The 72,089-nt window shown below is 39.4% G+C and overlaps 2 long non-coding RNA genes and 1 pseudogene across 2 annotated transcripts in view, besides 3 other annotated features; all 3 read right to left on the bottom strand.

Moving 5' to 3' along the window:
- Positions 13,854-14,353: an enhancer, noted in NCBI's record as "H3K4me1 hESC enhancer chr7:51842097-51842596 (GRCh37/hg19 assembly coordinates)". NCBI's record gives its function as "activates a minimal SCP1, AML or CMV promoter by ChIP-STARR-seq in primed H9 embryonic stem cells {active_cell/tissue: H9 hESC(primed)}" and the evidence as "EXISTENCE:reporter gene assay evidence [ECO:0000049][PMID:30033119]".
- Positions 14,354-14,855: an enhancer, noted in NCBI's record as "H3K4me1 hESC enhancer chr7:51841595-51842096 (GRCh37/hg19 assembly coordinates)". NCBI's record gives its function as "activates a minimal SCP1, AML or CMV promoter by ChIP-STARR-seq in primed H9 embryonic stem cells {active_cell/tissue: H9 hESC(primed)}" and the evidence as "EXISTENCE:reporter gene assay evidence [ECO:0000049][PMID:30033119]".
- Positions 36,847-38,046: an enhancer, noted in NCBI's record as "CDK7 strongly-dependent group 2 enhancer chr7:51818404-51819603 (GRCh37/hg19 assembly coordinates)". NCBI's record gives its function as "activates an origin of replication core promoter dependent on BRD2, BRD4, P300/CBP, MED14 and CDK7 cofactors, with strong dependence on CDK7, by STARR-seq in HCT116 cells {active_cell/tissue: HCT116}" and the evidence as "EXISTENCE:reporter gene assay evidence [ECO:0000049][PMID:35650434]".
- Positions 61,551-64,858, bottom strand: LOC124901634 (uncharacterized). Its single transcript, XR_007060325.1, has 2 exons — positions 62,011-64,858; positions 61,551-61,910 (listed from the first exon to the last, which is right to left on the bottom strand). It is a non-coding gene; the product is annotated as an uncharacterized LOC124901634 (long non-coding RNA).
- Positions 64,859-71,085: 6,227 nt separating this feature from the next.
- LOC105375278 (uncharacterized) overlaps positions 71,086-72,089 on the bottom strand; it is a 9,697-nt gene continuing 8,693 nt past the window's right edge. The window contains exon 6 of the long non-coding RNA XR_001745209.1: positions 71,086-71,114. This is a non-coding gene — a long non-coding RNA (uncharacterized LOC105375278). The remainder of the gene's footprint in view (positions 71,115-72,089) is intronic.
- RN7SL292P (RNA, 7SL, cytoplasmic 292, pseudogene) overlaps positions 71,832-72,089 on the bottom strand; it is a 266-nt pseudogene continuing 8 nt past the window's right edge.

Raw genomic sequence — 72,089 nt, 5'->3', positions numbered from 1 at the left:
GTCCTTTGGGTATATACCCAGTAATGGGATGGCTGGGTCAAATGGTATTTCTGGTTCTAGATCCCTGAGGAATCGCCACACTGACTTCCACAATGGTTAAACTAGTTTACGGTCCCACCAACAGTGTAAAAGTGTTCCTATTTCTCCACATCCTCTCCAGCACCTGTTGTTTCCTGACTTTTTAATGATTGCCATTCTAACTGGTGTGAGATGGTATCTCATTGCGGTTTTGATTTGCATTTCTCTGATGGCCAGTGATGATGAGCATTTATTCATGTGTCTTTTGGCTGCATAAATGTCTTCTTTTGAGAATTGTCTGTTCATATCCTTTGCCCACTTTTTGATGGCATTGTTTGTTTTTTTCTTGTAAATTTGTTTGAGTTCATTGTAGATTCTGGATATTAACCCTTTGTCAGATGAGTAGATTGCAAAAATTTTCTCCCATTTTGTAGGTTGCCTGTTCACTCTGATGGTAGTTTCTTTTGCTATGCAGAAGCTCTTTAGTTTAATTAGATCCCATTTGTCAATTTTGGCTTTTGTTGACATTGCTTTTGGTGTTTTAGACATGAAGTCCTTGCCCACACCTATGTCCTGAATGGTAATACCTAGGTTTTCTTCTAGGGTTTTTATGGTTTTAGGTCTAACATTTAAGTCTTTAATCCATCTTGAATTAATTTTTCTGTAAGGTGTAAGGAAGGGATCCAGTTTCAGCTTTCTACATATGGCTAGCCAGTTTTCCCAGCACCATTTATTAAATAGGGAATCCTTTCCCCATTGCTTGTTTTTCTCAGGTTTGTCAAAGATCAGATAGTTGTAGATATGCGGCGTTATTTCTGAGGGCTCTGTTCTGTTCCATTGATCTATATCTCTGTTTTGGTACCAGTACCATGCTGTTTTGGTTACTGTAGCCTTGTAGTATAGTTTGAAGTCAGGTAGCGTGATGCCTCCAGCTTTGTTCTTTTGGCTTAGGATTGACTTGGCGATGCGGGCTCTTTTTTGGTTCCATATGAACTTTAAAGTAGTTTTTTCCAATTCTGTGGGAAAATACACGACTTTTTAAAGAAAATTCTTAAAACCTGATTAGGGTAAAAAAATAAAAATATTGTATTTAATTCCAATTAATCTATAAATGTATAATCTAATCACAATTAAAACTCAGCTGGATTTATTTCCAAGTGCTCAATAAAATTACTTAAAAATTTACATGAGATAATAAAGGTTCATGAATAGCTAAATTAGCCTTGAGAAAATAAAAGAGAAATTTGTCTTGTAAGAATTTATAATATAATGGAATAATAATAATGTTAATATTAATAATAAAAAAACTGTATGATATGATTGTTCCAACTAAAATATAGACTGTTTTCAAATAAAATGGCAAAGTCAGAAATAAAACCTCATGAAACATATATAACCTGATATGCAATAGAAGTGGCACCAATACACTAACAATAAAAGGAAAAATATTTAATAGCTTGTTTGGGGCAGACTGCTGAGCTTACATGAAAATAAAGCTGGATCTATATCTTAAACTAACTATAAGGGGGTTCAGTGTTATAGACTTAAAAGTGAAAGATAACATAAGCTAAGAGATGAAAATATAGAACACCATCTTTAGGATCTAGAGGTAGGGAATTCTCTTTTAAACAAAATTAAACACTCACAAACCATTAGGATCAAGGAAATTACTGGAACGTATTTTATCAAAATTTGAAATATCTATTCAACCAGAATAAACAAATATGAAGCTATGGTAGAGGATAGCCTGTGAGAAGATAATTGAAATGTAAAACTTTAGCAAAGATTACTATTTAGAAATATAAGAAATTCCTAAAAACATAAGCAAATATAGGAAACCTAAAAAGTTTAATTCAGCAAAGACAGGAAAAAGACAAATAATAAAAGGAAAACCCATAAAGCTAACCAGTTCAGAAAGATATGCTCAAATTTATTAGTTGTTAGATAATTTCAAAGAAAAACAAGATATCAATCTGCACTGATCAAACTGATAAATGCAGAGAAATTCACTGGCCTCCAATGTAACATTCATAGGACAACTTTTGGCTTCAATATTTGCAGTATCTCAAGTTGGAGGCAACCAAAGTGTTCATCCGTAAGAAAATAGACAAAAAGAAAATTGTAATGTTTACATGATACAAAACATCATGCTACAATTTAAAGCAACAAATTAAATTCATGCATAGCAATGTTGATGGATTTAAAGGCTTGGGGTTATGCTTTTATAAAAGAAAACATAAAAGAATATCTATTGCACAATAGCACTGACAGTATTTACCTATGAAACCTTGAAACATAAATGTGTAAAAGAGTACTACCTTTGTTCAACAAAGAATTGAACAACTCTTTTGGATCCTAAACTGTTCTAGATACTGGAGTTTATTAGGGGCAAAAATATACATATATGTCCTTATTATGATGGAGCATGCAACTCAGAGGGTGGAGACTGACAATATGCTGATTTGAAAACCAATGGAACCTAAAAGGACAACAGGGAATGAGAAAGCTGGAAAGGGCGAGGCAAGCACAGGGAACTAAGAAGCAGCCGCCGCCAGATGGGAGGGCACTCAGGATATGGAGCCTAGAGTTTTTTAAGAAAGGTGATGTGGTCAGTTATGCAAATGCCTCTGAGTTTGAACAGAAGGACCAAACAAGTGGCATCAGGCTGTGCAATGTGACATCATTCATAACCATGTCGAGAGCAGATGTCCTGGAGCCGCAGGAACTGACGCCCCAGAGCAGTGCACTGTGGTGAGACAGAGATTCAGAAAGCGGGTGGAGGAAATATGTGGCACTTTTTCGAGAAGTTTTGCTGTTAGAAAAGCAAAGCAACAAGGAGACAGCTGATGAAGAGCCTGCGCACAAGAGTGAGATGTGTTTTTGCAGAGGAAGAGAGAATGATAGCAGGTGCAAAATATTCAACAACAGGGGAAGTAACTCAAGCATGGTGCAGGAGTCAGCCTTTGAAGAAGGGCCACTTTGGCCATCCTAGAGGGATGGAAGGTGCCAGGTGTGGAGGCCAGTGCAGTGGAGTTGGTAGATTTGGGGCAGGAACATAAGAATGTTCCCATCCATTTAGTTTCTCTGCAAAATGAGGCAAAGCCATCAGCTGTGACATAGAGGAGAAGGGTGTGCAAATATTTTTACCTCCTCGAGCTGTGAATACCGAGGTCTAGGCCTAAGTATGTTCTGATGAAATAAAAAGTATTCAGAGCCTCATTTTCCAATGCACACTCCAGAACCAAGGACTTGGGAGACAGTGAGAGCACTTGGTCCACGCACAGGCAATGAACCCTTCCTTACTAGTAGACAGTGGTAATGGGGCCTCGTTCTGCATGTAAAGGTTGAGAAACATTCTGAATCATCACGAGAAAGCACAGCTCAAACAAGTGAAGACATGCAAGTCCAGCCTAAGTGAGAGAATTGCTTAAGCCCAGGAGTATGAGTCTGCAGTGAGCTATGATTGTGCCACTGCACTCTAGCCTGAGTGACAGGGCAAGACCACTTATTTAAAAAAGAATAATTATTATTTGAAAAAGTGAAGCAAGAAGAGGGACATCAGAAACCAAATCTTCACATGTTCATTACAAGATGATCATAAGCAGGCCGTTATTTCATCTATGAGGGTAACATATTAGTAGATTATGAAATCAGTGTAGTAGAGTCAAGTTCAGCATTTTAAAAGTGAATGAAGAAGAGAAGAGATTAGGAAAAAAAAGAAAGTATCACTGTGCATCTTATGGATATATGCACACATAGTACACACAAACCCTATGTGTGTGTACAATGGAGGTATGCATGGACGTACATGAGTACTATGTCATACACTATCACTTGTTTGAAAAATTGAAAAATACTTCTGTAGGAGATGCAAAGATTTAGATATGATCCCTAAATTCTAGGAATAATAATGCTCATAAGAGGGCTAGGTTAGGGACCAACTCAGAGGCTATGTTCTCAGGAAAACTCCCTTTCTTACCATTCCCAAAACATTAGCCACAAGCTAGAATTTTGTTTCATGCCACCTCTAAATGCCAGCAGTACTGTTTTATACTCCTCCTGTTATAAATGCTGCCATTGTCAGTCTTTTAAAATCCTCCTGAATATTCTTCTGGATACCATTTTATGATTAGAAAATACTGCTAGATATATAGTATTTCAGGGTTTTAAAAAATAGTTCTTGTTGCAGATATTAGTTAATGAACTCAGCTTGTACAAGCTGTGACGAGTTGAAGGAAATCTATTGTTTTGTGCTGTCTACAAGAAATTGTGGACTGATTTTATTCTTGTCATTCCAATATTTTGTTTGTTCTTTACTGTCTTTCAAACTTCATGGAAATATTTGGTTTCATCTGAATTAAAGTAGACATATTCTGAAGCTAAATTTAAAAAATACAACAAAATGAGTGTATCTTTCAGGACTTTTGCCATTCTAAATATTTTATCAGAAAAGTGATAGCAGTTTAACCATAATTCCTTCCCTTTTTTTAGAGCAATAATATTTTCCAGACCTTTCCTTACATTTACACACACACGTATTTTCCATCAGGAACACTATAGAATTCTACCTATTGGGTCTCATTTGTTATTTCTGTGAATTGTATTTCGGCATTTCATTTCCTTTCCTCTTTTTTTTTTTTTTTTTTTTTTGAGACAGGGTTTTGCTCTGTTGCCTAAGCTGGAGTGCAGTGGCACAACCAGGGCTCACTGCAGCTTCCACCTCCTCTGCTCAAGTGATCCTCCCACCTCAGCCTCCCATGTAGCTGGAACTACAGGACTGTGCTACCACACCCTGCTAAGTTTTTTGTTTTTTGTTTTGTAGAGACAGGGTCTCACTATATTGCCCAGGCTGGTCTTGAACTCCTGGGCTCAAGTGATCTGCCCACTTCAGCCTCCCAAAATGCTGATATTATAGCTGTGAGCCACATTTCCTCCTTTTTGAAACAGGAAATTTCATAGCTGTGTTGCTCTATGAATGCAAATCTCCAACCTTGTTTGTCGATTTTAGAATTTTTTAAGGGATCCTGATTATTTTTATTAATTTAAAACTACCCAAAAAGTATGTAATGTAGACATTATTTTTCTCAACTCTTTTAATACTACAGCTGAAGGGAAGAACTCCAGCCCATCTTTCCTGGCCCAGCAGCCCAGCCTGGGAAGACAGAGGCACTGAGGCAGCTGTGGCTATGTTTCATTTGAACCCTGTGTAAATGTCACACTCGGCTGTGCAACCCTGTCAGACTCATGGCTGACACTTATTACTGTAGTCACAGCTGTCTTTGAAACAACTTTATACCTAGAGAGAATCTGAAATCTCCAGGGAAGCACAGTTTCCTGGAAATTTGGAAGCATGTTCAGTGTCAAAGGAAAGAAAGCCAGCAACATTAAAAAAAAAAAAGCTATACTGTTGGGGAGGCAGGGGTGGGGATTCCTTCAGAAGCTAAATATGTCCCAAGGGTTTTAGGTCATAGGGGCCGGCACAAAATCCACAGGCTCTTCAAAGGTAGTTTCTCCCTTTCCACTTAACTGAAAGCAATCTTTCCCCTGAGGAGAGTGGTTACTGTAAGCAGAGGCAGCTCATTCTCCCACAGATGGCTAATAAGACAACTGGAGAGGTGTGATTTTCCTAGTTCACCTCTACTCGCTCAAAATCCCTTTTCTCCTTGCTGAAATTCCTGATATAAAGATGTATGGATGCAGATCCCTGACCACCCCATGCCACACACAACTCTCATTAATCCAGGTTTGCAGATCCAAGTTCACACCTCTTTAATTCACCTCCTCCCATTATCCTGGAAGACTTCAAGGTCTATGCAAAGCAGCCATCCAACCAATTTAACCATGATCTTTGAAATTCTCAATTCCAATGACTCTCAGGCTCAGACCCATGAGCCACCCAGTGGCTGTGGTCCACAATTTGCCATCACCCACAACTGATCTACACCTGAAAGCCCAGTGCCCAGCGATGTGCTCAGATCACAAACTGCACTTCCAGCGTGCTCACCTCCTTGCTTCCACGGCACCCACTCCTTGAGTTTGACAATTCTTTCAACCCCTTGACCCCACCATGTTTGCAGTCTAGCCACCATTCATTGGCCTCACTTTTCAATATCCATCTTCAAGTTCATAGTCCATCAGGTGAACAAATCACTTGTGATACTTTTCATGTGCTGATTTTCATCATACTCTCACATTTACATTGTTTTGTTTTTGTTTTTGCTTTTAATTTTTACAGGCACACAGTAGATATATATATTTAGGGAATACGTGAGATATTTTGATACAGGCATATGATGCATAATAATCACATCAGAGTAAATGGGGTGCCCATCACTTCAAGCATTTATCATTTCTTTGTGTTACAAACATTCCAATTATACCCTTTTAGTTATTTAACAATGTACATTATTATTGACTGTAATCACCCTCTTATGCTGTCAAATACAAGCTCTTATTCATTCTATCTAACTATATTTTTGTATCCATTAACTATCCCCACTCTTCACCCCACTACCCCTCCCAGCCTCTGGTCACCATCATTCTGCTCTCTATCTACTTGCAATACTTTTAACCCCTTTCCATTGGTCTTTCTTGCAATATGATGTCACCCTCAATCATTAAGTCATCCATTGTTTTGCCCCACCTCTCAGATGCCTACCCATATGGAGACAGACACAAATATTGCCAAAAGATACCCTTTTTTCCCCAAATTCAGAAGTGGCCCTAATTCCATTTGCTTCTCTCTAGTAAGGTTCCATTCTTATTTGACTCAATGAATATTTTAAACATACATGAATTTCCTTTAATCTCCTTTTATCAATTTCCTTACTCTCAGTATCAGATCCACATTTTTAATATTAAAAATAAAATAGAACTCTCATGAAAGGTTGCTAAATACAGATGTGCATCATGTGCACTGCATAAAGGCTACTGACCCATGAACAGTGTGGGAATTGAAATCCAGTCTGTGCTGAGGTAGAGGGCTCCTCGGTTGGTATAATTTGCTTGATGGGAGAGAGAATCCTTTGACAGTCAGTCCACCCAGAAGAGGTGCCTTTTTTTTTTTTTGTAATTTACAAAGTTCTGCATCAGACATTAATTATTCTCACTTCTCCCCAACACACACACACACACACACACACACTTTATTATTATTATTATTATACCCACCCGCAAACACTTCTTGTCATCTCAGCAAAGGTCGCAGCTCTCATCTTGTCTAGACTTATCCCCACACATGAGTTTTCTACCTCATCACCTTCACCCTTCTCTGGAATCTCCCTTTGGTGTTTATCCTTTTGTTCTTCCATATCTTCAAGCCTTCTAGCATGGTTCATTTCCAAAATAATCTAGGATAAGACCTGCAAGGTAACATTGTAACAGAATGAATTACTGAGCTAGGAATTTTCTTTAACACCAACTAGGTTAGGGGAGTTGAAAATGAGTTGAGGTGGATAAATTATTATGCAAAAAATTGTCAATCAACTTGCCTTAAAATTTCACCAACAACGTTGCCATCGTATCCTGCAATGCTTAGTGGCAGCGAGTGTGGGAAACCAGGAGCCAGAGTTGTGGTATTTCCTGATTCACTGAGAGGCTTGGCAGGGCACTGCCTTTGAGTGACCCGCACTGAGCTTCAGAAACGCAACATGGGTGTGGAAAGACAGCCTGCACTTGTAGCGGGGGAAACGGGGGAGATGTTAGAAAAAAAGTGTAATGGAGTTCAGATTTTTAAGCAGATAACCAGTAATTCTTAGTCATAGGACTTTTCTCAGCTTTTCATCTGCCTTGACTTGGCTGAAGTATTTGCTATTGACAATCATCCCCCTTCTCCTTAAGTGCACCTTTCCTTTTGTCTTCAGGGACAGCTGTCACCCAGATCCCATCTGTCCATCAGATCATGGCTCTTCCCACCCTCAGCCTCTACTTTTCTGTCTCTGTCCCCCAGCATGGATGTCACACGGGTGTTGGCCTCAGCATCCATCACTGGTTCCCAGCATGCCCCTCTCACCATCATCCCACCTTAGGCTTCCTCTGCCCACTTTATACAGTGGAGCCCACTTCCACCTCTGCTGTCCTGATGCCACAGTATTACTTGTATTAATAGGATCAATTCAACCAACTTGTTTTCCATTTCTGGTACATGGATCCCTGCCTTGATTAAGTAAAGAATTCCCTTCCTTCCACCATGGGCATTACTGTTGGCCTTCCCTATCTGTGGGTTCCAAATTCGAGGATTTCACTAATCAAGGATAGAATTTTTATGGATCTGCGGTTGGTTGAATCCGTGCTCAGATGCAGAACCTGCAGATGCAGTGGAAGGCTGACTGTAAGGGACTTGAGCATCTGTGGATTTTGGTATCCAGTGAGGCCCTGGAACCAGTCCCCTGGGGTTACTGAAGGATGACTGCACTTAGCTTTGGACACCCACCCTCAGCCAGGGCTTCTGTTCCTGCTGAAGGAATCCCTGGTGTTCATGGTCTGTCCCTGACAGCCTCATTAATATAACTTGATGAAGGCAGCTTCCCCTCAATTTTCAGTGCCAAGTCCCATTGTCCCGATTGGACATGCTACTTGGGAACCTAGATGGACACTGAGCTGCGCCACTGAATTCTCTGCATATCAGCTAAGAACAGATGGGCTTTCTGCTACCACCTGAGCTCATGTTGTTCCCTTAAACAAATCTCACCTGATTCCAATGGCTCCTTAAAAGAAGGGTGTCTCCCTCAGACCCTATCACCTCAGAATGGGCTATAGCAAAGGCCTTCTTCACGGTCCCTCCTTCAATCCCCCTAAGTAAAATCTCACTGCTGCCAGATCAGCCCCACTGGAAATGACTCTTATAAGGGAACCATCCCGTCCAACAAAAACGTTATGGTCAAAATCCTCTGGATGGCTGCCCAGTTGACAAGTTCTCATTTTCTAGAACTTCCCCCTCTTCTAATCTACATGCAGACATATCTTCTTTTCTGTTCCTATGCTAACCCTCCCTTGTGCCATACTTGGTTAGATGGGGCATAAATATATGTGTCAATCTTAGTTCTCCCACTATGAGTTTTGAGTAGGAAAAGAGAACATTGGATGGGTCCCTCTGTAGGGCTGGGTCTGTGCTATAGATGCTTAGTGAGCTGGAAACTGAGACAGTGAGGTCATCTGTCTTGTGTTACTCAAAGGAGTATTTCAAGGAATTGTCACACAGGATTGCAGTAATTGATATTGCCAGTTCTTGCTTCTACTTTCAAAAAGTGATTCCAAAATGGGACTACTTTGTAATCCTCACATTGTGCCACTTATTTGGACATCACAGATCCCTGATGCAATGGGGTGGGATACATCCACCATCCAGTGCCTATTTGCTAAGGACCTGCAGTGTGCAAGGAACTAAGGGAACACAGAGGATCATCAGGCAAGGATTTTATGCAACAGAAGCTTGCAATGCAGAACTGAAGAAATAAGATGATCACCCACATCAAATTCTATTTTCTTTGGCATCTGAGTTCACCAAAGAAGAAAGGAATTTCCCTGAGAGAAACATGCCAAAATAAAGTTATGTACTGGCAGTTCCTAATCTCCTGATGCCTTTGGAAAGTAAAACAATGGCACATTGGGACAAAGGTAATAGCAAAATTTGTCATTAAGATTTCTGCCCTTGATTGAATACCATTCAATAATAACTGCAAACATCACAGAGATCATATCCAATCTCAAGCTTTTTAAAAATTCAAATAATTTCGATCACCCATTTTTCTTTCTTCATCTGATGTATGTTGAATGAATCTAAGAACCAGTTGGGGTAGAGGGCTGAAATGTTATACATTAATCAAGCAAGACAGCCCAAGACCTTCTTACTGCTCTGTAAACTGAATTATTTCTCCCAACCCCTAAGCCCCAAGGAAATAGGCACCAAAAGTAAAGAGAAACACCCTTGAATCAAAACATTATCTAGCATGAGGAACTTAAACTTCATAATCAAATGTTTATTTTCACTTCCTACATTGATACCCTCAGGGTGAACAAGAAAGGAGACACCTTTCTTTTGTATTTGCCAGTTCCTTACACTGTTGGCATCTCTGATGACCAGCCAAAAATTATTAAACTGCCTCAGTAAACCCAGCACTAGCTTTATGTTCAGTTTAGGAGGAAGGGAGGGTATTCTACTGGCATTGTTTCTGGGAATTCATCTACCAACTAGACTAGTTAGATGGGGAATTCTACAATCCATAACTGAACACAATTGTGACCTATTAAAAATAAAAACTCAGAATATAGACACCTTGTGGTAGAAACATCACAGAGTTCCTTTAAGCATTCACTGCCCGGACCCTGTAACATGCCTACACGTATTTCAGAATGCAAGAGAAGGCTGCATGTATTATTCTACCCCCAGTAACTCCTGTGATAGATTATAACAGATGGAAGACTTGGCAATAATAGGCACAGCTGTGCAGGGCCAGGACAAAAGAATAAAGAAATCACTACAGTCCAAGTAAGTGCTTCTAATTATCTGTTTCTTTTTAATATGAGAAATGCTATTGTGTCTCTGTCTTCTAAATACTGAACACAAAGCATATTTATATTCATCTAGGACTTAAAGATGCTATCCATCCTAAGCAAAGAGGCCCCTCCAATTCCCAGCATTTATTCATGTGTTAATATCATGAAGATGTGCCTGGTTTATAGAAGTATGGTCAAAACTTACCTATTATAGCCATTTTTTCATCTAAAGTTGTTACTTATGGATGTAACAGAAATAGAGCTCTGACCAAATCTTATTATTTTTCCAGATAATATTTTTTTTACTTTTATTTAGTGCCATTATTCCTATCCCTGAAGCAAAGTAGGGTAGTGGGGAAAAAAAAAACATTTAAAGCCGTGGGTTTTAAGCCTCATTCTCCCATAGAATATTGGAGGATAGTTACATAACCTCCCTGAATGCATTTTGAAAAACAATCAAGTAATAGTAAGCTTTTTTACAAATTTAGTTTGAGGATTAAATGTAATAATGATTATTTGTTAAACTTCCAATAGTGAGACAGATAACAAGTGCTCAATAAGTATTTGTGAAATATAGAAATCAATAACTTTGTATTATATGAGAACGTTATCATCTCTATTTTAAGAATAGGATATTTGTTGGCAATAGATGTGGCTCTTTCTTGGTTGCACTCATGTTCCCCCTCCATGGACCTAAGCAGGAGGCCATCAGGGTATGTGGCTGGGCTGGGCCTAAATTAGAATGACCTCAGCACCAGCCTAGGAGGGGCAGGGGCTGGCGCTGGGGTCAACACCCTTCTTTCCCTAGGATGTTTGGTCACCCTAGATACTAAACAGCAGAGAGAGGCACTCAGTGTGGAAGGATGTTTGAACTGAAAGGATGCTGTCCTCAGAGTCAAACAAACCTAGCTAGAAGTGCTGGCTCTGCTACTTATTCATGGTCCTGACTTGTATCTTCACTGCTCTGAGTTTCTATCCTCAGCTGGTACATGGGGACAAGCAAAGCTACCATCTATCATCACCATTCCTGAAAGGTAATCTATGTAATAGTTCTACCCTAGTGCCTGGCGTCTCAGTCCTCAATCAGTGCTGCCCATTGTTATTGAGGACTGTGTTCCTCCCAGCTTCACCCCACTCTCCTGCTTCTGGATTCATAGATGCGTGACACACTTATACAACACACAGTACAGATATACAACACACACATGCAACACACACCTGCAACACACACCTGCAACACACACACTATAGACACACTACAACCACACACACGATGCACGCATATAACATACAACACACACTATAGATACAACACACACATACTACACACCACGCATACAGCACATACAACACACAACACATACATAACACAGAGAACACACACAACTACATAACACATACCCAACACACACAACACATACAGGCATACCACACAACACACATAACACACACACAACACACACATCTAATACACACCAAACACCACACAACACATGCACAGCACATATAATATACTACACACAACACACACAGCCAGTACAGAACACATACATCACACATTCCTAAAATATACAACACACACACAACACTTATACAACAAACACACAAACTACGTGCAGACATACAACACAATACACACACACAATACAAAACACACATGTGCCACACACCACACACACATACATAACACAAATGCCACACACAACACACATTAGTTGTGGCACAGGTTCTCAGCCAAGTCTCTGTGAGCAAGCTTCCATTGCTGTGCTGGTAGAATCAAGTCATTCTGCCAGACTGGAGATCCAGCTGATTCCAGGAGTTTCTATGCCATGTATAAGACCCAGCCTACACTGTCCCAGGAGATGAGGTCCAAGCACGCATCTTCCCCAGGCTGCAGCTCCAGGCAGCCTCTGAGCCGGGCAGACTAGTGGAGGTGGATTCCGTAGGAGTGTGCTGAGCTCCAACCCCACATGTTCGAGGATTTCAACTCCCTCCGGGTCTCAAGCTTAGCTGGTGGTCACAGCACACTGATGCCTTGTCAGGTGCTTGATGGCTGTCCTCAGAACTGGAGCCTCACCCCTTATCTCAGCTTCCTGCTTGGGGTTCCTGCCATTTTGCACCATCTCCTGGTTGGTGATCTGGCTAACTCACAATGACTTATCTCCCAAATACCCTACTGATCCTACCTGACTATTACCAACAGCTGGGATCAATTAGCCCACCACGAGCTCTGGGGATTGCATCCCAAAATCTTACATGGGCTATCTTCAGGAAAAAATATTTTTTGAGTAGATGGGGTTGTGATATTTATATTGACAGGACTACTCTATTTAAAATAGGGTTACTGAATTTATCCCTAAGCTGATGACTTCCAGGAAAATACGGATTTTACCAACAGATTTATTAATAATATTTATTCATAATTGATCAATCTACTGAATATAGAATATCAATATCTACTATATTACTGATTTTAATAAACTACCCAGTATTTACCTAAATGTCTCCATCCTCAAAAGCAAGGCGTGCTGCCTGAATTAGAAAATAGATAATTTTCTAAACTCCTTACTTCTCTTTTATTAAAAAATAATTCACACACTGGGGCCTGTTGGAGGGCATGGGGGAAGAGAGAACATCAGGAAGAATAGTTGATGGATGGTGAGCTTAATACCTAGATGATGGGTTAATCTGTGCAGCAAACCACCATGACATACGTTTACCTATGTAACAAACCTGCACATCCTGCACATGTGCCCTGGAACTTAAAAGTTGAAAAAAAAAATGTAGTGTATAGGCTGCGTGCGGTGGCTCACTCCTGCAATCTCAGCACTTTGGGAGGCCGAGGTGGGTGGATTACCTGAGGCCAGGAGTTCAAGACCAGCCTGGCCAACATGGTGAAACCCCGTCTCTACTAAAAACACAAAACTTAGCCGGGCATGATGGGGGGTGCCTGTAATCCCAGCTACTCAGGACGCTGAGGCAGGAGAATTGCTTGAACCCGGAAGGCAGAGGTTGCAGTGAGCCAAAATCGTGCCATTGCACTCCAGCCTGGGCGACAGAGCAAGACTCCTTGAAAAAAAGTGTAGTGTATATTTTTAAATTGCTAAAAGCATAGTTGTTTAACATTCTTTCCACAAAAACAAATCATAAGTTGGTAAGGTGATTGTTATGTTAATTAGCTTGATTTACTCTTTCTACCATTGTAGACTATATAGAGTTCAAAACATCACATTGTACCCCAAAATATATACAATTATTACCTGTCAAGAAACAAATTTTAAAAATACATACAATAATTAAAATTTTAAATAATAATAATAATATTTACAGTTCTGGCACAAGTCTAAAAGCCTTACACGAACCACTTCATTTACTCCTCACGAGAAGTACATGAGGCAAATACTATTACAGTGCCCATTTTACAGGTGAGCAAATATTCACTAATTCTTTTGTTAACTATAACTTGTATAGTTCAGGTATAACCTATTCTATGTTGAGTTCAATAGCAATAAGAGACATTCATTCAATTATCATATTCTTATACTTTCTTCTGAAAGTTGATGTTCATAGTTATACAAGTGAATATGCAAAACTTACACAAAATTATATCTTGCCCCTGAGCCAGAAATACCTTTACTAAGCTTACGGACAGCATTGATCTGTGAGGCTACTACAGATGCGTTGTTGAACACTTTTGTGGCATGCAGTGTGAAGTGGATAAACTCTGTCTCATACCTGAAGCTATGAGAACAATATCTGGGCCCCGAGGAAGCTGTAATGGAAGGTTGTGGCCGCTGAGTGCAGGTCAGGCCAGTGCGCCAAGCAAGAGGAGAGCAGAGTTCATGGGCCTCTTCCTGCTCCACAGCCGAGCCCCCAGCAGAGCGCAGCTGCCCTCTGTAGCCTGACTCGCCTGAGTCACAAGGGGATCTGATGATACCTGGGAAGCAGAAGAAAGGCCTTTGTCAAACAAAGGCCACATTTCCATTTTTCTTGGTTTACAGGAGGGATCCACAGCCTGGATGAGAAAAGAGAAAATGAGAAGTAAGCAAGGTTATAAAGATGGTGTTGCTGAAAGGTTTGTTTTTTCCAGCTGATGCTTAAGATAAAGGAATAAATGACTTCTAATGGGCAGGCATCTCACAAAAATATAGCAAAGTTTGATCACCTAGAGACCACCTAATTTGACCAAGTGGCTTGAAAAATGAACCTGGAGATCGTAGGAAAAAAGAAAAAAGCTGCAACAAAGCAGCAAAGCTGAATGAAATAGACTTCATCTTCTAAGAAATATAAATAACATGTGAGAGATGTCCAGTATTCTAGACAAAGATAAGAAAGATTGTTGTTACCGAAGACCTACGTGTTTATATACTGCTATGCAGTGAAGGTAACACTATCTCCTAGGAAGCACCAAGGCACAATGAGAAGAGGTTTATAATGGAAACAGCAATGGGATTGGGGAGGAGCAAGGGAGATATATTTTATTTTAAAAGTCACACTTCTGTAGGAAGGAAAGCAACTTGGTTTCATATGCCAAGAAATACATGAGCATGAAAATGCATGACCTGAAAATCTCTCCCTGTGAAGGCGGACTTGAGAGCAGGGAGACTGCAATGAATTGTGTGCTCCACCTACTGACCCGAAGATGGGCAACAGAGTGAAACAGAGAATCCAGGTGGACTCAGAGATGATTTAATAGAAACGCCCATCGGCTGCCTTAATTTTAAGCAACTCCAGGCCCTTCACCAGTTCCTCTTGCTGTTCCATTTTCATGTTAGAATCAGGTGATATCTGTACCAAGAAGAGCACCCTAAGGGAGCAAGAAACAGGAAAGCTTCATCTTGTATTCCCTCCAAATCCCCCTCATCGAATGAACGGGCTGATTTTATTTTTTAAATCATATGCTTCTAGCCTAATGTGGTGCAGGAAGTGCTTTGACTGCTCCTTGCACATTACACGTGCATGCCTCAGAAACCCATCATTATTTCCCTCTACCTGCTCCAGCAACCTTCCTCTCTTGATATGAGATTCATCCTCCGTGAGTGCCCTAAAACTCTGCAGCCCTCCAGGGAAGATGCAATCAAACCGCAGACACGTTGGTGGAAAGCACTGCAGGGGTCCATTTCTTTAGGCTGGCATGCAGATGGACTAAAATATTCACCAGAGGAAAAGCAGGACCACGGTCATTAGAAGAGAACAGATTGAGGAGTCCCCAGAGTGCCTCAAAGGAAACCAAAAGCCCAAATACATTTGAAAACTAAAGTGTGGTATAAATCAATACATTTAAACTTGTAATTCAAGGTTATTCATTCAGCTGAAACTTCTTGCACATTTCAAATGTCCTTTCTGTGAGTTCAAAGAGTTCATGCATTTGAAATTTGAAACCAAAAAAAAAGGTCAAACTTCACATTTTCACAGAAGGCAGCATGTCTGTGGAGTAATCATTATTTGGGATTACGTGTTTTGTGTCATATATTCAGAAGACTGTTTTATTCTACTTTGTCCCGGAATTGGTAGGAATATTGGACTGTTTCACTGTGATCCAGAGCTCATAATCGTGAAACATATTAGTCTCTTTGGGATGCTGGAATCAAGTCTTTCATGTAATAAGTCAAATCTGAAGTCATATGCTGTGTTTGATTCATCTTGGCTTGTTCTTTTAAGTGAAACGAGGCTTGAAGACACAGGCAGAATAAATGCTCTTCTTTGATAGAGCCAGAAACTCTCCCCAGCAGCCTTTCAGATCAATGGAAAATCACTTTCTGGGATAATCATACATGAGCATATTTCATCTGCTGACTTCTCAGCACAGATGAGGTTATCAGAATAGCAAGAACTGAAACAGTAGCCTCTCCATAATGAGCCCAGAAGCAGTTTCTTTTCAAGGGAGAGAGGATCAGGGAATAGTCTGGGTGTTGGCTGACTCAGCAAGAACCACAGTAGCTCTCTCCAAGAGGCAGAAACAATAAGGGCCAGGGGTATGTCTTCTGGAGTTGGACTTGCTGAGAATCCTAACGCTCTGTGTCTCAGTTTTCTCAGCTGTAAAATGAGAATTAAAAGTGTACCTTTCAGCCGGGCATGGTGGCTCATGCCTGTAATCCCAGCACTTTGGGAGGCCAAGGCGGGAGGATCATGAGTTCAAGAGATCAAGACCATCCTGGCCAACAAGGTGAAACCACCTCTCTACTAAAAATACAAAAATTAGCTGGGCATGGTGGCGTGCACCTGCAGTCCCAGCTACTGGGGAGGCTGAGGCAGGAGAATCGCTTGAACCCGGGAAGTGGAAGTTGCAGTGAGCTGAGATCATGCCACTGCACTACAGCCTGGAGACAGAGCAAGACTCTGTCACACACATACACAGAAAAGTGCACCTTTCTTATAAGGCTTGTTTTGGGGAATAGCAAAGTTACTAGGCACTGAGAATAGTAATGGGTACATAATAAAATGCTACCTAAAGAGTACTGTCATCATACTTATCATCATCATCGTTATCATCCTCAACCTTATCAAAGTTAGTAGAGACACTACATATCAAACATATTTTAAATGTGGATATCAAAATCCAGAAAGCTTTAGTAACTCAGAAGCCTGAAGCCTGAAGGTAGCCAAAACATATATATATATAACAACCCGAGAGGAATAGGTGATCTGAGTCAGTGGTATCAAAATGATATATTTTCATACCAGACAAGAAAAATAAGACAAGGTGAAGATATGAAGCAGTTCTATGGCAGAGACAAGTGCTTCTCGTATGACTTTGTCTTGAGAACTTGGAATAATTAAGTCTAGCTTTGGATTTCAGGGCCCACATGATACAAGATTTTACTTCAAGTTCGCATTTGCTGCTGCACAATTATGTTCAAATAGGACTTCCTAGGTAAGAAGTTCTCCAACACAGCACAGGTTGAACTGAGGAGAGAAAGGTAAATATGTTGGATGCAGGCTGGGAACTGTCATAAAGCTGATGGCTCTGACCACCTCTTTTTGTGTGGCACCTATGGGAAGTGATTGGGTCAAATAGTTTCCCCAACCTAGAGAAGGGCACACAGGCTTTGAAGCACGTCAGCAGCTTCCTCATAATATAATGATACCTCTGACTCAGATCACCCATTCTTCTTGGGTCATTATATGTGTATATATATTTATATATATATAATATGTATTATGTATTATTAATATATGTATATATATTATATGTATATGTGTGTGTGTGTGTGTGTGTGTGTGTGTGTGTGTGTGTGTGTGTATATATATATATATATATATAATGACCCAAGAGGAATAGGTGATCTGAGTCAGAGGTATCATTTTGGAAAAGAAGGGGTTGTTGTTATTAACTTGAAAGATGAAGAATGAAGAGAACTGTGAAAGGCCAGGTTAGGGACTGGGAGAGTAGGGACTAGGAGAGCTGTGGGGCCAGCCTGTGCTGTCCTAGCTCAATACATAGCATCCCCCTTTCCTCAGTGTGTTCATCTTTTAAATGCTTTTCTGCCTCTGAAAATTGTTACAATAATTTAACAATATAATAAATGGGAATTACTTTGAAAATTAAAAGACATTATGGAAATAATTATAATAGCTAATATTTATTGTGAGCTCAATTTCCTAAGAGCTTGGTAATTTTCCAAACTCTTTTCCTATAATAATAAATTTAACATTCACAACATTGCAATGAGTTGGTACTAATAGTCTCCCCATTAAACAGATGAGTCCAGCAGGTTAAATGGCATGCCCAAGGCTGCATAGGTAGTAAGAGGCCCACATCATGTTCCAGGCACCATCATAGGGACTGGGGATTCAACAGTGAACAGGAGCAGAAAGGTGGTTGCCTTTAAGAATGGCAACGTGTCACATACAAGACTAATGAACAACTAACCATAACTGTCAGATGGTAGAAGGGGCATAAGAAAAAGAAGGCAAGGTCAAGGGGTGAAGCAGTTATGTTGCAGAGACACGTTCAAACAGGACTTTCTCGGGGAGACGATCTGGTGATGGAACACAGGTCGAACTCCAGAGAGAATCGCATGTAGGATGGAAGGTTAGGAATCAGGGAGAGGCAGGAACAGCTGCAGTGCTGCCCACAGCTGTGATGCTGAACACCTCTGCTTGTATGTGGGATCTATGGGAGCTAGTTGTATAAAACGGTTACAGAAGAAAGAAGCACCAGAGGGCTCAAGGGAGAGAAAACAGCAAGTGTGGCCAAGCAGGCCAGTGGGGCGGGAGATCAGTGAGCAAGAAGGAAGTGATGCTTACAAGGGTCCTGATCTGCCGGCACAGAACATGTGGCCATGACGTGGAGTGCTGTGTTGAACCATGACAAAGCAGCAAAGTTCACATAGGTACCCACAGTATTGCTGATAATGCGTTATAGTATCAGTACCTTCAATACAAGTTTGTAAACAAATAATTCACTTCATCAAAAATTCATGCACCGGGAGGGAAGCCGGTGGAGAGAAGTCTGAGTTATCAGACATACTCAGTACCAGGGTTGTTGGGTATAGGCCAGTCAATCACCAAACAGATTGACTGAAATCATGTGGTCCCAGGTGAACGCTCTTCACCTATGACACAATCCACGTGAGTGGGATTTCATTAACCAAAAGAAGGAGCCAAGCCCAATATGATTTTCAATGTGGCTTTGTATAAAATTACTCAGAGGGAATCATGTGAATTACAGTTTGCTAGTGAATTAAATTTTTCCCCATTTTCTATGGTAAGTAGTTGTCAAGCGAGGATAGCCCATAATTTATCAAAGACCTGGAAGACATTTCCAATACAATTGATTTCATTTCTCAATTAAAAAGGTCAATGTCCTTGAATTCTAACAACATCTGAAAATATCCATCTAATTAGACTTTCAAAAATCTATGAGAGGAATTCATTTTACCTACCTGTCATCTGTTTTGATTGTTGAACTTTTTAACAAATGAAAAGCAATTGATGAAGCTTCTCAGCAAACAAAGCAAACATAATGCCAAATGCTGAATCCATCACTTAGAAACAGAAGAAAGTAATAGCCAAGATTTATGCATCAATAAAGCTCAGCTGCTTTTTTCAGTAGGGTCCCCTGGGATCTAACCTGCAAGGTGTGTGCTTCTCTAATCACTTTGGCTTGAGAATTTGGAATAAATAAGTCTAGATTTGCATTTCAGGGCTCACGTAATACAAGATTTTACTTCAAGTTCACATTTGCTGCTGCACAATTATGTTCAAATAGGACTTCCTAGGTAAGATGTTCTCCAACACAGCACACATTAAACTGAGGAGAGAAAGGTAAATATGTTGGGTGAGGGCCAGGAACTGTCATAAAGCTGATGGCTCTGACCACCTCTTTTTTGTGTGGCACCTATGGGAAGCGATTGGGTCAAATAGTTTCCCCAACATAGAGAAGGGGACACAGGCTTTGAAACATGTCAGCAGCTTCCTCATTGTTCTACCTTACAGCATGCTTATTTGTGTGGCTGAAAGGAGTGGAGGTCTCGGATGGAAATAGCTCTGCTGTTACCTGATTATCCTCTCTAGGACTGTCCTTGCCTTCAGGATTCCTGTACAGTACAGTTCTCTGCTCAACATCCACAATAGACTGTGTTCAAATCCCAGCTCCACCCCTTCCGAGCAATGACTTTGGGCATATTAGAGAACCTCTTTGTGCCACAGCTTCCCCCAAATATAAAAGGGATGAGTAAGAAAAAGAAGCAGGAGTGTTGTTGAAAGAATTCAATGAATTAAAAATTAAATCAATCAAATTGCTCCCACCACATAAGGCATGCTAAGTGAGATGATAACTACAATACCAAATAAAACTGCATGAATATCATAGAAGAGGTAGTAACAAATCCTTATGCATGAGCTAAAGTACGATCACTTTCCAGATGAAGGTAGTACAGACGACTTCAGAAAGAGACCAACATTTGAGCAGAGCCCTAAGAATGTGCTGAAAGTCAATAGCATAGAGTCTCAGGCCTCTTTGGGAAGAAGAAAGGCTTGAACGTAAGAGTAGAGGGCACATTTTGGATAAATTTTGTCTGGCCTGACTCAATTGTAGGATTGGTGCTGACAGCAATATTAATGAAAATTGTCATCATATGTGGCAGTCTTTTTCTAACTGCTTTACATATATTATTAATTCTCAATATACCCTATGATATTTGTACTATTATTATCTCCATTTTATGCATGAAGAACTGGAGCATAAAGAGATTTAGTAAATTGCCAAAGGGCACAGTTAACACCTGGGAGCTGGGGTTAGATCTGGGGAGTTTGCACCCAGCACCTGTGCTCTCTAGCATGCTGACAGTTACCTCTGAAATAGCGAATGGCAGCGCTGGAACTCTTCAGAATTTGCGTCTTCTGATCATTTGCGTATCAAGACCATCTCACCCAGGATAAGAAAAGAAACAAGTCCTAAAGCATCCCTTTGAAAATTAGTTGTGTGATTTTCCAAAGTATGTTTTTTAGACTCTAAAGGGAGGCCATAACCATTTCATGATCTCACCTTTCTTCTTTATGGAGATCAATTCTACATAAAGATGATTATCAGGAAATATTGAATGTCTTGTATCACTGGTTCTTTTATCCTTGAGAATATATTACTATGGTCAAATTGAGTATTTAACAGCCACTGAAAGCGCTTTGACCAAGCTATACTGAAGCTCTCATAAATAACACTATCCTCCTACCCAATATATGGACTTGCTGAAAAGACCACCTATCTGTGCTACACAGTGACACCCCCTCGGGATTTTTCTGATTTCATCCTGATGTCATTTAACTTGTTCTCCTGTCTTTTACATATATTGACTTGTTCTCCTGTCTTTTACATGTATTGTCAACTGAAAATTACATCTAAAGACTTGACTAGATCAGGTTATAGATTTTAGAAAGAGTCTTTCACAGGTGCTGCTAAATACTTCATTTACATCACATCAGAGTGCACACACAGTGACATAAGGTAACTAGTACTGATGCTGAGATTAATCTCTGGTTAAGCCACTAACAGGCAGATCTCTCCTTTGAAGTTGTGTTGCATTACTCAGGATGAGAAAATGATATGTGAAATGATAATTTTGCACAATGTGAACATTCCATTTTCTGACAAACTTTCACAGAATGATCCTATCGCCCCCTGATGATGACTGCTTGAATCAATTATTACATTAGGATTTGTAAAGTGGGAATTACTATATTCAATAATTCCTTTTATATTTATATCAAGAGCTTTTGGCCAAGAAATTAACCTTTTTGGTTACCTTGAAATACAGTTGTATTGGAAAAGCAGTTTAGTACTAATTTCTTTCCTTTATATATTTTCAGAGAAAGGAGTCAGTGTAGTCACCTCCAATCATGTCAGATACAATCTTGATTTTGTGTGTGTGTGTGGCTTTCTATTTTGTGAATATAATTATAGAATGAAGGAATGCACACACTCACTCACAGATAGAATCTTTTTATTGTGTCTCCGTCAATCACAGTCGCCTTCTTTTCCTTGATATCCTAATTGTCCCTGCTTTGCCCCATAGAGTCTCCTGCAGTCTAGCTCCTGTTTCCCTTTGTCCGTATCCTGTTTGTTTTTGAGAGTTTCCTTGATTTTCAGCATAGCAAGATTCTTCGGTAAATTGAAAAGAAAAGAAAGGAGAGAAGAGGCTTCTGTTTCCAGAAAAATGGAACAGTCATAGTTTTTTATATTCCTCCTACACAACTAAACGTAGTCTCAACTAACTTGAAGTACAGGTAAAATTCCTGGACATTATATATAAAATAAACACAGAAAAATTCTGTGTTTAGAGGTGTAGAGAAGAAGGCAGGTTGTCCAGAGATGTTGGGATCCAAGCAACTACAGGGCAGTAAGTTCTCTAGGTTTTCTTTTCGTCTCATATATCCCTGACTTGGAGCTGAAGAAGTCAGTAAACCAGAAATGCCAAGGGACATGAAGAAAGACAGCGCCAATAAAAGCTCTGCTCTTTCTAGCCAAAGGTGTAGGAAAGGGGAAAGAGAGCAAGATGGAAAACTTTTGCATAATAAGCAAGGAAACCATGGAAAAAAACGATGGCACTATCTTCATCCATACTGCAAGGCTGAGTGTGGAGTTTAGACTGCCACCCTAGCAAGACTATAATGAACTACTCCAACATCCATTGCAAGGTCAAGTCAGAGAAGATCAACTAGGGAGCTGCCTCTATCCTGAGAATGTTAGTGGGTATCACATGGGGAACCTGAATTTCTATGCCCTTCTCCACGAGGGTGGTGCCAGAGGAGGACTCGTGAGGAGTCTAAACTTTCCCCATCATCCAATAGTAAAAAGACCACCCTCAAGACATTGTGAGTGAAGATCACATGGGGAGCAAGAATTCGCATTCAGAATAAAGGGAATTCTCCCTCAGGTGTCAGGGGGAACTGAAGGAGGAACCTGAACACCTCTATCCACATGGCAGTAGTGAGGCAGTGCCAAACAAAACCATCTAAAACAGAACATTTAAATGAGATTCAGATGCTCATAACGCAATATGAAAATGTCTAATTTCAGTTAGAAATTACTCATGATATCAAGAAACATAAGAAAGCTAAATGAAAAAAAGAATTAGTCATTGCCAACACCAAGATGATGAGATGTTAGAAGCATCTGACAAAGGTTTTACAGCAGCTATCATAAATATGCTTTGACAAACAATTACAAACATGCTTAAATAAACTTTTAAAGTTCAAAATTTCAACAAAGAAATAGAAGAAGAGGTAAAGTAGAGTGAAATGGAGATTTTATAACTAAATAATACAATAAAGAAAAGAAAATACTCAGTTAATGAGCTCAACAGCAGAATGGAGGGGACAGAAGAAAGAATTAGCAAAATAAAAATAGAACAATAGAAATTACAGTCTGAACAACAGATAGAAGCTATACTTTTAAAAAAATCAAAAGAAAATGAAGACAGCCTCAGGAAGCTCTCTATATTATACAGTGTTAGGAAAACTATTTCTTATATAAGATGTTATAAAAGTGTTTGTCTGTTTGAGATAAGGTATTACTCTGTCACCCAGGCTGGAGTGCAGTGGTGCAATCACAGCTCCTGCAGCCTCGACCTCTGGACTCAAGTAGATCCTCTCACCTCAAGCCTCATGAGTAACTGGAACCACAGGCATATACAATCATGCCCAACTATTTTTTTCTTCTTGTAGAGATGGAGTCTCCCTATGTTGCTCAGGCTGGCCTCCAACTCCTAGGCTCAAGCGATCCTCCCAACTCAGCCTCCCAAAGTGCTGGGATTCCAGGTGTGAGCCACCGTGCCTGGCCTTACAAAAGTTTTAACATTTGTGTTGTCCTTAAAAAACTGACTTCAAATGTTAACAATCTGGACAGGTTTTAAGCAAAAGCATGGAAAATGATCTATCAGATAAACATTAATCAAAGGAAAGTAGGATTCATTATATAATATCAAATAAAGTAGATTTCAGAAAAAAAAGTTTAGCCAACACAATGAGGGATACATATAGTGAAAAAAGGGCTGATACACCAAGAAGTAATAGCAATATTAGATGTGTATGCAATGAACAAAAGACATGCAAAATGCATAAAACAAAACTGAAAACTGAAATGGACAAATTCATTAACTGTAAAGGAAAACAGCAAATCCTGTGTCAACAACTGATAGAACAACTAGACAGAAAATAAGCATGAACATTGAAGAATTCAAGAATACCATCAATCGATGGGACCTAACCAATTCAACAACTAAACAGATGTAATAGAACTTATTTTAAAATATTTCAGCAAAAATACAGCACTTATGTAAAAAAATATCAATTCTTAAATCTGCATATGAGTGTGTACATTATTATACTCTCTATTTTTCTATGTGCTTAACATTTTCATAATAAAAGTCAAAAGACTGGCAAATAATAAATGATACTTCCTTTATAACTAGTCAGCTGTTTTCATTAGGTAACTTCCCTTTGATTATTAGAACTACTATATGGACCTGGTAGATATTTTTAGAGCATTTTAACAATATAGAAATGGTTTTTCTTTGAGTTTTTCAATATAGAGGCCAAAAGGTTCCCTATTTTTGCCCTCATTCTTCTTTTAAACAGCAAGCATTTTATTGAGTGCCTATTTGGACAAGATGAATCAAACCAAATAGCTTTTCTGAAAAGAGTCCATAACCTCATTAAGGAGATAAATATGTGGATAACTATGCAAAATACACCGTGAATGTATAATAAATACAGAAGGCGTGTAGAGATTATCATGCTTCAGGGGAATGGGAGTGGGGTGGTGTGGTGTGTGATACCTGGTCTTTGCACTAAACTGATGTATGATGAGGCATTTACCAGACAGAAAAGAGAAGGAATGACATCCTAAGTAAAAAGGAAAGTTCATGTAATGGCACAAGGCGAGGAGATATGAGCAAAAACCAGTTAATTCTAGACAATTTAATATTGCTGAATGAAAAGGCAGAATGACTGAGAATAAGGCAGGATAAGTAAATATTAACTATATCATGGGAGGTCTTACAAATCATAATGTGGCCAATCCCTGAAGTCTACAATTATATTTTTGCTCTTCCAGGAGGAGGAAAGCAGCCTTCCAATCCTGTGTGCATGTTGATCATGGCAAGCTGTTGTTAGTGACTCCCAAGAGATACAAGAGCACTTCAGTGGGAATTTTAGGCAAGAGTGAGTGTTTCAGGGTTCATAATTTCTTGTGACTAAGAACTGTGTATCATAACCCATGAAAGGCATATGGCACTAGGTCAATATCAACTGTTTTAGCCGAGTGTTGCATTGTCACGGGCAGCCAAGAGAAATCACGATTTATTTCTAATGGTATTACATACCCCAGTTGCTTGTGCTGACTCCCAAGGAGATGGTACCCTGCTAGGCAAATATGCCATGCCTTGCCTGTTTTTCACTGTTAAGTCTATTGAACCTCAAATAATAGGGAATGCAATCACAAAACTGAAATGCTCTTGTCAATTAGCACAAAATACAATTCAATGACTTTATCCTGGAAACAATGGCAAACCATAGAAAATAAATCAAAGTAATTAAAAATGAGCTGTAGATAAATCACTTTGGTAATGACGTTAACAAGAAAAAAGGGTTAGAGATAGCTGAGAAGAAAGTAGCTATGTAAGTGATTAAAGGTAAGAGACTGAAACAAGGCAGCTACCATGTAGATGTAGAGATGGTGGCCTGTTTTAGTGAGGTAGAAAGTGGAGGAGGTGAGGCTCAATGGCAAGCAGACGAGAGGACAAAGGAGAGTTCCTGCATTCAAGGCTTAGGTGACTCCGTGCTGCCACTGCTGTTACCTAGGATAGAAAACCTGGGCAGATAATAGTATCGGGGAGTAATATCAAGAATTCATTTTTTTATGGTTCACTGATGAACTTATAAAAATCCAGGCTGAGATGCACAGTATACTGTTGGTGCTCAAACAAGGGGTCTGTTAGACTTAACTTTGGGACCTATTAGGCATGTAAGGAATTGTGGCTACCTAGTAGTGGACATTATGGAAGAAATGAGGAACTGAAAGATATTGTTCATAGTGCAGATGTTTGGTTTTGCAACATAAAAAAATAAGTACAAATCACTGCATTGTATAAACAATGGTCCAGAAGAAAACAGAATAAAACAAGGCATGTTGTTTACAACAGCAACACAAATGCATAGCAAAGAATAAGAAACTTGGGAATTATGAAATGCCATTTAGAAGGAATGTGACTTTATCAGGAAGCTTAGACTAAGTTACATGGTGCTAGTAAACGATCCCTAAAATCTCAATGACTTCTAGAAGCAAAACATGCATTTCTTCCTCCTGCTACATGTACATTGCACAGTGGCTGGTTGCTGTTCTGCTAGTATTTATCTGACAGTCCTGGTGAAGGAGTAGGCCCTGTGAAGACATTTCCAACGCCATGGATAAAGAAAAGAGAACATGGTAGAACCGCACAATGTCTCAAAGCTTCTACTTGAATATTGCAACACCACTGCTAGTCACATTTCTTTAGTCAAATAAGACTCTGTCAGACATCAATGGAGCGTGAGTTTGCAATGATCCCACAGAACTTAAACAATTTTATGTTCCAGTCCAAGTCACTTTTAAGTGTCTTTGATAGATTTTATAACCAAAAAAGTGACTGTTGCATAGAAAAAACAAACTCCATAAAAAGGACACAAAAACAAAATGGACAATTATTTGCAAAATTGGTAACACAAATTGTTACCACTTCATGGCGGTTAACTAGGAAGTGGGACTTTTAAGTCTTTCTCCCTTATTCCCTGCTATCCTCGGGAAACGAGCGTGTCTGTATTCTTGTTCCCTCATAAACAGCATCAGGCCTCTGTAGAATGGAAGCATCTCACCTTTTATTTATGCTTCTCTGTAAGTATTTGCTGTTTTACAATTAGCAAGTATCATTTTCATAATAATAATGCTTCTAAAATTGCAAGAAAATTATCAAAACTCCAATAGATAAATGAGTAATTATTATGAGTGGAACCATAACAAATTAGGAAATAGAAACAATAAAGAAACACATGGAAAATGTCCAAGAACATTTGTAATGAAGGCACAGAAATTTAAGCAACAAAGAAATTCAATTTCATACCTATTAAATTAACATAAATCTAAATACGTGTTAGGACTTAATCCAAAATGAGACAACAGAACCGCACTAATTCCTTCTCAATAATGTTGCAAATTGGTACAATTTTGGAAAACATAATGGTAATACATTTCAAGAGCTAAGAGAAAGTTATTAATTTTTGAACTATTAATCCAACTCTTGGGTATTTATCCCTAAGAAATAATTCAACAGCAGAAGTCCCCCTAGAGCTTATATTATGTTGCCAATGCTGACATTGATTGAAACCTGTCTCTGCCATGAAAACCTTTTCCCCTTGGCCATCTCAAATGGAGCTGCTCACCTGCCAGCATGGCCTGGAGGTGGGCCTGGGAGTCAGCATCTCCGGTGCCAGATGCTCCCTCATTTCCTACAATCCTCGTCTTCAGCGCAGCTAATTGGGAGGAAGCAGCACTCGGAACACAGCGAGCACTCGATAACTGCTTCTTGAATGATTTCATTAGAAACCTCACCACAGAGAAATTATCTTAATTATAAAACAGTAGCACCAAAAAAGGTTACTGTAACACAATTGCCCAAACTACCGAGTGAAAAATAAAGAAAAATTAGCTGAAAAAAGCATGGTTTGAAAGGTCAAGATTATTATCGTTCAGCAAAGTAGTCACTGAGAACAATTTTTCTGTCCAAAAATGCAGTAAAACAGAAAGAATAAGATCTAGTATTCAGTAACAGAGTAGGGAGACTATGGTTAACAATAATTTCTTGTGTCTTTCAAAATAACTAAAATAGTGGAATTGGAATGTTCCTAACACAAAGAAATGATGAATGCTCAAAGTGATGGATACCCCAATTACCCTTATTTAATTATTATCCATTGAATGCTTTTATCAAAATATCATATGTACCTATGTACAATTATTGCATATCCATAATTTTTTAAAAATTTAAAAAACAAATGTAGAAATGCAAGCTCACACATACAGACTGGTCACAGTTCTGCAGAACTGGAAGGTAACAACTAAACTAGGGTTTTGCAATTCTTTTTTTGAATGTTCTGCAGAGCCTTTGGCTTGGAAAACAGAAGTAGGACCCATAGGATGCTGGGATGCCAGAGGTGTGGGCAATACTTCTCTGCCTCCTGCAATCGACATTTCTGTACCTCCCATCTCAGATATGCATGGAATTCACTGTCAGTAACCAGCTGAAACATTCTACACATTCCACTTTTAAATTTTTGACTAGTTACAGTCAAACCCCATCTTGTACTGTCAATTGATTTACATCCCAAATACCAACAGCTCCAATTTTTGAAGTTAAAATATCATCCATAGTCTCTGTTATTTTTTATTTTCTGCATTTAATGGAACTTGGTTTCTTACCTGAAATGAGCTCCACTCTCTGGTCCTGAAGCTAATTCTTTCCTCTTAGCATCTTCATTAGCTCCTACACATGCCACGGTGGCTGGCTCAATAAATCTCTCTGTGTAAATGGTTCCTCCCTCAGGACTCCCCATTAGGCTGCCCACGGATTGATAAATTTCAGGGTAAAATGCCTGAATCACCCATTCTTTCTTCCTTTGCTTTAAATGAGCTTACTGCTTCTTTCTGTTTCCCATTTTCTCAAATGATAGAAAGTGAGATGTATTACAGGTGCCATGATCTGTGCACAAAATGAAACTCTACTTTCGAGTCCACTGATTCTTCTCTAAGTAACTTTTTCAGGAGGGACTTGTTCAATGAGTTATTTCATAATATGTCAAAGCCAAGACTAAACTAAACAATTAATTCATTTATTGCCCTCAGTGAATGCTGACTTTTTTTAAGGCTTTGAAACTCCAAACTATAATTTTGAAATGTTACATTGAATCATAATCAAGGCTATTAGAAGAGAAAAGCTACTGAATTGGATTATTTTTTATTTAAAACTAGCTTTAAGTTATTGATATTTTGGACTTTTATATCTAATGGTCTTGACAGAGGTCTCTGATTTTTCATTAGCTGTTTCTGCACTCCTGGAGTCCTTCCTTTTTCCTTAAGTCTTTTTCATGCCATTCACTTTTCATAGTTTTTACCTCTGCCATCAGCTGTGGCTTTATTTCAGGATGCAGTGTGCTTGACAGACCATAGAAAACAAAGGGGAGAAGTAGCCTGGTCCTGACAACACGTGGGAAGAAATGCATGCCCTTAAATGTGAAATTTTACCAATCCTTGAACAAAAGGAGCAAGTTAAGAGAATAACCCAAGCCTGAAGGACCTCAAATTTTGGCTTCTACTCAGTGGCAAGGTTGGGCAAATGAAGGCAATTAACAAATTTTGGTTGATGCGACTTAAACGTGTGCCTAGATCTGGGTAAATGTAAGGGCGGTCAGTGTTCAAGGCAGCCCAGGGCTCCAAATTTCCTAGATTCTCAGGCTCTGCCAAGACCCTCAGAGTGGCTGCTCTGCTGGAACGGCAGTCGATCACAATGAGATACACAGAGGATTATCCAGACCATAAACGATAAATTAAAGAAAATGAGTCCCGTATTTTATGGCCTAGTCAGTCTGGGAAGAGTTGTTCAGAGTGAAGTCAGAAAACCCCTTAATGAGAAAACATGAGCAGCATAAATCATAATAGCATAAAAATTGAACTTAGAGGGGGGCTATATAAATAATTCTAAATGTTTATGGAACACCACAGTTGCTTCAAGATCTATAAATATAATCAGTACCTAGATTTTTCTTGGCTCGCTTGATATATTTCATGTAATGAATTTTATCTATGCCACAAAAAGTACTATCATCTATTATTTTAACATCATAGAATAAAAACATTTCCATTGAGTGCTCTCGAATACTCATCCTACACTAGGTCATCTGATATGTACTTTCACACACACAAAAAGTCACCTAGCCTCTAGAGAGGATTATGAAATTTTGAATGATGAAAAGGAAGGCTTGCAAAGGTTGGTACCAAAGTTTGGATGTTTGTCCCCTCCAAATCTCATGTTGAAATGTCATCCCCAATGCTGGAGGTGGGGCTGAGTGTGAAGTTTTGGGTCATAGGGGTGGATCCTTCATGAACAGCCCCCTGGCAGTAATGAATGAGTTCTCTATCTGTTAGTTCCTGCGAGATCTGGTTGTTTAAAGAGCCTCGCACCTTATCCTCTGTCTCTGTAGCTCACTTTCCTGCTCTCACTCTCTCCCTCTCTCCCTTCCCACCCTCTTCTTCTCACTATTGCCACATGACATGCCTGCTCCCCGTTCACCTTCCTCCATCCCAGTAAAAGCTTCCCGAGGCCTCCCCAGAAGCTGAGCAGATGCTGGCATCACTCCTCTTTCGTACCCTGAAGAACCATGAGTCAAATTAACCTGTTTGCTTTACAAATTATCCAGTTTCAGGTATAAATTTGTAGCAACACAAAATGGATTAACACAGTACCTGGCTTGTGCACTGCATGAATGGTGGGAATGGAAGTTGAAGGTGGGTCTGCCCAACTCTGAAGCCCAGCCTCCATGGGCCAACATTCTGCTTGTCAGCATTTTAGAACGAATAGTCACATAAAGGTATAAGCTATGAGAATTCTTGGACTGTTCAAAGGTCACGAATTTACATCCAGGCAATCATTTCGATATTGAGAAAAATGTAGATCAAATGTCGTAGGCAGCCTAAATGTTTTCTCCTCTTGTGCCTTACCGTCTCTTAATAGTCATTAATATTTTCTATCACTATGACTGAGAAGTAAATAAAATCTGATTTTTCTGTCTTCTCACACTTAATTGTTTCTGGGTTTGCTCCCAGGATGTTTCACAGAGCTGTGGCATCTAGAAGCTGGTACCTCAGTGGTGTTTTAAGGAATTTAGCTGATTACAGTTTGAAAAATGGTTTCCCATACATTATCTCAGTTGATCTATTATATATTCCAGCCTATGAGATAATCTGGTATTAGCATTTTCATTTAACAAATAAGAAAACAGATTAAAGTAGGAAGTTAAATGTGGAGTGGAAACTCATAAATGTAAGTACAGGTCTTAGAACCAAATCCTGAGCTTCCTCCACTTCTGATTTATTCAAATTGTTAACACATAAATTTGGCCTAAAGGATGACTCGCAGGGAATTCCACTGTGAGAATGTGTATCCTTTAGCTCAGTGATTTTAACGTGTGGTCCCTGGGCCAACAACATCCTCACCTAGAAATTTGTTAGATATAGACATTCTCAGATCCCTCCCCATACCTACTGAATTGAGACCTCTGGGGTGGGGCTCACCATCTGTGTTTTAAGGAGCCCTCCAGGGGATTCTGATGCTTGCTGGAGTTAAAGAGCCTTTGGTTTAGCCAGAGGAGTTAGTATGAATCTAGAAGTTCAAACCAGATCAAGTTTAGAGATCTAATGTACCATTTAAGGACTCAAGTTAATAAAATTATGCTGTATTGGGAATTTTGTTAAATAAGTGGATTTTAGCCTTTCTTGTTACCAAAAAAGTAACCATGTGAGATGATAGATATGTCCATCTGCTTCACTATAATAACATTTTCCTATCTATATGTATACAAATAACATCACATGGTAAACCTCAAATATGCACAATAAACGTTATTTTAAAAAACAAAAAGGAATTAAAGAGGAAACAATGTTTTTAGAAATCACTGTTTTGCAGGCTGTCTTACCCCTAATATCTGTAAACTTGGGAAGATGCAACTGTGCTGAAAAGGCCCTGTGACCCCCTTGCTCTGGATGGTCAAGCTAGGGAAGTGAAGACAGTATCGGCAAGGGAAGAAGCAAAAGCTTCTGCAGCTCCCGTGGAGTAAGGGAATCGAGGGTCCACAGACTGCTTTATGTAGGGGTTCACTTTAAGGAGGAAGCACTTAAGTTGATCTTGCTGCTCTGATATTTACTAAAAGTCACAACTAAGAGTATGATTACAGTGAGTCACCACATGTTTTCTAGTCCTAAAAATCAGGGGTTTAACTCAGTTCTTAAAATATGGACATAATGAAGTGCATGGCATTCCCTGTGAAGTATCACTTAAATTTTAAGTCTGATTCTCGTCAAGCCTTTGAGCCACACTTAGCAGTTACAGAAAATCAGGGGATAGAGAAGCAGTCAGTGGCCCCACCAAGGAAGCACTCAGATGAGCTCAGTGTCTACAAATGCTACATGCCCCAAATTCAAACTCTTGAAATTAAACAGTAGGGTGGCTAGTCTAGAATAAATTAGTAATAAATCTAATAATAAAATGGGATGTGATGTGTGCAGCTTAATTGTTTCCTTGGTTTAGAGGGTATTAGCTCCATGCAGATAGACAGATAGAGATAGGTTGACAGAGACATGCATACAGAGCAATTATTACAGAATGCCCTCAATTGTTGAACTAAGGTGGACACAGATGACCATTTACTATTCTTGTGGTATATTTATATGCTTGAATTTCTTCAAAATTAAATGTTGATAAAAATAGTGAAAACAGAGAAGGTTATAGAGAAGAAAGGAAAAAAATCTCTATCTCTTCCATCATTCTACGATTAACAAAACCTAGATTAATAAAAGAATAGAGAGGCAAGCAAACCTTTGTTGAACTCCCAATTTCTTTATCCCTTATTCTATGGTAATCAAATCAAAGCTCTGACCCTAAAACTATGTCTCTTCAACTAGAGTCAGAAATTCCAGGGGCCTGGTGCATAGTCAAAATGCTGCAAGGGTCATGAGAGCATTTTCCTAAAGGGATCCTCATGGTCTCATGACTCCTCCCCACTCCCAGGCCTCTGTTCCCCATGTTTTCCTTCCTAGACATGAAAATATGAATGGAAAAACAAGGAGAACAGGGCTAAAGGATTTCTGAACACTGGTGGTAATAAATACGAACACATGCATACACCCAGACATGCACACATGTATCCATGCACCTGGAGAGAAAGAGAGAGACTAGAAGATGTGGATGTCAGCCTCCTCAAAAAGTTTTGCCAGGTCGGGTGCGGTGGCGCATGCCTGTAATCCCAGCACTTTGGGAGGCCGGGGCGGGTGGATCGCCTGAGCTCAGGGGTTCAAGACCACACAGGGCAACATGGTGAAATCCCATTTCTACTAAAAATACAAAATAATTAACCAGGTGTGGTGTCGCACCCCTCTAGTCCCAGCTACTTGGGAGGCTGAGGCAGGAGAATCACTTGAGCCCCAGAGGTGAAGTTTGCAGTGAGCCAAGATTGTGCCACTGCACTTCAGCTTGGGCTATGGAGTGAGACTCCGTCTCAAAAACAAAAACAAAAACAAATAAAAAAAAAAACTTTTGCCAAATAATATCAAATTAACTTTAAAGTTTTAACAAACAAAAATCTTATTTTCAACGCAGAAATTCTCCTTTCCCAGATGAAAATATTTCAAATATTTTAGGTTTTCATGCAGAGAATTACACTTTCAACTAAATCAGATGCCGCTATGCCTAAAGCATCTCCCTCATCTCTGATACCACCCTCTCTGGGCACGTTGTTTTTTCTTTCTTTTTTGGCTCCTTAAATGAAACATGTATTAAAAAGAAGGGCGTAACACTGCCTGTGTATTCACGGTACCAACTCTCTAAATCCACCTTTTCTATATTAGCCTATGCAAATTGAAAATATATAAAATGAAACAAAGCACACATACATTATATAGGCACGTGCCAGATAACAATGCTTCGGCAAAGGAGGAACTGCACACAGACAGTGGTCCCATAAGATTATCACACCATATTTTTACTGTATTTTTTCTATGTTTAGATACGTTTAGATACACAAATACTTGCCACTGTATTACAATTGCCTACAGTGTTCAACGCAGTTACCTGCTGTGAAGCTTTGTAGCCTAGGAGCAATAGACCATGCCATAGAGCCTAGGTGTGTGGTAGGCTGTACTACCTAAGTTCGTGTAAATGCACTCTATGATGTTCACACAATGATGAAATCACCTAAGGACACATTTTCAGAAGTATCCTCTTCACTAAGTGATGAATAACTGTATATATATTCATCACTTCACTAAGTGATGAATAACTGTATATACATATATATATATATATATATATATATATATATATATATATATATATATATATATATATAGAAAGAGACAGAGTCAGGTATGTATATGTGTATGTACCCCAAGACAAAATAACTGCCTTCAATTATGAATGTGGGTCTTTGTGCACAGATATGTGTGTGTGTGAATAAACTTTTATTTTTTGCCACCTGTTGCTCTTTATGAATTAAACATTTGGGAAGTGAAGATTTGCTTAATGCCATAGGCTTTGGATTGTAGTATTATTTTTCTTCCTCTCTTTTCTAAAATTTCCCCCATGCATTTATTATTTCACTGAAATGGAGCCGATTAAGATGGCAAAATCTCCAGCTACTTTACCACAGCTTCATGAATAACAGGGTACAGCTGCCTGGGCTTTGTCCCCGCGAGGAAGAGAAAATAACAGTCTTGAGATGAAAGCACATAGAGTTGTTAATCACTTTCTAATAGTCCGTGCTTAGAATTATTGGTGAGATATCTGAAACCACATCTGCAGGTCTGGGGTCTTACTTTTGCATATTGGTGGAATAACAGCAGCCATGCCAATGCTGAGCCCTGCGGGGCTATGTGATTAGCGAGGCCACCACTCCCTTGCCCAATGCACACAAAGTACCATTTTAATGTTATCTGCCGTAGAATCAAGCCCCAGGGACTGCCCCAACTTTTGAATTTTGCTTTTAAAATGTGCTTCTGTCTCAAGTGTGTTTTTTTGCTGTGGCTTCACAGAAATATTCCGGGGAGGGTTAATATGAACAGACATGATAATGATCATGGCAACTGTGCTTTGGGGTATACCTCAGAGTGCTCAGCACACTTCCCTGGTGTTTTGTTTCAAATTGGGATGAGTTTCTAAAAGTGTTCCATAAAAGATAAAAACCCTAACATTGTTTTTCACCTGCTGAAGAAATGTTGCATGTGGTTTGCTAATGATAGAAAAAGATAGTTTAACTACTATTTCCTTATTGAAAAGTTTTATCTGAAAGAAAACCTAATATATATGTGGTATGGTAAAAACAATTGATTTTGGGAGGAAAATCATAAATGTATTTAAATATAGTACAATTTCTGATACAGGGATGAATTATTGGTTGAACACACTGATTCCAATTTTATTTTCCCTTGATTCCCTTGATTGAACACACTGATTCCAATTTTATTTTCTCCAATGAAATAGAAGAGTCTGCACAATAGGACATCTATAGTTAATGATAATTTATTGTATATTTCAAAATATTAATAACTAGAAGAGTGAATTTGGAATGCACCAAACACAAAGTAATGATAAACAGTTGAGGTGATGGATATCCCAGTTACCCAGATTTGATCATCACACATTGTATGCTTGCATCAAAATGTCACATGTACCCTATAAATGTATACAACTATTATCTACCCATAACTATTTAAAAAGCAGAGTAGGAGTTAAGAAGCAAGGTGCCATATGAAGCTTTGGAGATTTAAGCATAATTATCTAAAGAGAATACACCCAATGGCACAGAGCCCAGGAACCTTGTATGTGAGTTTAGGGTAAAATGAAAATTTTTATTTTTAATGTAAATTATTTCATATACTTTTCGGTGTCTTTCTTGTTCTCTTTGCATCAAATATGTGCTAGAGAGAACATGGAAAAAGAAAGAGATTTTGTCTGCTTTGCGCCAGAATTTTAAAGAGGAGACTAGGAAGCTAGGGTGGAGATGCCTCAGAAGGCTAGGGTGATGACAGCAGCCTCTTCCTCTCTTGGGCCGTTCCTCCTGACCTGACCAAGTCTTCTCCTTCTGCTGCTGCTTTTCTCTAAGATACCTTGGAGGTTTTCCACCTGGCTTTAATAAAGAACATTTGATCCCTTGCAAGTTGCTGCAGGGGTGTGAATGCCATCACAGAATGGGAACAAAAGGATGTAATGACTTATAGAGTCCTAAAATTCAGAAAGAGGGGCCAAATGACAGCGTATGCATAACCCATATGGAGCAGCAGCGTTTTAGCTCACAGCTGAGGAGACTATAAGAGGAAAATAACAAGAAAATAAAACATCTTAAGTTCCAAAAAAAAAAAAAAGAAAGTTGCTTTTTTCTTCTTCAGAGTCTATACCCTTTATTCTCTATAAATCCGTGTTTTTATGCATCAGTCCTTCATACAAAAATCCAATTCAGAGAACAACTCCAAGGATAAAAGTAACTATGTCGTGGTACTTTATATTCAAGATTTTGAAGACAATCAAAAAGATAAATAGGTTTGATATGTTTTTGCAATCTGAAGACTGTAGTTGTTCATTCACTTTTTTCTATATGGAAAAAAATGAATACTTTCAGACACTTAAACAATGAATTTCTCACTTTCTTGCAGAGCACAAGAGGAACTATCTCCTCTGTCAGATCAACACAAAATAAATGAATGAGTGAAATCAGGAACTGGACCAGAAGCCTCAAATTTTGACTTTAAATGTAAAGGAAAGATTCTGGGCCTGGTGTGGTGGCTCACGCCTGTAATCCCAGCACTGTGGGAGGCCGAGGCAGGCGGATCACAGGGTCAGGAGATCGAGACCATCCTGGCTAACATGGTGAAACCCCGCCTCTACTAAAATACAAAAAATTAGCTGGGCGTGGTGGCGGGCACCTGTAGTCCCAGCTACTCGGGAGGCTGAGGCAGGAAAATGAGGCGGAGCTTGCAGTGAGCCGAGATCGTGCCACTGCACTCCAGCCTGGACAACAAAGTGAGACTCCGTCAAAAAAAAAAAAAAAAAGGAAAGAGTCTACCAATGACCAGGAGAATAATGAGAATCTGGCTCTCCATTTAGACACGTGCCCAGAGCTGAATGGACCACTCCTCTTTCTGGAAAGATTAGAAGGTGGATGAATGGTGACCGACATACCCTGGGTCTACAGAAAAAAGAAAAATAATACTCATTATAAATAGGAAAGGAATTCTTCAAAGCATACACTAACACATAAAATGGTGTTCTCTTTAGGATTTCAAGAAAGTAAGGAAGTAGACATTCTGAAACATGATTATATGTAAGAGATGGATGTCCACAGACCAATTTGAACGTACCGAATCGGTGCAGGCAGCCCCCAGACAGAAGCCAAGGAGAGAAGGTGACTCAGGCCCACTAGAAGGTGAGGGGTTGGGGAGGTGAGTAAGGGAAGAGTCGGAGGCTTCACGTGGCTTCACCTTCACTTAGTCAGTGGAATTTCGATTTCTGCTGGAATCCCCACGTGGGTTTGTCCGTACATTCAGCAGTGCACTGACAATTTTGAAAGATGTTCTTTTTGTCGCTTTGTATTTGTCACGCTGTGAGAACAACATGTGTACAGCACACTGTGATATGATACCTTAAATTCATTTGACAATTTTACAAAGTGCCTAGAGTGTGCCAGGTACTGATCTTAGTTTCTGGCAATATAAGAATTAATCCAAGAAACATATGTTCTGCCCTTATAGAATTTACATTATGATGGGTGAGAGGAGGGAGGGGGCAGAGAAAATTAGCAAAACTTGGAGTAAAACTAGAAAGCGATAAGTGCTGGGAAGCAAAATAAAGCAGAGAAAAAGAATAGGGAATTGCAGGAGGCAGAAGTTGTGAATTTTGAAACAAATTTAATGAAGGCCTTGCTTGGAAGGTGATATTGAATAAAGAACTGAAAGGGTTTGGGGAGGACAAAGCTCTGCTGATATCTAGGGGAAGACCATCCCAGGGAGAGGAATCAGAGGGGAGGAGCTCTGGAATGATCAGATGCCTGCCCTGTTCCAGAAATAGCACAGAGGCAAGAGTGGCTGCCGGAGAAGGAGCGAGGGAGACCATAAGAGGCCCAGTGATGAGGATACCAGAGGAGACCAGGTGCTGCAGTGTCATTTAGAAGATACAGGAATGATGTTTCCTGAAGTACATTTTAACAGGATATTAAATGGCTGCCATGCGGGAAATGGATCGGGGTAGGGATAGAGTGCAAGGCCGGAAGCAGGAAGGCCAGTTAAGAGATTATGACAGCATCCCAATGAAGACATTACACTGGATTGCAGCAGAGTGATAGAGGTGGAGGTTGAGAGAGATTCTGGACATGCTTTGAAAGTGGAGAATTTGCTGATAGGTGGGATATGGGGTATGCAAGAAAGAAAAGCAAAATGGCTCCATGACCTATTTATCTATCAAACAAAGTCAGAGTTGCTACCAGCTAAGAAGAGGAAGAATGTGGAGATGGGACCACAGATTTGAGGCAGAAGAATCAAGATATTCCTTCTGGCCATTGTATAGACAAGATGCCCAATTAGACATTTGAGGGAAAATGTCAACAGCTGATCTATGAGTCTGGTGTGATATGGATCTTCATGGATGGGGAGTTGAGACATTCTAGCATCAAGAGTTTAGATGAGGGTACAACAAAGTATAAAGAAAATATATATGGACAAGAAGAGATGAGTGAGCTAGGGAAAAATCAGTGTGGTATCCTAGAAACTATTTGATGAAAGATTTCAAGGTGGCAGGAGCCATTAGCTGCATTCAATGATGACTTGGGTGCAACTAAGATGAGGACTTAGACGTGACCATTGTGTTTAACAGCATGGAAGTTTTTGGTGACGTTGGCAATGGTGGAAGTGAATGCCTGCTGTATGAAGTTTGAAAGAGAAGTGGTGGAAAGAATTCTGAGACAATGAGCAATTTTGAAGAACTGACGCTAAAGGAGAACAGGGAAATAAGGCAAGAAGTGGGGAGGTAAGAGTGGCCATTCATTAGAAAGAGAAAATATTAATATATTAAAAAAAATACCTGCACTTATATGTGTATTGCAGCACTATTCACAATAGCAAAGATATGGAATCAACCCAAGTGTCCATCAACAGATGATTGGATAAAGAAAATGTGCTATGTATACACAATGGAATACTATTCAGCCATAAAAAAGGAAATCATGTGTTTTTCAGCAACATGAATGGAACTTGGGGTCCAAAGCAACTCAAACACAGAAAGATAAATATCACATGTTCTCACGTATAAGTGGGAGCTAAATAGTATCTATACATGCATGTAGAGTGTGAAATGATAAACAACGGAGACTGAAAAAGATGATGGGGTGGGAGGATGAGTGGAAGATGAGAGATTACTTAATGTGTACAATGTACATTATTCAGGCAATGGATACCCTAAAGTCTTGAGTTGATGACTATGAAATCTATATATGTGACAAAATTGCATTTATGCTTATAAATTTATACAAATGAAAGAGAGAGAGAAAAAAACCTGATGCTGACACCTGAAGGCTAAGGCTTCATTGCTGGAATGATGTCCGTGGCATGGGGAGAGGACCGGGCCAGTAAAGCACTGGAAGGTTCTGGTGGTGTGACAATAGATGTATTACTGGGGAAGGTGACTCTCAAAGATGATCCCTGACGATTTTGAAGGGTAGGTGCCCGAAGCTGGAAGGAAGCCTGTGGGCACAAATGGATATGGCTATCCGGTAGACGGTTTTCAGTTCCACACAGTTAGCCTTATTATTATTTTCATTGACATGATTATTACTTAAAACATGGATATAACTGAATCTTATGATACAATATCTAAGAGTTTGAAGGGAACTGGCAAGTCTTAACTCATGTGTGCAGGCAATAAAACATGTTCCAAGACATCTAAAGATCTGTTAATTAAGCCCTCAATATGCCCTTCATGAAAATATCCCTAGGAATACTTGAGCTTAGGAAAATTTGAATCAATTTTTTTAAACTCAAGAATCGTAGTGTTACAATATAAAATGGGTAACTGTGACCATGGCAACAAGCTAAACAAATAAGGACTAAATAATTGATTTGAGTGTGCTTCCAAACAAAAGAGTCAAAAGTGATTTGATTTTTTTTGAGAGAGAAGATACACAGTTAAACATTAATAAATAAGATAATCCCAGCTTGTACCAAAAGTACCCATGAGAGATGTGAGGAGGTGCATTTATCTTATATTCTGGTTCATAGACACATTTTATTTTCAATGTTGATAATTTTTAAGCTATCAGCTAAATCACATCTCTCTGTGGATGTTAGCTAATACTAGTAAGTTTGTTACAAAAATAATCCCTAAATTAGCTGATATGGTTTGGCTCTGTGTCCTCATCCAAATCTCACCTTGAATTGTAATAATCCCCACATGTTGTGGGAGGGGCCCGTTGGGAGGTAATTGAATCATGGGGGCAGGTCTTTCTCATACTGTTCTCATAATAGTGAATAAGTCTTAGAAGATCTGATGGTTTTATAAAGGGGGTCTCCTTGCAAATGCTCCCTTGCCTGCCATCGTGTAAGACATCTCTTGGCTTTTTCTTTGTCTTGGGCCATGACTGTGAGGCCTCCCCAGTCATGTGAGTCCATTAAACCCCTTTTATTCTTTGTAAATTACCCAGTCTCAGGTTTGTCTTTCTTAGCAGCATAAGAACAGACTAATACGTAAAACAATTTAAATGTAAGTGTATGATTTCTAAATGTCAATAAAAATTTTAAAATAATTAAAGAAAATATACGTAAGCAGATAGGAAAGAAATAAAAGGAATTAAAAGATGTAAAAACACCAAAGGATGATAGAAATAGTAATATATGCATTATTTTCTCTTATGATAGGTATATTCCTTAAAAATATCCCATATAATAGGGTTCTATTATTAAAAATTAGACACAGCCAGCTCTCCATAGCTGCAAGTTTTGCATCTACAGATTAAACCAATGGCAGATCAAAAATATTTAATAAATAAATAGTGCAACAATAAAAACAATACAAATAAAAACAAATATAGCACAGCAACCATTTATATAGCATTTAGATTGTATTAGATATTATAAGTAATCTAGAGATTATTTAAAGTACACAGGAGGCCGTGCATAGGTTATGTGAAAATACTACACCATTTTATATCAGGGACTTGAACATCCTCAGATTTTGGTATGTGAGGGCCTCCTGGAACCAGTTCCCCATGGATACAAAGGGATGACCGTAATCCCATGGGAAAAATCTTGCTCATATTTAAGCACCTGTAGAATATATTTAAAAACAGTATGCTTCTAATTTTATGAAATGTGTGTGTACCATAAAACTAAATTTTTCTTGTCTCTTAATCATAGGATTTCTGGGGAGGTTATTTTTCTTATTTTACCTTTCCATGATATTAGAATTTACTTTAGTGAGCTTGCAACAATTTTTTATTCAGGAAACAAATCCCATTTTTGTGAAACTTATCTTTTCTACTCCCTGAAAATAAAAAAATTCTAATTGTAATAGTTTAATAAAATAGTAATTCAGAAAAAATATGTGAATTGCATTGTAAATTAAAATTAAAAGATTTATACAAAATTTTTTGTTTGTATTATATATAATAATGTATACTGATAGTGATAGAAAAATAGATATTTAAATTTAGATGCTTTGTTCTGGGTTATACAGCATTAGAAATTTGGATTGATTTTGGACCAGCTGGCATTAGGCACCTTTTCAACTGTGAACAGACAAGATTTTATTCTGGTCCTCTTTTCAATCCTCACACCTAACTCAGAAAGGAGAAAGCAAAATGTAGAACAGGAAACCTCATCGTAGAAATCACACCCTGGAGGACAATAACACAGTCCCTCATACCAAACACTTAAGCCAAAGCCTGCACCTTGGGGTCTGGGGGGCAGGATTGTCTGCCAGGCATGAAGTCAAGTAGTCAGAAGTATAGGGTTAAATCAGCAAATTAATGACAGCAAAGAGCACAGCATGGAAATATTAGGAAATTCAAGGATACTTCTCTTGTCTCTAAATCAATTCAATCAGATTCTCCTCCAAGTGGAGAGGGTGATATTGATGAAATGACTTTATTCACAGAGTGTTAAACTTGCAAGGAGAGAATTGCCATGACTTAGAGAAGATGCATTCAACTAAACCAGACTGTTGTTCAAAATCTTCGAATCTCCTCAATCAAATTACTGAGCCCTTGACAACAATCAACTAAAAGCTCTTCTGCTGCGCGTGGCACAACAAATGAGGCTATAAAGTTTAAACTCTTGAAGACAGGGGAAGGTGTCCATTAAAAATAAAAAAAACGATGAATGTCTGTGTTTAAATATTCAGAAGAGAATACCAATAAAAAAGGCTGACTTGCCAGTGTTCATAAGGATTTTGGCAGTACCCAAAATGATCACCATTTAAGAAAATATATTTGTAATTGATGGAAATGAATCTGTCACCTCCAGGCAGGCAAATGGTGGCAAGAAGCACACAATATGGGCTATACTAGACAGGAATGTGTTATGCCTCCCCAAAGGGAGCTCCCAGTTGGACTCACAACTGCTGAACACACAGCCCATTTTTAGTTGTTCTCCTAGAAGAGCTTACAAAGCTTGCATTTTGTGAAATTCTCACTTTGGGAAAAGCTGTATGATGGGAGATTTTAATAAGAGATGAGAACAGAGGAAGGAAAGGTGAGTAAAGCCTATACTGTTACCGCTACTCTCCTCAGGTAATACCATCAGGTAGTACCATGGAATCTATCAAGAACTCACTGTCACCTGGAGTAGGCTTCACTTCAAGCAGATTTCCAGACACTGAGCAAAGTTTATCATGCCATGTTTCAAACTTCAGTTTTCTGCCTGATAATGTTTTCAAAAAAATAGGCAAAATGTCTATAATGAGAATGCCTTCATTTGGAACACATTTGAGCATTTACCTTTCTCTTTTATAAATTTTGCATTAAGATAAATATATGTCAGCAAAAATATATTTCTAAAGGACCAGCTGTTTAGACACTTTTGAAATTTACTGGAGAAGACTTTCCAATGCATTTATACTGCAAGGTGAAACTAACGACAAAAACAGTGCTAGTCTCACTGATAAAGCCTCATAGGCACTGAGAAAGCAATACCATTCCTGGCTCTGCTTATCTTGTTTTAACGTAAAACTAAGATGAAGCCACACCGGGAATACATTTCAGTTCCTCTAGTACTGCATAACCAAGAAAAACATTAAGCTTTTATTGTTTCTCGCCCTCTCTCTCTTTTTCTGTTTTATCTATCTTTGCATTGTAATCATTTCTTCGCATATATATTCTAAAATGACTATGGTATAGTCTAAATATAAAATGACTGTTGTGTAAGACTTATACAGGCACAATTCCCCTCTCTCTCTCCCACCTCTCTCCATCTCTCTCTGTCTCTGTATGCATCTGTACTTCTACCATTTCAAAAAAATTTTGAGGTAATTCAATGCATGGTTGCAATGAAGGATAAAAGAGCATCAAAGAATGGCAAGTGCAGTGTGGAGGGAAAGAGCTGTAAAAGTACAGGGAGCGCCATCTCAGGAGCATGGCAATTGCAGGTCATGGAAAGATAAGGCAGTTACTTCCTCAACGGCACCATTCAACTTGTTTCCGTTTCAAGCACACTGAAGGCAGGGATCAGACAACCCATGTCATTTTATCAGAAATCACCATGTAGAGGTGACATTGTGGTGTTCACTGAACTGCCAAGGGCTACCTCAAGTCTTAGCACCAGCCCACGGCCCACCCAGTCTCCCACGTCGTCTACATGAGTGGCCCAATTCAAAAGAGAGAAAAGCAGAGGTGCCACATGCTCCACCATAATATGCCTTCTGCAATATCCCAGCTTCAAGTTTAAACAAAGGAAAAAGGAACTGGGACATTGAGGAGAACTTTATTTCCGCAACTTGCACCTAAACTTGGAATTACTCTTCCTATTTCTAAAAGGCAATGGGAGTTCCAACCTTGACTGAAATCCTGGGCCAGGGGATCAGATACGTGAGCTTCCAAACCAGACTGCCTTTGTATACACAGTTCCCCACTCGTGCACTAAAGGCACAAGTCCCTGGCATTATGATGTTAGTGAATTTCATGTCATAAAGATGCAAGCAGCAGCTTAAGCAAGTTGACGGGCTATTTCTCATCTCAGGTCAGAATTCCAAAGGGGAAGCTCTAGAGCTGTGGCTGTGGCTTTCAGTGGGGAAACCCGGCCTTGGTCCCTGGTGGTCGTGCCTGCCACTATATCCTTCAATCCAGGCCAGGTGGTTTCCTGCTTCTGCTGCTCTCTAGATTCCCCCAACTTGGCCTCTCAGATGCAATGATCACTATATACCAGCCTCCTGCATTGAATTTTATGTCCTTTTATATTTTGTGGACTTCAATGGGAAGACCCTGCTGTCCTCCAAAGACCAAATTATCACCAATATATTTGTTGCATCCTCCTTAGAGTGGAGATATGCAAACTAAGGCTGTGGACATAATGAAGCCCAAAGCCTGTCTTTGCAGACAGAGTTTTATTATAACCCAGCCATGCTCATTTGTTGAAGTCTTGTTCATGGACACTTTTCTACTACAGCAAAAAATGTTGAGCGGTTGTAACAGAGACTGTTCAGCCCACAAAGCCCAGAGTACTAACATTCTGGTACTTTGCAGGAAAAGCTTGCTGGCCCCTTGTTCCTCTGCGTGAGATGACTCGCCATCACATCCATGGTCAAGTTCTAGGATGGAGGAAGGGAGGAAGAAAGGGAGCAGCTCCATCATTTAAGCACATGCCCCAGAAGCTGCACACATTTCTTCAAGTCCAATTATGTAGAACTGAACGTAGTCAAATGGTCACACTTAGCTGCAAGGGAGACTGGCGAGTTTTGTCATTATTTTGTGTAGGGATGGACTCAGCAGCAACACTGACAATTCTCTCACTTTGTGAGCAGGTGAGAATTGCAGGTCTCAAGATGAGAGCTAAGACAATCCTCATTTTAATTCCAGCAATCCAAAGCAAGTATATTCAATGTCTTGCATGTTTGCGATGCTAAACAAATGTTTTTATTAAAAAGTGACAGTGATCCTTTTAAAAGTCAGCACCTGGCACTGTTTTCCTGAGCCCTGACATTTTATGATTGTACACAATGCCTACTATGAGTTGTTTACTGAATTTTGATTACTTTATAATCATACTGGAATCATATTTGTGGAGCTCAAGCAAATAAAATCCCCACAGCATTCCGAACGCAAGGAGAAAGCTGCTGGAAATATCTGCACTGCAGCCAGCAGTAAGGGCCATAATCTCTGACCCTGGTCTCTTCACTATACATAATGCTTTGCATCTTAGTTTGTTAGTACCAATTTTTGCATTATGAACATACCGTAGCTGGAATTTAAATTTTTTTGGAGAATGGTTGATTATAAGAAAAGAAATCAGATTATATTATATTACTACAAATACCCTAAGCATTTTGGTATACTACTTTTTTTTTGCTCATCTTGTTTTAACGTAAAACTAAGATGAAGCCACACCAGGAATACATTCCCCTTGCATATAACTTTCTCTTTATTAAAAATTGCAGTCAGTCTTTAAACATACATAAAAATTAAACACAGGTACTATTAATAAAATTGCATTGGTACAATGCACTGAGATGCATTTATAGCGTGTATTGGTATTCTCTTTGAGTCCTGGGATATCCAGATTGGTAGAATTGAAAGAGATATTACTCAAAAATAGTGTAATCCATGGCATGGGAATCAGGCACAGAATGACTTCAGAAAAGCATGGCTTTATAGTTCTTTTTGCTGATTCCATTCCCATTCCAACACAACACCAGAGTCATCCACACCCACATGACTAAATTCTCATTAGATCTACTGAAACTGTCATTTAATAGGTAAGGCAGCCTGGCATGGTGGCTCAGGCCTGTAATCCCAACATTTTAGGAGGCCAAGACAGGAGGATTACCTGAGCCCAGGAGTTCAAGACCAGCTTGGGCAACATAGCAAGAACCCATCTATACAAAAAATTTACAAATTAGTTGGTTGTGGTGGCACACACCTGTAGTTCCAGCTACTCAGGAGATTGAGGTGGGAGTATGGCTTGAGCCCAGGAGTTCAAGGTTGCAGTGAGCTAGGATTGCACCACTGTACTCTACCCTGGACAACAGAGCAAGCCCCTGTCTCTACCAAAACAAACAAACAAACAAAAACAAAAGAAAGAACCTATACCAAGAACAAGGAGGGTGATACAAGCAGCCATGGTGAGCAAATAAATTACTGGTAAACATGTAAATAAATCTAATTTTTTTATTATAAGGACAATAATTATTATAGTTACTATTTAGATAGTATTGATTGAAAACAAATTAGAATTAAAATGCTACACAATAGTGTCATGAAAGATGAGAAGAAAATAAAAATTATAGTCATACTGCTTCAATTTAAATTTTATTATATTAAAATTATTTATTGTGTTTCATTTACAAGAATGAGAATAAATACCAGTAGAAGAAAAAAGTGTGTTTGGGTGAATAGAGAAAATTTAATCAGTATAATTAAAAGCAGGAATGAAAAGCAGAGGAGAAGCATAAAAAAGCAGAATGTGTAAAATTACATGATAGAAATAAATCCAAGGAAGACAGACCCCTCTGAAATCCTCAGGTGATAAATGAAGATTGATGTAATTACCATTCCCAATGATTCATTTAGGGATGTATTTGTATTCTACTGCTGCATGACAAATTGCCGTGGACTTATCAGCTTAAAACAACAGACCTTTATTATCTTACAGCTTCTGCAGATTAGGAGTCTGTGCATAGCTTAGCTAGGTCCTCTGCTCAGGATCTCGCCAGGCTGGTATTCAAGTGTTGACCAGGGCCAGGGTTTCACCTGATACCCAGGGTTCTCTTCCAAGCTCCCTGGTTGTTGGAAGAATTCATTTCCTTGTGCTTATAGGACTGTGGTCCTCATTTTCTCATTAGTTGTTAGATAGAGACTTCTCTCAGCTCCCAGGGGCCACCACTGTTCTCTGCCTCAAGGCTCCAATAGGCAGTTCAGGACATGACTGTTGGCTTTAAAAGCTCATCTCTCTGATGCTTCATCTTAATTTAAAAGCTCCTCTGATTAGGGAAGGCCCACCCAGTATGGTCTCCCTTTCGAGTAACTCAACAGTGACTGATTTATAGTCTATGCAGAGGAGTGATACATCATCTGCCCAGGTTGCATCCACACTCAAGGCAAGCAATTGTACAGGGTATGTCCACCAGTAGTAAGAATCTCAGGGCCATCTTTATGTCCAACCTAGGCTGAGTGTGAAAAGGTAACCCAAACCTGGCAAAGGATTAGGTTTGTTAAATCTTTTGGAGACTTCTAATGTTTTTCCTCATGATGAAAAGTGAGATGCTTGTGAGAAGCAAGTTCACTTACTTTTTAGATTTTCCATTTGCTGTGGGAAGAAATGATACTTGAGCTGCAGCCAGCCTGCAGCCCTGACTAGAAAGCCCGGAGACTGTGACTGGTGGAGGCCTGACACATGCTTATGGATGGAGCTTCCTGCAGTTGGGGAATCTGTCACTCCAGCAGTGAAAATGCCAAGTTATAACAGTGAATGCCAAGTTATAAAGAAGTACACATGAGATACATTATAAAAACATACTCAGAAAAAGTGAACACCAACTTCCAGCATGTGATCACCTGTGCAGTGGGAGGAGGTAGAAAAATGTGGTGGGAGGGTGCCTTTGCAAAATTGCATATTTTTATTTCTCAAAAATATAACACAAAGATTGAAAAAATGTTAACATTTCCTAGATCTGAGTAGTGAGTTTTAACAAATCTATTGTATCATTTTGGATGCTTTTCTGTAATTTGAAGTGCTTTGTAACTTAAAATAGAGCATATTTGGTGCAGCTGAAATTGCATCATAGCTCTGCAGGGTATCCTCAGAATGACCAGCCACCTCATCCCTCCATGTTTCAGCTGCCTGAGCTTTACCATGGCCTAGGAAGCAGAGTTTTACAAGGATACTTGTGAAAAATCAGTCAAATGAGCAGTGGGAGACAGAAAACCAAAGAACCTTCACATTTCTGCAAAAAGCACTTATTCCAGCACACAATATTCTAAACCAGGTTCCTCAATGCTCCAGGAAAATCTCAAAATGTATTCTAATTTTAATGTTGACCGTATCAGATAAGTAAAGCAGATTTATGCAACAATTTTATTGAGGTGTAATTTGAATACCATAAAATACTTATTTTAAGTGTGCAATTTCATGATTTTTGTCAATTTACCATATAGCGCAACCTCCATCACTATCCGGTTTTAGAACATTCTCAAAATTCTAATAAAATCCCTTTGCCTCTTTGGAGTTTAATTTTTTCTTCATATCCAACTAAGGCAAACATTAATCTACTCTACATCCCTATATTTTTGTCCTACAGGTGCATTTCATGTAAAGTGCATCATACAGGACTGGACTTTTGCCTCTGGTTGTCTGCACTTGGCATATTTTTGAGGTTCACCTGCATTGCAGCATGCATCATACTCCATTCCTTTTAACTGCTGAATAACATTCCATTGTATGGATGGATATGCCATATTTTGTTTATCCATTCACCAGTTGATGAACATTTGAGTTATTTCCACTTTTGGGTTACTATGAATAATCTTGCTATAAACATTCACATGCAAATTTTTGTGTGGACATGTGGTGTTGTTTTCTCCTGCTTTGGAAGATACTTAAGACTAGACTTGCTGGGTCATTTGGTAAATTTCAAAACACAAGTACTCTTACGTTTTCTATCTCCCATAACCAGTCCAAGATTGGGAGGTATATTAGCTTACCAAGAATTAGGTTTCCATCAACTAAAAACATGAACACAAGCTACTCTGCAGCTAATACAGTTTTCAGAAGCACTGCCTTAAAGACTTTGGGAAATGTATCACATGGAATGAATTTAAAATTTGGGGATTAATTTAAAATTCGATTTTTATAATAGGCATAAATTTGTTTATTTTCTAGTATGTAATTTAGTTATTCATTTAACATAAAATCATAAAAATTTTCAACACTTCTATATATTCTTTTAAGTTGCTGCTTAAAATCCCAATGAGTAGACATGGCATTTACTTAATTACTCCAGTATAGATGAATATTCAATTTATTTCTTTTAAAAATTATGAAAAATATCTTTCAATATCATTTCTGTGCACACAGAAATGCCAGCTTTGTCATGTTTTTGGATAATTTCTTTAGGACAAAAAAAAATCCAAATATAGTTCCTGAGTTACAGTGTGCACTTAGTGGCTTTTGACCTATGCTGCCAAATTGCTTTCCAAAACGTCTATCCCAGTGCCAGTTTATACTGCCACTGGCACTGTATGAATGTCCATTTCATTGTATAATTGCCAGCATTGGGTATTACCTTTTCTAAGCATAGAATTTTCTCAGTATTCATTTTTCTAAATCACAACAAATAGATGTAAGAAAAAAAAAAAATCAGGGGTCCCATGCCTTGTTTTCCTAAAATCTGTTTGGAGCCCACAGCCACTCTCTGGTTTTTTTGCTACAAACAAGGGCTCATTTTCTTAGAAAAGTTCAGACTCTTTCTTAAATATATCTTTTTCTTTTCTCCTCCTTTGCTCCATTTATTCTCCCCCTCCCCAGCTTGCATTCTTTATAGACCACGATCTCACACTAAAATAAATAAATAAATAAATAAAATGTGTATTATCTTCCCTAACAGACAGATCTTTCCAAAAAATATTGGTTGGAATAAGATTTTCTTTTTTATCTGGATAGTATATTTTATTTTACATACATAATATATACATATATATGTACATTTATTTATAATTTATTTACTCATAGAAGGCATGGAAATAGTGTTTAATGTACCAGCAGTTTGAAGGACCAGGTGTCTATTTCTTGATAACTGATTCAAGCACCTGCCAGAAGCTTCTGGGCTACCAATTCCATAATATATCTCGCTTAAAAAATGTTGTTCTCTCTCTGTTCAGCGAGAACATTATCAAAAATGTAGCACAGTCCGTTTTCCCCTCAGGATGCCAAACTGCTGGTGCCTATCCTTAAAGGTCACACAGCAACTCCTGGTGGCATATCTCAGTGGCTACTGTCACAGGACAGTGTCCAGCCCCACACTACCTCGCAGACCCAGCAGCTGGGTTCAGCAGCACTTCCAAGGATCTTCTCACAGCTCCTGTCTGTGGACCCCTCCTGCATGAGCTCTTGGCAAGGGTGGGAACAGACTCTACAGTTACCAGAATGTGCATTGCTGGACACACCCATAGGTTATAGTGTACCCCCTCAGCAGGTGTAGCTCTTGAAGCTCCTATTCTCCCACAGGCACTCCTGGAGCAGAAAATGTTCCCCAATTTCCCCTTAGATTGAGGTAAAAGCTTGTTCTCAGTGATGGTCATCCTTCCCTTCTGGTAACACCTGAATATAGATAGCTGATGACCATCATAGCCTGGACACTTCTGTCTGCACAGGAGGACATAAATGTTCGGCACAGGACATATTCAGCAACTCTTGATACCCAAGACTTTGTGAGATAAAGAGGAAAACTAACTGCAATCATGGTCATTAGCCAGATTTTTAAGTAGTGGCAAAATCTGACAGCAAAATTAGAGAGCAGTTCATGACAGTAGGATTTTAGGACATATTAGAACAAGGAAAAGAAAGGAAGGACGTGAATTAGAAAACATATTTGTGAACTACCCACTAAGTTATAGGCAGTGTTTTTGAAATGTCATTATGGATTTTATATTTCTTTCATCCTACATGGCAATCCTCCTTTTCCAAGATGAGGAAAATAAGGTACAGGAAAGTTAAGTAGCTCACCAAAATTAGCTTAGCTCATAAGTGACAGATCAGAATTTAAATTGTGTTGGTCAGAGGAGTGAAGCCTTTGCTGGGGAGAGGTAGGGAGGAGTGCAAAGGCTGAAATATATGTGATCTGAGAGGTGGTAGAGTTTTGAAAGAAAGGCCTCGCTGCTCCCACCTATGCCAAGCAGAGCCATGACACTAGGATGTGACACGTATTGTGATGCACAGTTCTAATTATCACCCCTGCCCCAGTTCCGAGGGGCAAAGGCAGCCAGAATGAGGTCTAACTGGGGCAATCCATAAGAGAAGACAACCCGTGCCTGTCTCAGCCCGTCTGCCCAGCACATATGCTGGCTGGTTGATTAGTTCCCACTAGGCAGGGGCAAACCTGCACACCAAAGTGCAAGGGGTAATGGAACTTGAAGTCAAGGCTGGTGTGTTTCAGTTAATTAGAACCAAGAACACAGAGTCTACCCAAATGGTTGTGATGTTATCAAGATCCACAGCCACATGGCAGACAGCCAAACATCAATCAAATAAGAAGCTTCATACAAGAGAGCTAAAAGAGATAAAAGGTAAATGCCAAATAACCCTTTCATCTAGCTTAAGTGTTCAACATGTTTCAATCACACACAAAAAGCCTTTTGGACATTACAGTCATTCTGTGTATTCACAATTAACTCAGGTGCAAGCCTGTGAAACAGCATAGGTACTCTTGTTTTCCCAATGTTTAAAAAAATGTATTATGTTCCTACTAGTGGGACTCAAAAAACCAAGTAAATAGTTTACGAATACCTACCCTGTTGCCTCACCAAATTTGAATGATTCTTTCTTTCTTATCTGGATACCTAGAATCTATTTATTTTAATGTAATGTAGACACAATCCTGGGATTGTTCAAACTCGGTCTCCATCACTTTCTGTTTGTGAAGACTTGGGAAAGTCAGTGTTATGTCACTGAATGGGGACTTTTGATTTATAATTCAGTAATAGCAGTGACCATCTCACAGATGCCAGGGGTCTGGAAACTATGAATGTAAAGAAGCTGGAACTTAGCAACACTGAATAGGTAATCATGAGCACATCATAACTGAACAGGTGCTGGGATGGCAGAGGCACTGGTGGGGTCAGAGTATTACAAAATCCTTTTACAAATGAAGCAACCAAGGTGCAGAGAGAAGATGCCCCAGAGCTAACTGGTGAGACCTACACGAAAACAGAGCACCAGCCTCCAGCTTAGCCCAAGTCTGATGCCACCATATCCTAAGCTTCCTTCCAGAGCAGAACATGAATATCAATGGCTGTAGCCCAGCAAGCAATCCATGCTGTGATTTTTTAGCTCTTTTTTATTTAGTCATTCATTATAAAATTAGAACATAATAGAAAACAAAGATTTTCCCATGTATAACATTGAGCAAATCCTTTGCACTGAATTTTCTCACTTGTAAAAACTGAAGTTTTTAAAAAATGTATTAGTCCATTCTCACACTGCTAATAAAGGCACCCCCAAGACTGAGTAATTTATAAAGGAAAGAGGTTTAATTGATTCACAGTTCTGCAGGGCTAGAGGGCCTCAGGAAATTTATAATCATGGCAGAAGGGGAAACAAAAATGTCCTTCTTCATTGCTGCAGCAAGGAGAAGTGCAGAGCAAAGGTAGGGGGGAAAGCCCCTTATAATACCATCAGATCTTGTAAGAACTCACTATCACAAGAACATCATGGAGGTAACTGCATCCATGATTCAATTACTGCCCACCAGGTCCCTCCCACGACACATGGGGATTATTGGAACTATGGTTCAAGATGAGATTTGGGTGGGGACACACCCAACCCATATCATAAAGTGATGAAAATCTTCTAAAATTGACAGTGTGATTGTTGTACATATCTGTGGATATACAGAAAACCACTGAATTGTACATAGTGGATGAATTGTATGGTATGTGAATTATATGTCACCAAAGCTGTTAAATATAATTAAAGTGTTTAAAGAGATAAACCTCAAAACTCACTCTATCCGCAAGAGAAAGACAAGGAGCATACTACAGTATGAGCTTTAAATTTAAAAGACTAAATTCTTAGCTCTGATGGACCTCATTCTAACTGTCACTGGGCAAATTATCTCATCCCAATAAGCCTCAGTTTCTGCATCATTAAAATAGGCTGGTGTAAATAACACCAGGTGATATGACTTGGCTGTGTCCCCACCCAAACCTCATCTTGAATTGTAGCTCCCATAATCCCCACGTCATGGGAGGGACCAAAAGGAGGTAATTGAATCATGGGGGCAGGTTTTTCCCATGCTGTTCTTGTGGTAGTAAGTAAGTCTCATGAGATCTGATCATTTTATAAAGGGCAGTGCCCCTACACATGCTCTCTTGCCTGCCACCATGTAAGATGTGCCTTTGCTCCTTCTTTACCTTCTGCCATGATTGTGAGGCCTCCCAAGCCATGTGAAACTGAGTCCATTAAACCTCTTTTTTTCTTTATAAATTACCCAGTCTCAGGTATTTCTTCATAGCAGTATGAAAATGGACTAATACAACAAATTGGTATTGGTAGAGTGGGGTACTGCTATTAAAATACCCGAAACTGTGGAAGTCACTTTGCAACTGAATAACAGGCAGAGATTGGAACAGTTTGGAGAGCTCAGAAGAAGACAGGAAGATATGGGAGAGCTTGGAGCTTCCTAGAGATGAGTTGAATGGTTTTGACCAAAATGCCGATAATGATATGGACAGTGAAGTCCAGGCCAAAGTGGTCTGAGATGGAGATGAGGAACTTATTGGGAATGGGAGCAAAGGTCATTCTTGCTATGTCTTAGCAAAGAGCCTGGCAGCATTTTCCCCTGCACTAGAGATCTGTGGAACTTTGAACATGAGAGATGATTTAGGATATCTGGTGGAAGAAATTTCTAAGCAGCAAAGCATTCAAGAGGTGACTGGGTGCTTTTAAAAGCATTCGGTTTTATTCATTCACAAATATATGGTTTGGAATTGGAACTTATGTTTAAAAGGAAAGCAAAGCATAAAAGTTTGGAAAATTTGCAGCCTGACGATGCGATAGAAAAAAAAACCCATTTTCTGCAGAGAAAGTTAAGACAGCTGCAGAAATTTGCATAAGTAACAAGGAGTCAAATGTTAATCTCCAAGATAAGGGGAAAATGTCTCCATGAAATTTCAGAGATCTTCACAGCAGGCCTTCCCATCACAAGCCATGAGGCCTAGGAGGAAAAAATGGTTTTGTGGTTTGGCCCAGGACCTTGCTGCTTTGTGCAGTCTCAGGACTTGGTGCCCTGCATCCCAGTGGTGGCTAAAAGGGGCCAATGTACAGCTTGGGCCATTGCTTCAGAGTGTGTCAGTCCCATGCCTTGGCAGCTTACACGTGGTATTGGGCCTGTGTATGCACAGAAGTCAAGAATTGAGATTTGGGAACCTCCCACTAGATTTCAGAGAATGTGTAGAAGTGTCTATGTGTCTAGGCAGAGCAGGCAGAGCCCTCATGGAGAAACCTCTAGGGAAGTGTGGAAGGGATATGTGGGGTGGGATTCCCCACACAGAGTCCCCACTGGGGTACTGCCTAGTGGAGCTGTGAGAAAAGGGCCTCTGTCCTCCAGACCCCAGAATGGTAGATCCACCAACAGCTTACACTGTGTGCCTGGAAAAGCCTCAGACACTCAACACCAGCCTGTGAAATCAGCCAGGCCGAGGGGCTGCACCCTGCAAAGCCACAGGGGCAGAGCTGCTCAAGACCATGGGAACCCACCTCTTGCATCAGCATGACCTAGATGTGAGACATGGAGTCAGACGAGATCATTTTGGAGCTTTAAGATTTGACTGCCCTCCTGGATTTCAGACTTGCATGGAGCCTGTAGTCCCTTTGTTTTGCCCAATTTCTCTCATTTGGAATGGCTGTATTTACCCAATGCCTGTACCCCCATTGTATCTAGGAACTAACTAACTTGCTTTTGTTTTCTACAGGCTCATAGGCAGAAGAACTTGCCTTGTCTCAGATGAGACCTTGGACTGTGGACTTTTGAGTTAGTGCTGAAATCAGTTAAGACTTTGGGGGACTGTTGGAAAGACATAATTGGTTTAAAATGTGAAGACATGAGATGTGGGAGGAGCTGGGCTGGAATGATATGGTTTGGCTGTGACCCCACCCAAATCTCACCTTGAATTGTAGCTCCCATAATTCACACACGTGGGTGGGGCTCAGTGGGAGGTAATTGAATCATGGGGGCAGGTTTTTCCTGTGCTGTTCTTGCAATAGAGAGTAAGTCTCATGAGATATGATGGTTTTATAAAGGGCAGTTCCCCTCCACATGCTCTCTTCCCTGCCATCATGTAAGATGTGACTTTGCTCCTCTTCTACCTTCCACCATGGTTGTGAGGCCTCCCCAGCCATGTGAAACTGTGAGTCCACTAAACCTCTTTTTTTCTTTATAAATTACCCAGTCTCGGGTATTTCTTCATAGCAGTATGAAAATGGATTAATACACCAGGGCATAGGAACTCAGTGAGTATATGTGAAAATGCCTGGTGCTCAAGAAATGCCCAGGTTTTTCAATTCTTATTAAAATTCTAAACTATTAGGCAGCTGGATTCATTGCTATTTAAAAATCAAGCATACTTCCTATCAACAGGACTCTTGCTAAGAATAGTACACTCACAAGCAATAGTGTTAAACACAGAACTGTACATATTTTCTTAAGACTTGGGAAGGTGACTTGGTTGTGTATGCAGCTATGTTTATTCAAAAGAGATTTAGATGTGCATCTTCCAACAAGTAATTAAAATAATACAAAAGAGCACTTCTCAGATCTTACCAGTCTGAATAAAAATGGAAATGGCAAGGACACAAGCTGAACTGTATTTGTGTCTATATCAACATGGCCCTCCTGTGGCCTTAGGTGGAAGGAGAACTTGCTCCAATCCCAGACAGAATTGCTTTAAAACACACTGTTCACTTCCTATCTCTTCACTGAGGGGCAAGTTGCTTAATCACACTGAGGCTCACAATGTTGGTTTGTAAAATGCTTATAGAATTACAGTACAAAATAAAAGAAGCATTATACAAATATTGCCTAGTTCTGTATTATGTGTCTGTCAATATTTGTTTCTACTCTTTTAATAAAAATGCAAAAGTTGGTCAATAGATGTGGGATATAAAAATTCACAGGCCTGCATGGCATCATATAGACAAAATTATCTTGTGTTTAATTGATTTTACTTTTCATCCAGGTGTGTGCATGCTGATTTTATGTTCTTTGCCTAAAACTCATCATAAGGATAGTGAGAAATTAAAAATGATTGTTCTTGCAAAGTCTGTTGAGACAGCAAGGAACTAGCTAAGACTAGCCCCTACTAGGTATTCAGTCTTGCTGAAAGTCTACCATGTCAAGCATGTACTAAATTCAGAAAAGAACTGCAATTGCCATTCCAGTCATCTCTGCCCTTTGGCTTTACTTTTCTTAAATTTTCAGGGGAAGAAAACATAAAAACTCCCCAAACCCTCAAATCTTTGTATCTTTTACTGAGGGTGCTAAACTGTCCCTTTTTTTCTGTGTAGATACGAAAAAGATACGGTCTTCCCTCTGGTGATATTTGCTCTGTGGGAAAGAAGCTGAAATAACATTCTGGATACAGATAGACTACAAATGACTTGAGCCCTTTGAAAATCACTCTCTCGGTATTGATTCACTTGGGGAATGAAAGCCTATTGGACTGACTGAAGCCAGCCCTGGGCAGACACATACCCAGGGCTGCAGAATTCCATGGGAGAGGCAGGAGTGCTCTGAGCAATTCGAGCTGCCAAGGGCACTTAGCAACATGCCCACCAGCCAGGCTTGCTTCAACTTCATGCCTGCCTTAGAAAGGCTCAGTTTATTCTGAACACTCTCTCTCCCGTTTTCAGGTGACAAGTTTGGAAAAAAGAATGGAGTCATTATTAAATAAACTAGCTGTGATCAGTCATGATATAACAACACTTTGCTCTTTAATTTTCAAAGCTCTTGATAAAACATTATTGTATTTTAATCCTCCTACAAACCTGGGACTAATTCTTTTTATTGAGCTAAGTCTTTTCTCCACAGAAGGAGAAACAGACTTTGAGACCCTCAAAGAGTGGTCAACAAGGCAACTTAGGTGGGGCCAGGTTTGGCTGCCTAATCTGTGACACCTGATTAGTATTATTGCACCTCATCAACAGCTTCCAAGGTTCCTGGCAATGCTAGAAACACATCATCCATCAATGTAGGAATAGTTAATACATTATATTAGAAATATAATAGAAAACCATGCAGCCATTTGAAAGAATGAGCTAGAATGTAGCACTGACACGGGAACAAGTCAGTCTATGCTGTGTTGTGAAAAAAAAAAATCAAGCAATAAAACAAAGGGACAGCATGATTCAACTTCAGTTTTGGAAAATATTTCTGTGTTTTAAATGTTTTTGCAAGAAGATCTTCAAAGTTTCTCACAAAAAGCCAAAGTGAATCTGGGATTCTGCCTGCAGTAGAAAGCATGACTGGTTTGGGGAGGCTGAGGTAAAGGAATAGCAGTTTCAACTTTTTTGAGTGATAGAATAATAGCACGAAGTCCCTCTCGCCCCTGGCCTCCAATGTAACCAGCCAGCATGATCTGAGTTAGGATGCTTTGCAGGCCCTCCCAGTGTGCTCATTGAGTCATGATCATAATTTTAAATAAATAAACCTACTTTTGTTGAGCCTGACAGGGTGCTGGGAGCTCTAACTCATTCCCTCTTTTGTTCTTTGCCACTACTCTGCAAGAGAGGCATTAACATGAAAAATAGTAGCTCCTCTGCATAAATGCTGGCTAGCAGGACAAAAGGGGAAGACCCGCACATTTACAGGTTCTTCTAAAGGCAGGAGCTGATATTGAGTGTGCACTGTTAGACCGTGTCCCTACACTACAAAGTAGGGATCATCATCTTATTTTACATGAAGGAAACTGGGGCTCAGTAAAGAAGTACCCAGAGCCATCCCTCCAGCTAAGTGCAGAATCAAACCCCATATCTGACACTGTAGTCAAGAGAGACAGTCAAAAGGGAATGAGTCCTTGGTTGTAGCTCCAGCTGAACTTAGCTACATGGAATATTCAGCACCTGTGTGCATGCATGTGTGATTGTGTGTGAGTGCATGTATGTGCAGTGTGTGTGCCTGCACACCCATATGCATATTACCCACTCTCAGTAGGACAGGGAAACAATACTTGTTGTCTCATGCTAGTGCCACAAGCTAAACCTTTTCATCGCACCTAATCACACCAAAAAAGTCCTGTCTGCCCTCCTTCCAGCCCTCAACCTGCCCCACATCACTTCATACGACTTTACTGGGGATACTCAGGAAGCTGCTTGAGCCCCAAGAGACCTCCTGGGGAGAGTTTCTGGTACCTGGACAGAGCTCCCTTCCCATTTTTCTCTCCAGGATTCTTCTGGAATGTCCACTTTTTCCTGTTGCAGAATTGGGGGCATATGCAGAAATCAGGTGAAGGAGGAAAAGGGTTATGAAACTGATAAAGACTCCTTCCCATCTTTTTTCTGACATGTGCTCTGGGAAGAGGGAAACCTTCCAGCCTGGCGAAGACGTTGTTATTGAGCTCACTTCCCTACCCACAGAAGCTGCCCCCTTCTAAGGGGCTGTTCATGGGCTCAAATGAGGGCTGGCCTGGGGATATTTCATTATGAGACACAGAAGCACAGGATTTGAGCTAAATCCATTAAAAAGGAAAATGGGACTTCGATGTGTGTAGGTGAGTGCTGGGGTGGCTGACACACGTCACTGACGTCTTCAAGGTTGAAGTTTCATCTGGAAAACGCCCTTGGTACTCTCCCCAGGGTTCTGTATGCACCCAACTCTAATTTAAACTGCAACATGATACAACAGATGGAAACAGAGAAAGTTGAAATAAGCCTTTTGGAACTTGTAGCTGCACAAAGCCATTGTACATGAAAAGTACAGAGAAAACAACTGGAATCATTTCAGGCTTTGAAAACTTATAATTACAGGTGAGTGGCTATTATGTTATTGGAACAGCCATTATAACGGAAAGGTACAATTTCAGATAATATATGTGAGGACATTAATATACCATCAGATTTTTACAGCACAAGTATCACAATGCATCCAATTTCAAATTAAAGGTTACCTTCCTGGGTCTTTTTTTCCCTGGATTCTCTACCTCTATTTTTAAGTAGAGCATTCATGTGAAATAATGGCATCATTTCTCAAAAAAAAAAAACACAATAATTTTTGGTTGCGCACTTTTTACTATTATTAAAAAGCTTCCAGGTCTTTAACACTGTAGGAAAATAACAAAAATCAAAATCACCCATCAGTACATTCTCTACATGACTGTCACCTCTGAGTTACTTATGCTAATTGAATAGAACTATGACATGGAAAATCAAGATGGAAGCAAATCTAGAAATTACCTTTATTTACACCTAGAATTTAAATTTAAATGTGCATGCATTTGACCTTGGAGGTCTCCAGACACTGGATTAAGAAACTCAGCAAGGACTGCAGAAAACCGAGAGACATGAGCCATAGAAAGTACCATTCAAATTCTGTCCGGAACTCTATCACCTTGCTGTTGGGTGACATTTCCAGCATCCCTGACCCTCTGCACCCTTATGAGTCCTGTGTAGTATGTGATCCAGAGGATGATTGTGATGGAAAGAAAGGTACCCACAGACAGAGATGAAGGACCAGGAAGAGGCACAAAGACACATGCATGGAGTCCTTTCCACAGAAGGGGCAGTTTCCTTTGACCTCTGAGCTGTCTGCTGTTCAGACTATAAAGGAGTAAAGTTCTCAGTGTAAGAGCCCATGGGAAAACTCTTTTGGCCATCCCCACAGGGATTTTTGTGCCTTCCTCGTCCTTCTCAGCCACCCTAGGATCTCTAGCTGAGTGGTTACCTGTCCATTTGTGGGAGTAACTGAAAACAAATAGTAGCAACACAACACTCGCCTAAATCCTTATTTTGAGTCTGAGTGAACTGTAGGTCCATTATCTAGGTGTTCATCCTCTTGGCAGGCTCACTTCCCAGGTTGTTGTATGGAAATCCAGCTCAGTTCAATGCCGCACCTGGTATAAATTCCTGATACAAGTTAGTTTCACCATCTAAGAGGATTGCACGTTTCCATCCTCCAACTTCCCTGTTCAAAATTCCAAACAACATAACATGAGTTTCCATGATCATGCAAACACCAGCCTGAGTTAAGCTATCTTCTCCTTTTGCATTTATTTTCCATGTTTTCTTGGTTCTTGAAAGGATTTAATGATTTGCTACAGGGCAGCCTTCTCAGAGAGACTGATGGGCTGTAGGTTATTGGAAAGAGTGACATAGGACTGTGGCAACAACAGATTTTATTACATAAGCCACACTGATAGGAATCTGACCTAAATAAAAGAGAAAAGGGGGTTGAGAATATGGCCTTTTGTGATTTTAAGATGCAAGTTTATTGCAATGCATTATGTTTTCTGTATGAAATTAAATACGAAAAGGCCCAATTTATGATAATCTAAATGTTCTTTCTGTGAAAATTGACTTATGTCCAGATATACAAAATAATTCTGAAAACAGTATTAAAATTGCATTGTGGATAGTTTGTTGGAACTCTATGAAGGGGCTGCACAGTGACGAGCATATTCCCATGAGTAAGAACACCTTAGATATATGGATGCTCCTCAACTTCTGAATGGGTTACATCCCATAAACCCACCATAAGAAGAAAATGAAGTGTGTTAAAGATGCATTCAATACTTCAATGAAGCCATTGTAGAGTCAAATAATAGTAAGCTGAACCAATTGTGGTACATATGCTCCCTGACTTACGATGGCGTTACCTTCCAATAAACTCTTAGTAAAGTTGAAAAATTGTAAGTCCAGCCATGGTAAGTCAGGGACAATTTGTACCAATAAATAAAGATCAAAGTCAGAAAAAATAGCAGCCTATAAAAAAGCAACTTAGAAAATCTCTATGAAAACCTTGCTGTAGATACTGGCTACGGAGAACATGACACAGATTGGGGCCACATATCAGCAGGCATGTTTGCTAGTTGATGTCAGGATAATTTTGGTGAATATGTCAATCACATTTTTATTGCAAAATAATCACATATAATGTAGAAAATATAGATGCAAAACAAAAATGTTACATGTCACCTACAATATGACACAGATGTTAATTTTCAATACTAAATGACAGCATGGAAAAGAAAAAACATTTTGAACAAAATATTTGACATGTGTGTACATAGTAGGCAACATGTCCAAGGAGAAACTAGTTCTGTACTTGTGCCAATTGTACAGGTTCTGATAAGAAAGCCCAGGCACTCAGTGATTCATTCCTGCATCTTATGCACTTTCTCTGTGTCAGACGCCCTGGGACAGAGAAATAGAAAGTAATCAACAGGACCCTGAGCTCCGGGCTGGAGTCAGCAATGCCTCTCCTTTCTCTGCCACCACCTTCTCCCACTCACTCTCACCCCCAGGAGGGAGCAGCTGACAGAATTCCTTAACTAGTGTGAACACTTCAAGGATGTTTATTAAACTAACCCTAAAAATTTTAAACAGTTGATAGATTATAAAGACATAAGTACAAAGTTTAACAGTACTGTAGAACCAAGAAACTTATTCTTGTCCAGACATATATATTCAACTTGAGAGAAGTTTGTTCTCAAAACCTTTAAAAAGGAGAGTCTGTTTCCTAGCCATCGCCATATAAAAATAATCTGTAGAAGTGGCAAAGATTGTTCACGAGGTCCCACGGTGTCAATTCACATACTCTTTAAACAAGGACTTACATTCACACATGGTATCTATTTTCAGAACACATTTAATAGGCAATATGACAAAGGTACAGAAATACTTTCAAAGCGTGTACACTCATAATGTACAAATGACTGTGGTGTAAATTAGCTGAATTATTCATTGAGTTGCAGTGCCAGGCAAAATTATCGGGACAAGTTTAGTTCATTTTTCAAAACCAAAAATTGTCAGTTCCTTATGATGCCTGAGGACACACTACATCCATGTCTATATAATGCTAAAGCATTTGTGGGAAAAATAAACTATTCAGCCAGTCATCTCCCATGTTTCTCTATTGAGGTCAAAGTTAGCTGGATGAAGACTTTGAACAAAAACATCCAGTTGATTGACTACGGTGTTAAGGTGAAACCTGGAAAATAAAATGAGTTTTTCATAGTTTTGCAGGATATAAGTCAAATTTCTTGATTTTATACATGAGAAAAGAGGCCAAGAGAAACTGGACAACTTACCTAAGCAAAGAGCGTTTCTGATGACTAGAAGGGCCAAGCAATACCACGAAAGTTGTAAGGTAAGAGCAGCTTCCTTACCTGGACAGATCACCACCCTCTCTTTGCTTCAGGTCTTCTTGATAAAGGGAAAACCTGTGGTTTGGGATAAGAAGTTTAATCAAAGTGAAAACTAGGTCCTCTTTCAAAAAATATCCCAGTAAACTCTTTGCAATTAGTGTTGTTCATGTTGCAATGGAAGCAACATCTGGCAGGGTGGCAGCTCAAGGAAGAGGGGCTCAACCTCATCCTGAGTTTTTGGGTGTGAAGCATGTGAAGGCTTCGTACACAGCCAGCCCTAACACTCTTCCCTTTCTAATTCGCATCCTGGGATTAGTGGTCCACAGGACCCTGTAAGGGTGTTTGTGAGAAGTCTGAACTGAACCGGAGTGTGGTCAGTGGTCTTTGAAGATGGGCTCCAACAACTGCTCCCTCCTCTGTGTGTGAATGCTCCTCCTTTGTCAAGGAATTATGTTTATTTTCCATTCGTTTACATAGGGGTTGAACTTGTGAGTTGTTGGACAGGTGCAGGTTTTAGGTCTAGCCCTTAACAGGACTGAAAGCATTTGCTTTTACTCTCTTGGGCCCCTGTCACTACTGTCTAAGGAAGCAAGTAGAAACTGTTAAGAGTGAGCTCTTACACAACACCAATGGCTAGGCATGTGAGAGAGGCTGTTCTGAAAGTGCCAGACCCAACCAGGCCTTCAGCTGAAGGTGGACGCAAGAGCAATCCCAGCTGACACCAAGTGGAGCAGAAGATCTGCTCAGCTCAGCTCAGCAAACCCACAAAATCCTGAGAAATAACAAGCTGCTGTTGCTTTACTTGCTAAGCTTCACATTTATGTAGAGTAGATAGCAAGAAGTATCCAGGCCGCAGGACATAACACACATGTAATGTTGTGAGTTATCACAAGAGCCAAGTTTTACTAGGGCTTCTTATTCAGAGTTTCCATGTCACATGAAAATCAGAAGCAGGGATTGACCCTAACTAAGCTGCAAACCTACTGAAAGGAGGGAAAGGAAAGGACATCATGGAAGCTAGGATGCTCCCTCATGTAACAGAAATAGAGATAAGACTCATGGCAGGGGATGGTATAAGGAGAACAAAAGAGGAAAGACCAATTAAACAATGACAGGCACATCTGGATTCTGTCTTTTTGATACTACAGATAATTCCAAATCAATGAAAACTTCCAGCTGGCTCCCTGCTTCTCACCATATTTTACCAGAAAGTAGCTAGCATGAATATCAAAATCGGTCATGTATACCTTTTGGAATCTGAGCCCCAAGGAGGGAGAGAAAGATTGGCAGCACATGCATCATCAACACTAACTCATGAAAAATATAGTCTTGTCCATACCCATACCACCCTGAACATGCCCAGTCTCTTCCCATAAGTATAATCTTGTGGCACTCCTCCATCTTGCTTTCCTTGACCCGTTTTGAAGAGCAGTTGGGTTTGTCCTGTGAGACAATGAAGTAAGATTGTCCTGCACATATGTGTGCTTTCTTATGTTAAGTAGTATTTGTCCACAGCATACAATATATGCCATGGCTCCAATGATGCTCCCTTGCTCGTGGTGTCCTTTTGCAGCTGACTGATTATATAGCTGACCAAATTTTACGATGGTTAATTATGCAAGTTTCAGACAGCTAAGAATGATATTGAAACGTGATCTATGCCAAGCTTAATGTTCCATTTCATAGCAATTTAAATGGAACAAAAATGATATGCTCATAGTCCCAATAATCTTGAACTCTCTGCTATCCTACAATGTGACAGAAATTTCTAATCAGTAAGCAATGAGCAGATGAATTCATCAAATTAAACCCCAGAAACTCGCAGAACTAAGCCCTCCTTCCTTGAACACAATGAGCAATGGAAACACCATTTGTCCTTCATCAAGGGGGCAGGAAAACCAGAAGACACACGTGCATGTCCACAGAAGCTTTGAGTAGAGAAGATAACAGGATGGAGATTCAGCCTTTGATTCTTTCCACTTTTATGCAGTGATTTAGTGTCTGCCTTGTGTTATAAGGGCTGTGGGGAGCTGTGGACAGAGAAGAAACAATGAGAATTCTATTGATTGAGTACTGTCTCTACCTTGGAAGTTTTCACCAATTGAGGGTGGCCATTTAGGGAGCTAACCATGAAATGGCTGCCAAATTCTGTAATTCAGTTCAGAAAATGAATCTTTTCTAATTATGTAGCCAATTTAGTATTGGCACTGAGAATTTTTTTAGGTCTAAAAGGTATGGACATTTCAAACATTTACAATCCAGTGTGATACACACATAAGGTAGGTGACACAGAGTGCGAAAGGAGCTGAGGAAGGGAATCCAAAGAAGCCTGTAGAGGTCTACACATTCTCCCTCTTTTGTTCTGAGTCTTGAAAGAAGCATTGGAAGTTCTGAGTAGAGAATGAAGTAAGGATACTGTGGGTAGAGACAATAACGGATGAAAAGGCATGTTGCGTGCAGGCCGGCAACTGATTCCATGTGACTATCACATAAAATGAGCTTGGGTTTAGTGAGATATGAGTCTCAGAAAACCTTGTTATGAAGCTGACTACAAAAGGACTTGAATACTATAATATACAGTTTAGAAAGTATGGAAAAAAGCAATAAAGGGATAAATCAATGAAATCTAACAGACATATGTAGAACATTCCACTCAACAACAACAGAAAGTACATTCAATTGCATGTGGATCATTCTCCAGGATAGACCATATGTTAGGCCACAGGTTAAGTATCAATGTATTTTTAAAAATAGATATCATGCAAAGTATCTTCTCCAATGACAACAGGATAAAGTTAGAAATCAATAACAGAAGAAAACCAGAAAATTTATAAATTTGTGGAAATTAAAAGTACACTTTCAAAAAGCCAGTGGATCAAAGAAAAATCAAAATGGAAATAAAATATCTTGAGACAAGACAATAATAGTGAAAAACACAACCTACTAAAACTGTGAGATGCAATGAAAGGAAAGGGAAGGGGGAGATTTACAGTTATAAACCATTACATTAAAAAAGAAGAAAGATCTCAAATCAACAATTTAACTGATAAAGAACAAACTAAAGCCAAAGCCAGTAGGAGGGAAAAAATAAAAATTGGAACAGAGATAAATGAAATAGAAAATGAAGAACAATAGAGAAAATCAACAAAACCAATAGTTGTTTTGAAAAAAATTCACAACAATGGACAAATCTTTAGCTAAATGGACTAAGAAAAGGAGAAGGCTAACATTACTGAAATCAGAAATGAAAGTGGGAACATCCCTACCAATGGTACAGCAAAAACAAAAACAAACAAAAAAAAAAGGTTATAAGAGTACTGTGAACATATGTACACTAATCAGTTGGGTAACCTAAATGAAATGGATAAATCACTAGTGACACAAAACTGGCCAAGATTTAATTATGAAGAAATAGAAGTCCATAACTAATATAGAGATTAAATAAAGAATCAACATCTAACAAAATAAAGCCCCAGACCTGATGGCTCCACTGGTGAGTTCTACCAAACATTTCACAAAGAACTAATACCAAACCCTTGCAAACTTTTCCAAAAAATTGAGAGGAAAGATCATTTCCTAACTCCATGAGGCCAGCATGACTCTGAAAACACAGGCAGACAAAGACTACAGACTAATATCTCTTATGAATATTGATGCAATAATTCTCAACAAAATACTACAAACCAAATTCAACAGCACATTAAAGAGATTATAACCCATGACAAGTGATATTTGTAAGAATGTTTCAACATATGAAAATCAATCAATGTAATATACCCCATTAACAAAATTGAAGGAGGAACTGATTATCACAACTGATGCAGAAAAAGCATTTGACAAAAATCCACATCCTTTCATGATAAAAACACTCAACAACTAGAAAAAAAAGAAAAACTACTTTAACATAATAGACATAACACATAAAAAGCCCACAGCAAACATACTCAATAGTGAATGACTGAAATCTTTTCATCTAAGCTAGAGAAAAAGGAAAAAATGCCCACTTTCATGACATATGTTCATCATAGTACTAGAAGTTTTAGCCAAAGCAATCAGACAAGAAAAAAGAAATAAAATACATCCAAATTTGGAAAGGAAAAAGTCAAATTACCTCTGCTCACAGATGACATGATCATATATATAGAAAACCCTAAAGCTTTTACAAAATACCTGCTAGAACTAATAAACAAATTTAGCAGTGAAATAGGATTACAAATGGATATGCAAAAATCAGTTGGATTTCTATACATAACAATGAACAATCTGAAAATAAAATTAAGAAAACAATTCAATTTCCAAGAGCATCAAAAATAAAATACTCATATTAACTTAACTAAAGAAGTTAATGATGTGTATGATAAAAATTCTAGGCCAGGCGCAGTGGCTCACACCTGCAACCCTAGCATCTTGGGAGGCTGAGGTGGGCAGATCACAAGATCAGGAGTTCAAGACCAGCCTGGCCAATATGGTGAAACTCTGTCTCTACTAAAAATACAAAAAAATTAGCCAGGCATGGTGGCACATGTCTATAATCCCAGCTACTCAGGAGGCTGAGGCAGAAGAATTGCTTGAACCCAGGAGGCAGAGGTTGCAGTGAACCAAGATCATGCCACTGCACTCCAGCCTGTGTAACAGAGCAAGACTCTGTCTCAAAAAAAAAAATATATATATATATACAACATTGCTGAAATAAATTAAAGACATGAATAAATGGAAAGATTCATGTTCATAGATTGGACCACTCAATATTGTTAAGATGTCAATATAACCCAAAGTGATTGAGAAATTTAATGCAGTCACTAACAAAATCACAAGTTTTGGTAGAAATAGAAAAACCCATCCTAAAATGTATATAGAATCCCAAGGGGTCTCAAGCAGCCAAGTAAATCTTGATTCAAAAAAAAAAAAGCTGGAGGACTCATGTATGCTGATTTCAAAACTTACTACAAAGCTACAGGAATCAAAACTGTGTTGTACTGGTATTAAGACAGTATCCAAATTAAGACATTAAGTGTCCCTTAAGACATGTAGACGAATGGAACAAAACAGAGAGCCCAGAAATAAACCCTTGTGTATATAGTCAAATGATTTTCAGCAAGAGTGCCAAGACCATTCAATGTGGAAAGAAGATTCACCTCTTTTTAACAAAATGGTCCTGGGAAAACTGGATACCCAAATGCAAAATTAATGTGGGCACCAGATATAAAAGTGGTGCCATATATAAAAATCAACTCAAAATGGATCAAAGATCTACATATAAGGGCTAAAACTATAAAACTCTTAAAAGAAAACATAGGATAAAATCTTCATGACATTAGATTTGGTAATGATTTCTTGGGTATGACACTAAAGACACAGGCAATAAAGAAAAATTAGAAATTGGATTTCATAAAAATTTTAAAATTTTATGCATCAAAAGACCCTATTAACAAAGTAAAAAGGCAATTCACAGAATTGGAGAAAATATTTGACAATCTCATATCTGATAAAAGCTTAATATCTAGAATATATAGAGAATTCCTAAAGCTCAATTACAAAAAAAACTTATCCGAAAAATGGGCAAAGGACTTGAATAGATATTTCTCCAAGACAGATATACAAATGACCAGTAACTACCCGAAAAGATCTTCAACATCACTAGTTATAATGGAAAATGGAAATCAAACCACGATGAGATACAACCTCACACTCATTAGACTATTATCAAAAATAAAAAACTAAATAAGTAACAGAAAATAACAAGTGTTAGCAAGAATGTAGAGAAATTGAAACCCTTGAGCACTGTTGGTGGGAAGGTAAACTGGTGCAGCAGCTGCGGAAAACAGCGTGGCAGTTCTTGAAAATATTAAATATAGAATTACCATACAATCCAGAAATTCTACTTCTAGGTATATACCCAAGAGGAATGAAAGCACGGACCCAAATATCTGTATACTCATGTTCATAGCAGCATTATTTGCAATAGTCAAAATATGGAAGCAACCTCTCAGGTCCACCTATGGATGATAGAATAATTGAAATGTACTCTACACATACAATGGAATATTATTCACCCATCAAAAGGAAGAAATCCTTATATATGTGTCTTGGTCTGCTTGCGCTGCTATGACAAAATACCAAAAACTGGTAATTATTAATGAACAGAAATTTATTTCTTATAGTTCTGGGAGCTATAAGTCCAAGATCAAGATGCCAGCAGATTCAGCATCTGGTTCAGGGTGGCTCTCTACTTCCAAGAGGAGGCCTTATTGCTGCAGCCTCCAGAAGGGAGGAGCACTGTGTTCTTACATGGCAAAAGGAAGAAGGGCAAAAGGGGGACAAACTCCTTCATGAAGTCCTTTTATAAGGGCACCTAATCTCACTCATGATGGAAGAGCTCTCTTGATCTAATCACCACCTAAAACCCCCACCTCTTAATAGTACCACATTGATAACACCTGGATTTTCAAGGTGACCCATTCAAATCACAGCAATGTGCCACAACAGGGATGAACCTTAAGACATTAAACCAAGTGAAATAAACCAGTCACAAAAAGACAACGTGTGACTCCACTTATATGAGATATCCAGAATAGTCAAACTCACAGAGACAAAAAGTTAAATGGTGGTTGCCAGGTTCTGAGGGGAGAGAGAAGTGGGGAATTGTTTAATGAGTACGAAGTTTCGGTTTTGAAGGATGGAAAGCATTCTAGAGATGAGTGGTGGTGATGGTTGCACAACCATGTGAATGGACTCAGTACCCCAGAACTGTGCACTCAGAATGGTCATTTTGTTATGCGTATCCTGCCACAATAACAAAAATGTGTTATTTAAAAAATGAGCAATGGAGAAGAAATGGGGAGTTTTTAAGCAAATAATGACATTATTTTTTCTGTATTTTAGGAAGCTTATTTAATCACCACCATGGAGAACACCATGAAAGAAAGTAAAACAGGAAATGTTGGACGAATGCATAAATGAAGACCTGGACTAAGACCCTATGTTTTCAAGAGAGGAGACGACATGCCCAGGAGTCCTTTGTGTGGTATCATCAGTAGGAATTTGTGACCAACTCAAGACGGGTGACAGAAGCAGATGGTAAACTGTGGGACCCTGTCTTCTCATAACTTGAGTGGAAGGCAGCAGCATCACCATGGCAGAGAAAACAGGAAAAGCAGCTGAGAAAGACGAGGTGGAGTTCAGGGCTTTACACAAACTGAAGGGATATCACCCAGATGAAACTCTCCACTCAGATTCTGGTGTTGGGTATGTTAGTGCCATGGACTGAATGTTTGTGTCCCCTCACAAATTCACATGTTGAAACCCTCACTTCCCATGTGACGGTATTAGGATGTGGGGCCTTTGGGAAGTGATTAGGTCACAAAGATGGAGCCCCCATGATGTGATTAGCATCCTTTTAGAAGACATTGCAGAACTCCCTGGAGTACTTCCTCTGTTTCTCACAGTCTCTTTCTCTCTCTGCCGTGTGAGGATAGAAGGAGAAGGCAGCCATTTCCAAACCCGGAAGAAGGGCTTCGCCAGACACTGGATCTGCAGGACCTTGACCCTGGCTTCCCAGCCTTTGGAACCGTGAGAAATGGATTTTCCAGCCCAACCTGAAAAAAACACTTAGTCTCATTCTCAGAAATGTCTTGGTTTGAGATACATATTTGAGAATTATGAGCGAATAGACAGTAAAGATCTGAATATGAAAAAAGTGGCTGAGAGAAGCCCGGTGACTTACCCAAGATGGCCCACAGAAGCCAGAAGGTTTACATCATCTCTGGAACACAAATCTCCTACTAAAATGTTTCTTCTATATTCACTTGCATTAAATCATTAATTTTATGTAAAATAATGACCATTACTTGTCTATAATTATTATTTTTAGTAGTACACATCTGCAAGTCATGACAGTTTTGCACAAGAAAACAAAGCTTGTGAGAGGCAAGAGCTATGACCTCAATTTTATAGAGAAAATATTCTATTAACCTCCGCAGATACTGCATGTTTGGGGCTAGCTCAACAATCTTATGACATGTGCTCAGGAGGAAATATAGACCTGGGTAATTTTCCTGCATGACTTCAGCATATAATAGCTGTAACAGTCGCTTATTAGAAACACCTACTTCTATGAAAAGGGTGGGAACTGCAAGAATCTTAACTGTATCTATGATGAGGAGTATAGGCCACCTGGAAGCACAGTTATTGTGGAATATATTTCCATTCTAACAAAACCTTTGATTCTGGATCTTAGCATCAAGCTTTAGTGTGTTTTTCTTAGCAGAAACTATCACGTAGTAAGCAGTCAGCAAATACTCATAGATGATCATGGATGATGCTAATATTGGAAATGTTTATTGTTGATTGCCATGGTAAGGTAGTGAGTTTCTTTTTTGAATTGGAATTTGGACTGTTGAGTAGCTGCTAAATATTATTAGAGCCAACCAGTAGAAGGTGAGTGACGGAGGAAAATAAGCAAGACACGCCCATCACCATGGCTTCCACAGTTTTAGGAATCGTCTCTGAGCATTGAGATGCAGAATTGGCAGGTGATGTTAGCAAATACTATTGGTGGAGAGTCACCTCCCGCAGTTGTTCGCTGGGTTTTTATGCAGGAATCAGGACCTCATTGAGAATGTCAGGCACAGCTTCCCAGAGAAAAGACCAGTGTGGCAGGAGTGTCCACAAGAAAGGCTGCTGGAACTTGAGAGTCATAATATGGAAGGAAATGGAGAGGTACCTTTTCCCTCCCCCTCAGGCAGGGCTCCAATGCTGAGTCCTGCAGGGGAAGAGGTGCCCTTTGTCAGGACCACTCAAACTGGCCAGATGGCCTCTGTGCCCAAGGGTGGTGACTAATACTAATCAGGGTTCTCTAGAGGGACAGAACTAATAGGATACAGATAGAGATACAGATAGATATAGATATAGATATAGATATAAATATAGATGCAGATATAGATATAGATAAAGGGGAGTTTATTAAGTATTAACTCACCTGATCACAAGGTTCCACAACAGGCTGTCTGCAAGCAGAGGAGCAAGAAGAGCCAGTCTGAGTCCCAGAACTGAAGAATGTGGAGTCCGATGTTTGAGGGCAGGAAGCATCCAGCATGGGAGAAAGATGTAAGTTAGGAGGCTAGGCCCCTCTTTCCTTTTCACGTTTTTCTACCTGCTTTATATTCGCTGGCAGCTGATTAGATTGTGCCCACCAGATTAAGGGTGGATCTGCCTTCCCCCGCCCACTGACTCAAATGTTAATTTCTTTTGGCAACACCCTCACAGACACACTCAGGATCAATACTTTGTATCCTTCAATCCAATCAAGTTGACACTCAGTATTAACCATCACAGTGGTGTTTGACTTTCTGCATGTCATCCCCAGGAGATTGCCAGCCCTCTGCCCCCTAACATCTTTGCACAAAGATTAGGCTGGGCACAGTGGCTCATGCCTGCAATCCCAATGACTTGGAAGATCAAGGTGGGATGACTGCTTAAGGCCAAGAGTTCAAGACCCACCTGGGCAACATAGCAAAACCCTATCTCTACAAAATGTTTTTTTTTTTTTTAATTATCTGGGCATGGGGCACACACCTGTACTCTTAGCTACTTGGGAAGCTGAGACAGGAGGATTGCTTGAAGCCAGGAGTTCGAGGTTGCAGTGAGCCACATTAATGCCACAGAACTCCAGTCTGGACAACAGAGTGAGACCCTGTCTCTAAGAAAAAAAAAATTAAATTGGCAAGATAATATGTTCTCTGTTCTGGATTTTTTTAAAGAGACTCTCTTGCTATGTTGCCCAGGCTGCAGTGTGGCTATTCACAGGTACAATTCCTCTACTGATCAGCATGAAAGTTTTGACATGCTCCATTTCTGACCTGGGCTGCTTCACTCCTCCTTAGACAACCTGTTGGTCCCTCACTCCCAGGAGGTCACTGTATTGATGTGGAACTTAGTGTGGACACCTCATGGTCACAGTGCATGACAGCCCAGAACTCCTGGGCTCAAGCAATCCTCCCACTGGACTATGTGCACCCACCACT

Source organism: Homo sapiens, chromosome 7 (assembly GCF_000001405.40).
Source record: "Homo sapiens chromosome 7, GRCh38.p14 Primary Assembly".
Lineage (NCBI taxonomy): Eukaryota > Metazoa > Chordata > Mammalia > Primates > Hominidae > Homo > Homo sapiens.
The sequence above is the reverse complement of the archived record's forward strand: the minus strand, read 5'-3'. Positions and strand labels throughout refer to the sequence as shown.